Source organism: Pangasianodon hypophthalmus, chromosome 29, assembly GCF_027358585.1.
Source record: "Pangasianodon hypophthalmus isolate fPanHyp1 chromosome 29, fPanHyp1.pri, whole genome shotgun sequence".
Lineage (NCBI taxonomy): Eukaryota > Metazoa > Chordata > Actinopteri > Siluriformes > Pangasiidae > Pangasianodon > Pangasianodon hypophthalmus.
The window spans coordinates 14061722-14117314 of NC_069738.1; the positions used below are offsets into that span (position 1 = coordinate 14061722).

At 38.7% G+C, this 55593-nt stretch overlaps 1 protein-coding gene across 1 annotated transcript; it reads right to left on the reverse strand.

Annotated features, from left to right (window-relative positions):
* Positions 1 to 9413: 9413 nt before the first annotated feature.
* Positions 9414 to 47886, reverse strand: chrna11 (cholinergic receptor, nicotinic, alpha 11). Its single transcript, XM_034301491.2, has 10 exons — positions 47647 to 47886; positions 45209 to 45348; positions 43664 to 43708; positions 36908 to 37017; positions 35810 to 35889; positions 25810 to 25977; positions 22292 to 22486; positions 17081 to 17167; positions 16225 to 16334; positions 9414 to 14047 (listed from the first exon to the last, which is right to left on the reverse strand). The coding sequence occupies exons 1-10, from the start codon at positions 47696 to 47698 to the stop codon at positions 13301 to 13303; spliced, it is 1734 nt and encodes a 577-aa protein (XP_034157382.1). The 5' UTR covers positions 47699 to 47886; the 3' UTR covers positions 9414 to 13300.
* Positions 47887 to 55593: the final 7707 nt, after the last annotated feature.

A 55593-nucleotide genomic window follows, 5' to 3' on the forward strand; every position in this document is an offset into this window, starting at 1 on the left:
AAACAAGCTGCTTTCATGTTTGAGCATAAACTTTCACTGTTTGTATGCTGGTGGGTGAAACGAAATGCTCAGCTGAGAACAAGAGACTGAAAATATGAACCTGGATTTGGCAAATAATGCGATAAGGCTTGGAGATATTCAATAACATATACTGGAGATCTTTCAAAATGTACACAGTGTTTCCAAATCCACTAATGATTGTTTGCTGAGGATGTCCATGAAGCAAGTATGCCACTGAAAGGATCAGTATATGGGTGGAAGAGATTTTCCTGCTTGCATATGAGTTTTCATACAATAGTACAGTAGTGTGCCTTTGACTTGTACAATTTCAAATGATCCTCATCACTGTTTCTTTATGATTATGTGTAATCCAGTGCTACACCAGCTTTTTTAATTCAACTTTACTAATGAGGCAGGTTTTAGTCTGTCTACAAGGAACATCATAGGACATACAGCCATGGTAGATGTTCCAGGCCAAAATGTCACCCTTTGTGCTGCAATTAGTCAGCAAGAGGTAATGCTTGGGCTTTATAATTCCACACATCTGACATTTCTTGATGCATTATATGATCAGTTTTTCCAGTGTAATGTCCCAGACAACACTACTTACTTTATCATATGGGATAATGTAAACTTCCACCATGTAACATGTATGAGACAATGGTTCACCACCAACCACCCTCGTATACGAGTAATCTTACTTCTGCCATATTCTCCTTTCCCTAATAAAGTTGAGGAATTTTTCTCAGGTATTTTTACAAGGCAATGTAAGGTGTAGGACTGCAACCCCCATGAGCAAATCAGTCTATTGCAGGAAATGGAACAAGCCTGTGATGATGTTGGTGCAGACACTTCACCATGCTAGGTTTTTGCCTGCTGCATCATCAGTTGTGAAGTGGGCAAAAGACCCCGGCCGAACCCAGGCCACAGACAAGTTTGTTCATATGCAAGAGTGTGTAATATTGTATCGATTAATCTGAACATTATAATAAAGGTCTTTGTGCTGGAGAGGGTGTGGTTGAGTGCCAGTTTTTTGACTAGAGTCGTGGAGGATGTATGGTAATGAATGATCGTACACCTGTGTGTGATTAACTGTTCCTATTTATACATGTGTATGCGTATTAGTTAGTTAGTATTTAGTGTTTAGTTAGTTACAGGACCAGCTGAAAGCCAAATAAGAGATCTGGTGCTGAGCTGATAAAAAACATGATTTGACAGTGTTTTGCTGAGCGTGAAAGTGACAGCGTAATTTCTTTTCAAATATTTATGTTTAGAAGTTCTTCCATGGCCCAAAGAATAATAAAGAGACTCACACTCTCTCTCACACCTGCCCCCCAAGTCCTCATTCTCCTCACAACAGTAGTGCCAAAAGTTGGAAGAATTGGCTACAAACATGCTCCTAGCTGAAATAATCTCCATCTTACACCAGGTCTATCAGCAGACCATCCTTGACTTGCATAAAACTTCAAGGCCCTTGAGGCTGAAAACCTCAGCAAACCTTAGCAGGCTGAAAACCTCAGCAATCCAGCTGACAGAGGACCACATGGCAGCATATCCAGACGCAGGTGGTCCCTCCTCTCTTTCTCATTCTCTCTCTTGCTTTCTCGCTTTCTCTCTCAGCCTTCTCCCCTTCCCGCAGCCTCCATGGGATTCTCCCTAGTTTAATTACTATGTGGGCGCAAGCCCTGTAGTGTCTTTGAGAGAACTGGGAGGAAAAATGAAATTCGGGACATTCTTGACCTGACAGCAAAGTTCAACACATTGGGTCAACTAATACAGGTATATTTGCTACAGGCTCAGGAACGTCATTCCAGGCTATATAATAGGGGCACGAACAGACAGGGGCGATGCATTACAAACTTACCAACTCAGACTCGGCGGTAGCTTGTGGATCTGGTGACAATTATTCCTGAGAGGGAGGAGCGGGAACTAGAGGTGAACCTAAAAAATGTGGCTCAAACCACCCCAGTCCCCTGTAGAGACTCCCTCTCCCTGGCCCAAGAAATCAGAGGTTGCCTAGTTACAATCAGAGTTTTCTGTTTTTTTGCTCCTTCCTGGTCACATCTTATTTATGTGGTCCTCTGTTAAGTCCAGAATTTAGAAAAGTCAATGCATTGCCTACATTTTGATGCTTATCCATCTCCAATACAGTTACAGGGTGTTACTGAAACAGTTATGGATGCAATAACTCACTTTTATTACTTGTAAATATAGCCAAGAAGAGAGTTTAAAATGAAGAACAAAGAATGATTGGATGTTGGGAACATATGTTTGTGAAAATCTTTATACAAGTGGTTCCCAAACTAGGACTCGTAACCCCATTAAGTGTTTGAATAGACAATAAACCTTTTTTGAGATAGTATTATATATGTTTTTAAATATTATTCATTTTTAAATGTATGTATATTTCTGTTTAACTTGAAGAAAAATTTATTGGCAAATAAATATTCTGGAATAAATGCAGCTACATTGACCAGTTTTATGAATAATGCTAGCATCATTACTGTCACTCACACAGTTACGTGTAATTCAAGTATACATTCACACAGTTTTACAAATTAATTACCACTTGTTCCACCATAATTGATAAAAATCAGTAAATATTAAAATAACACACTTTCACAGCAGTATCACTAATGTTTTTTTTCGTTTAAAACACTTGTTATTATTTATGTAATTCATTTGTTGTTTTAGAACGTATAACAGGTCATCCATTCCCTTGATGATGACTTAAGACCATGTTAGGTATCAATGATTTTAGTGATAATCAAGAAAACAAGTCTCCACAAGTACAAGAGCATTAATAGGTGGACTGTTTAGAAGTAGAACCATGTTTCCTGGTCAGGACGAATTCAGGCTCCTTTTGCATGTGGATAAGAGGATCAGACTCTGAAAAAGCAACTAATTTGCGAAAGGCCCTTAATATGTGCTGAACAACAGCTTAAATCATAGTCCATTTGTTGATGGCTACAGTTTATTCACACGTGGCACGTGTTATCTCTGACTGATTACAGTAAGTTTTATTAACCCCCTTATCTTGTTGTAACTAACAGGGATGATACACATCTATGTTGGCTTTAATGTAATGAAGAACATGGAAGAAAAAGATTTACATACATTTATAAAGTAAAACTTGAAAATGTTTAAAATCAATCTATATCCTCCAAATTAAAGATAATACAGTTGACATTGTATGTTTGTTATCAATAGTATCAAACAAGTATGGCTGTCTAATAGATATCCAGGTTCTGTTTATTTATTTTATTACGTGTGTGTGTGTGTGTGTGTGTGTGTGTGTATTTGTGTGTGTATTTGTGCATGTGTGTGTGGTCTGACTGTTATCTGAGTAGTGCAGTGGTAGTGAATTAGTGAAACTAATTAACAAGGAACAATATCTCAATCAAATGTAATTTTTGTCTGTTTCTTTCTCCTGTCTGCCTCCCACTGTCTATCTATCTTTCTTTTCTCCCTCCCTCTCTCACTTTCTGTCTGTCTCTCTCTCTCTGTGTGTGTGAGTGTGTGTGTGTGTGTGTAGCATCTGTTTGAGTGGGCAGTGGTATGTAAATGGTGTTTAAGTAGGTATGTAAGAGAAGGTAAATTAAAGGCATGTTATAAAGTGAGCTAAAGGGGGAGAAAGATGTGGACAAATGATCACACCTTCACACGTTGCACACCACCACACTATCACCACCATGTTTTACTGTTGGTGTGATGTTCTTATTCTGGAATGCTGTGTTAGCTCTATGCCAGATATAACAGGACCTATGTCCTCCAAAAAGTTCCACTTTCAATTCATCGGTCCACAGAACGTTATCCCAAAAGGCTTGGGTCATCAAGGTGATTTTTGACAACTGTAGGATGAGCCTTTTTGTTCCTCTTGGTTAGCAGAGATTTTCACCAAGCAGCTCTCACATGGATACCATTTTTGCTCAGTCTTGTTCTAATGGTGGAATAAGAATCATCTTATCTGAGGCAAGTGAGGCCTGCAGTTCCTTAGATGTTCATTTGGGGTTTCTTTTGGGACTTCCTGGATAAGTCGATGCATTCTTGGAGGAATTTTAATAGGCTGGCCCAATATTGGGAAGATTCACAACTGTTCCAAGTTTTTCCAAGATAATGGTTCTCACTATGGTTTGCTGGAGTCCCAGAGCCTTAAAATGGCTTTATAACCCTTTCCATACTGATACTTATTTCTTTGTTCCAGAATTTCTTTTGATTGTGGCATATTGTGCTACTTGTTGTGAACTTTTTGCCTACTTTATATTGCTGGAATGGTTCTCTTTATGATGTTTTGATTCAACAGGGCTGGCAGTAATCAAGCCTGAGTGATGCTCGTATAATTCGAATGTGCTGAAATAATCACTGATTAATTCAATGAGTTCTGTTCTCTTGGCAAAATTTTTCTGATTAGCATTTAAAAACATTCAAAGCATTGTCCACTGTCATCTCTACAGCATCAGCGTGGGTACCTCTGCATTGCAGATCATCAGAATATCAGAAAAAAATTTGGTTGGGAATACTGAATCTGAATGGATCATGTTCAAGTCCTCATTCATAGAGGCAGCTGCACAAGCTGTGGCCAGAAGGCTGTTGGTGCCTGTCTTGGAACTTTAACCCAGTATAGGGGGCTAGTAGTAACATCTCAGATGATTTTCTTTTGCCACAATCTGAGAAAGAGTAGAGATACTGTTCTGAATTGAGGGAAGCCAGTTTGGTAGTTTGTTCATCTTATAAGGATGCCCCCAGGTCAGCTCCTGGTACAGCTGTATCAGGCATGTCCCACTGGAAAAAGACCCTGGAACAGACCCAGGAACCGCTGGAGAGATATCACAGTTTGCTTGGCAACATCTGGGGATCCCCCAGGCAGAACTGGAACTATCCCAATGAATAGCACAAAGCCATCTCTTTCCTCCAAGCATTGGTGGGAAATCAGTGAAAACTTAGTATAGATGTTTGCTTGAATTGCAGTATTTATGAATTTAGGGATGCTGCAGTGATTGCAAACTGTATTTACTGAAATTGTTCATTATCTCACTGGATGCTTTGAAACACTACTACTTATGCTTCCACATTTGCAACCCAGAAGTGTGAAAAGGTCTACTGTCAGAAGGTCCTTATGCTGTGAAAAAAATGACATCACACTTTTATATTCAGTTTGCAGCCCCCCATGTAAAGATCTGTAGGCTTTTTCTGTAGATGAAGCATTTTCCCTGCCTCAACTGGGTCCACTTGTACCCTTAGAGGCAAGATTCACTGCAAATCCACATAAAGTTATTCTGACTGATCACTTTTACTCTATGATGAAACATCTCTATGCTGATGGGAGTGGTCTCTTCAAGAATAACAATTCCAGCATCCATCAACAAAACCTATAGGAGATTTTGGGCCTACATGTTAGAAAGTACTCTCCACCACCTTCATCAAAACACCAACTGAAGGAATATCTTTTGGAAGAATTGTGCTCATGCCTCCAGTACAGTTCCAGAGACTTGGAGAATCTATGCCAAAGCACATCAAAATTGTTATGGTGGCTTGGGGCAGCCCAACAGTTTACTAATGCATTTTATGTTTGTTTTTTCCTTTAATTTGTCACCTGTCTGTATGTGTGTATCAAAGGGCTCCCAGAGGGCTGACTGTAATCTGAGCAGTGCAGGGAAGGCAACTTAACGAGCTCAATCAGCATTAACAATGGTTCCCTGAGAAAGGAGCAGATTTCAATCAAATGCTCTTTTGCTCTGTATCTTTCTCCTCTCACTCTCACTCCCTCTTTCTTTCTCAATCACAGTGTCTGAGCTGAGAGCAGAGACAGGAGCCAAGTCCCATCATCTTGTGGTCTCCAATCAAATGTTCTGGTAATTTTAAGTGAATTTCCAATTAAAACCCAAAGAAAAAAAGAAAATGCTAATTACTGTGAGGTTTTATCAACTTCTCTTATGTAAATATTCTTAAGTGCTAGGAACAAGTTCATGTAATTAAAATATCACCAGCAGCAAACTTCCAGTTCTTCCTGAAACTATTGGTGGTCCCTCTACAACCTCCCATATGAACATGCATGAGGTTGGGGTAGAATTCATGACTTTTATTGGGAATTTGTATAAAATGTAACTGCATCACTCTCAATCAAGAATTCCTTTAACTTTGGAAGAAAAAGGTGGCAGAGCTACACTGTTGTGCATAGAACTGTGACTACTAGCAGCAGTGATCTAATGTAGGAAGGAGCTGTCCTTTTATTGAGATGGAATTCTTTTTCCAAAAAAGGCCTAGTTTAGGAGGTTTGGACCAAGAGTTGGCCCTAGCACTTAATACAGAATAGAACAGAGTTGTTTTTCTAGAGCTTTTTTATATTACAGATCTATAAAGCAGCTTTGCAGACATCAGTGCCTTCACCACCAGTGACCAAAACAAAGAAAATCAGCCAAGACTCAGCAAGGACAACCCATCAATCTCTGGCCACGACTGGGAATCATCAAGTTTTCCCGGTAATTCAAAGCCCATTAAAGCCAGTTATGTTTAGTCCTGGATGGCAGGAAAATACACTTACTGTCTCTATTTACTCCCACACACATACGCATCTGTCTCACACACACACACACACATAATCAGCACCATATCCTTTACCATTATTACCACTGGTTTATTAGTCTTGCACATGCATATCTGTCAGGAGATGGTTTGGATGCAAATGCATGAATATTAAAAATCAAGCATGCAATTTAGAAAGTGAGGCAAACTCGGCATGAAATGAGACAGGCTAGGCAGTCAGCAAACAAAGTACACTTGGTCAAAACCAGAATGTCAATCAGGACAAGTCTTGGAATTGTCACTGGCAAAGCTGTGAGTGAGATTTCACACTGAATAGCAGGGTTATTTAAGGAGATTTATGTGAGTGGGAACAGGACAGGTGTGCATAATTAATAATCATGGGACTATGAATAGGGATATGAGTCATGTGATGAATCAGTTTATGTGGTCTGAAGTTCATTAGCTGGTTAAGGATCATGGGAAATGGATTTGTGTTACTGACTGAAGCAGGTCATTATGTGATTGGCTGAGGATCCTGGGAAACACACTTCATTATTTCAGTGAGGCTGGCAATGAATGACAGAATGCCCCCTGATGAATTCACTCTGGAAACTGACTGTACCTGTGCCGTCATCCTCCATCTAGGAAATGGTGTGGGGAAGCCCGGCCGGCATGAAACTCTAATGAGCATATGGTCAAGGATGTTGCAACCTGGAACCCAGCTTCTCTCCTCAGGACTGTATCCCCCAGTCCACTATCTGATGCATACTATCTCCATGACTTCTAAAGTCCAAGATCACCTCAGTGATGCAATTTTGGTCATATTCAGCCCAGGGCAGGAATCACGATGCATCTCTCTGGTTGTCTTCAGAGAAGGTTCTGAGAAATCATCTTAATTTGCCCATTCAACTTGGCTTGTTGGATTGGGGTGATACCACAAGGTTAAACTCACTGAAACTTCTCCATAAGTTTTTCAGACTTGGGACATGGGGCTCTGGGCAGACACTATGTCTTCAGAAATTCCACAATATATAAGGACACATTGAAACATTAACACTGCAATTTCTCCTATGGGTAAGGGAATTAAGCTCAAAGACTTTGAAAATTGATCGATAATAAATAGTACTGTGGTGATATTCTGAGATGAGGGCAAATTGGTGAGAAAATCCACTGCTACGAGCAAACATGGAAACTGGGAAATGGACAGAGGAAGTTCCTTACCAGCAGGTGGTATTCTGGGAACAGCAATGGAGTAAACCTATAAACATTTGCAAAGTCCTTGAATCTCCAAAAGTCTGTAACAGTTCCAGGAACTAGTCATTGAGTAACTGCACTTACTTTGGCTTCATCCTCAAACTCCCCCACCTTGCTAATGACAAATCCTAGGAAAGTCACCCTGGGCATGTGAAATTCAAATGTTTCTCCTTTGAAAAAGAGCTGGTTCTTCGGAAGTCTACTCTGGACCATCTTAACATGGTGGACATGAGTTTCAAGAGAATAAATCAAGATGTTGCTGATGCATGGAACGATGAACTTTCCTAGCATATTCATGAGGATGTTGTTTATGAACGTTTGAAACACAGAGTTTTTATGGCGTTCACCAGTCAATATGGCTATTACGCTATATTCGTAGTGCTCCCCCACCCCATGCCTTTTCTGAATCCTGCAGGTGAGGAAGATGGTCACTGTGTCCCTGTTTCAAGGCTTCAGTGATTTATTCCTCCATTGTTTTGTTCTCAGCAGAACACATGTAGGAAAACCTTGCCAGCATACACATACAGACAAATTCACACACATATTTTAAGGGCTGCAAGCCAGCATGACTTACAATGCTCATACAAATATAAATTTAAAGAGACAATTATTTCCCAGCTATAGTGTAACAGTCTGTACAGCTAATTGTCCAGTTCTTGTTTATTAGGATATCCAGTTCTGCATGCCTGTCTTGCTGTAAACTGGGTGTATTTCATAATCAGTTGTAACCTGCAGTATCTTTGGGTTTTTTTAAAGCAGTCCAGTTCTTTCCCCCATAAATCCACCCCAAGGCCAAGAGATTGCTCCTTCTCTCCTCCATTAACTCCCCCTTCATTCCTCTCTTCATTCATATCCTCCCCCTTCTCTCTCTCTCTCTCCTTTCTGAACGAGCCATCAATTAAAACCCTATCCAGCTAAGACCACACATCAGCATTTCCCATCTCATGCTTCCTCTCTACCTCACCATTCATTCTGTCCCTTGTTTTCCCATCTAATAATGCCAAGCCAGTCATGAAATGATGGACTGCTGAGCACAGTGTATTAGAAAAGAATACTTTATTTAATAGTCAGGAAATGGAGTGTGTCTGTGCTGTGTATTTGTATGTGGCATCAAAAGTGCTGAGAACATCAAAATCCATTTACAGCCTTTGTCAACCTCTTCAAAACCTTTGACACTGTCAAAAGAAAGCTCCTGTGGAATGTGCTTCTCAAGTCTGGAGCTACTAAAAAACCCCAACCACCGTGCCTGTATTCACCATCAATCATGACATATTCAAGTTGTTCCATCATTCCAGTATCTGGGCAGCATCCTAACTGAGAACTGCAGCACTAACCTTGAAATCGAACACTGGCTCAAAGAAGCACAGGCCACTTTTTTTCAGTGCCAAAACTTCAGTGCATTTTGAGTCTCAGGCATAATTATGTACTGAGATACTTGCAAAGACTGCAAAAGTATTGAAATCATAATCACCCGGGTGGCTGGGGCTTGTTATTAAGATGCCTTACATCTTACAGCTGCTGTACAGCCAGCTACACTGTGGCTAATGCTTAGGAGGACAAAAAAAGAGATTTAAAGAGCAAGTAAAGACTTTACTAAGGTTGTACCAGATTAAGTCAGAGAACCTGGAGAATGCTGCTGCTAATCGTGACTTCTAGCAACAGTGGTGCCTTGATGGGACACGCAAGTTTGAGGAGAACAGCCAGAAGAATGATGTTGCTACCATTACCACTTATGTATGCTCCACCTTGTGGTTCCACAAATAGAGAAAGAATGTGTGTGTGTCTCTATGTGAGAGAGAGAGAGCGAGACAGAGAGAGAGAGAATGAATGTTAACTATTGTTGACCACGAAGATTACATTGGGTATAAAAGAAATTTCACTGTAAGTGGCAGAGAAGCAAGGCCCATCTGATAATCATCCAGGTAAATCCCACAAAATCAGACTTGAATTATGCACATGGAATGAGTTGCAGGTATGGCAGAGGGAGTGAGAGATTAATGATTTTGTCATCAATTGACCTTCATCCAGTCTTTGTACTTGTCAGATGAGAAGAGAGAATACTAAATTCATTCATTCATTCATTCATTCATCTTCAGTAACCACTTTATCCTGGTCAGGGTCACAGAGGATCCGGAGCCCATCCCAGGGACACTGGGTGCAAGGCAGAAGAATTTACACCAGATGGGACGCCAGTATTCACAGGGCACCATACACACGTACACATTCACACACTCCAGAATACTAAAGAGTACGTCCACAAAGAGCACAGACATGATCCTGAACATTTCTTGACATCTTCTCTGGAGTCTGAACACCATCTGAGTCTGTGTTGTTGGGAAAAATTTACTCTCTTCCAAACGATGGCTGCTACTGCACTTCTGCTGAATCAGTTGTTTGATTATCCTGCACAGCTAACTAATTAATACAGTCTACTTCTTGGCCATCTGTGCCATGCTTAATTTTTTCTTATCATAAATGTTGTTTGATTGCTTCTGTAAGTAATTCCAGTTAACTGCCCAATTTTGGTGTTGTTATTTATGATGTAGTTCTGGTGCTCTAACTCTTCTCCATGCCAAACCTGTTGGATCCCTAGCTAAAAATAATTGTCATTCTGCAAAGCATCTGGTTTCTGGGTGCATGTTTCAGAGCTGTCATCACTCTAGTCATAGTTATATGGAAGTTACTGGACAAGCCAGCTAAAATTAGCTATAAAATGGACTGTGCTAAATTTTTGTCCATCTTACCATTAATGTTTTCTGATGTAATTGGGTGGTACAGGTCTTTCAACATCAAACACAGGCAATCTACTTGTAGTCAGTCAGACTCCAGCCTGATTGCCTCCACAACCCATTCCTTAGCAACCTCCAATTTGCCCTTTCAGTGCTGATGTCCTTTCCTGTGTGTGTTCTGATGCTCCATAGATTATAGGTCTTTTAATGTAAATGGTGAGCTATAAATCTTCTGTAACCTAATTCAGTAGACACATACAGTAAAAGGCAAGTCCGCAAACTTGGCTTATTGACCATTTATGTCCCATCTGCTCAGATGACAATATCTGTTTGTGCTCACTGTAATATGGAAACTTGCACTACCTTCCTAGTGCCATTTCCTGCTACCAATCTTGCTCTTTCTAGCATCCCCATAAATGTTTAGATGTTTTGTGGGAGTGAACACTTTGCTCACTGTTTCCTGTTGGATTTTGGTTAAATGGAAACAGTTCAAAAACAAGTCTAAAACAACAGGTGCTTCAATGACACATGATGGTTGAATGACTGTCAGTGGCCTTTATTCATCAGAGCTGTGTAGCAATAGGAGTAGATTTGAGAGTGCTGTACAAACTGCTCAATGTCTTATTTATGAAAATACTTTGAAATGAATGTTAATCAACTGTTAAAATGTGAAAGCTATGGGTTTCTGAGAATGAAGTCTTAATATTTTAAGAAAGACAAAGAAAAAACGTCAGAATAAAGAACAGTTTAGTGTCGTTTCACCAAATGAAATAAAAGGAAATTCATTGCTGTGTGCGGAAAAGGAGATATCTCAAGTAAACTCTCATTCCTTTATCACAATCAGATCCTAACACTGATATCCTTCTACTTTGGCATTCTACATTCTCTAAATGTAATATTCTTACGCTGTTACAATTTATTTTTCTCAAAACATTTTATATCTCCATTTTTTTTCAAAGCCTCAAATTAACATCAAAGGAGTGTGACAGAGGAAAAATTATTTACTTGAATTACTTATTAGCCAAGAGATTTATTATTATTATTATTATTATTAATAATAATAATAATAATAATAATAATATATAGATATGATGATGTAATCTAATGATTTAATCATGATCATGAATAATAAAATGCTATAAATCATGGTTGTTAAAATCATGTTAAAAATTCTCAAATTGTGGTAAACTCATAATATCATAATATCTTTGATGAATAAGTGCCACTGAATGTTTGAGAAATGTGTAAAATATAACCACCAGTAAATGATAATCGAAAGTTTAAAAAGTGTATGCGTAGGAACTTCAAGGAAACAAAAGGAAATGGTAGAAAATATCCTAACTTAAAATATTAAAACAATGTTCAGCCTGGCTGTATTAATGTGTTAGAGAAAATCCCTACTTCTTAAAACACACTGCTTTCAGCCATACAACAGCTACAGTGCATGCTGGATCCTGGATTTGGTCCAGCATTGGGGCCACTGCCGTTCTGCAGTTACTGAATAGACAGTATGGTCTCATGGTGTCTTCTTTAAAAAGTCAAACTGCATGAAATATTCCTAATGTTTAAGAAGAGGGTAATGGGTGGGAGTAGTGGTTGTAGCGTCTCTTACGCTTCATTCTTATGAAATTAAACTAAATTAGTTTTGCTTGTTACAATTCTTATTAATTGTGGGGGTGGACTTGAATATTCTGCAAGTGTTTTTGTTTTTTTTCTTTCGACCACCATCTGTCATCAGTGATGTTGGGGAATAAAATGTCTGGAAGATTGTAAAAGTGTCGTCAGTGCCTGTGTGCCATTTCTCAGTGTGTTTCAAGGGAATCATTCCAGTGTCCCATCTCTTTGTCTCAGAGCTATCAATCTTTCTTTATTTATGCATTATGTAAGTCTAGTCTGTTATTTTGTTTCCTTTGAATGAAGTTGCATCTTTGTGCTGTGTTTCAAGATGTGAGATGCTCTATTTTACATCTCTCCCACAACAGGATTCCAGCTCTGCCAGGAACATGTTTTGTTTCTACTTCTCTCTCTCACTTTTTCCCCTATCACTGTTTTGATTTCCTACACTGTTCACTTCGCATCTCACCTCACCTCGCATGTTCATCTCTCATTCCTCTTTCTTCTTTGACTCTTGCTGTCTTTCGTTGCCTTTGTCCTCCCATCCACTCTTCCCTCATTGATGATTTACTATCTCCATCGATCTGTATCTTGGTATGTTTAAAGAGCATTCTGCTCCTAACATCTGTATTCATCTATTACCCGTTACTCTATTGTATTTTGCTGCAGAAAGTAAAAAGGCTTCCCACTCCTCTGTGTGCTATCAAAAGGAAATAGGGAAAAGAAACCCTTATCCTCATTTTGTTCTCTATTAAAGATTTCTCAAATTTTCTGTTTTTAGTCAATACCACCCACACAACTCCATAGACATCCTGAGCCTCTCCTCCCCCCTCTCTTTTGTTGCTCACTGTTACCAGCTCCATTTTTGTTTCATTCAGTACAACACACAAACATGCACATTCTCAAAATATATTTTGACACTTCACAGTGATCTTGTACTGTCCTATGATGACAAGACCATGTTACATCCTTCTGAATGAGATTTTAGTTCCAATTCTCTCTCCCTCTCTTTGAGGTTAATGTTTGGCCAGATACTATTGCCACAAATAGGTCAATTTGTCAGTTCTGTCCATATGTCTGTCTCTTGTTGAATACACTTTATGTTTCCCACAATCTGAGATATTTCCTGGTTACAGACAGACTTTTCTGCATCTACACGTTGTGCATTCATTTGTGTCTCATCAAATGAAATCCTTGGAAACAGCTTCGACAAAGTTGGGTGCTGACATGAGGATGGAGATGGTGCAGATGATGTTAAAGACACTGAAGGCCACAAGGCAGAGACGGTCGATGACAGCCCCTGCAAACTTCCACTGCTCTGTTACACTGTCGCTTTCGTCCTGGGCTCTGAAACGCTCAGCAATGTAACGCACTTCATCCAGGATAGCCTGCAGCTGTGGGTCTCCTCCGCTGCCACTGGCTGCTGAGCATGAACAGCCGCCAGCACCACCCGAGACCGTACTGGGGCATCCAGGGGCATCCAGGTTTGGCGTTGGTGGAGGGGGCGGGCTGCTGAAATGTGAGGGCAAGTGGGGAGGTGGGCTGGAAGACCCCGGTCGAGTGACACCACCTGATATGCTGTTCCTGTTGGCCGAGTCGGCCAATAGTGGAGGCGGCGAGGCTTCGTCCAAGCTTGGGAAGCCAGTGTAGAGCAGGTTGCCATTGTTGTTAGCACTGTTACCCTGTGAAGGCAGGTGGTTGACATGGCCTGCTGCTTGCAAGAGGCTCTGGGGGTGGAGTGGGTGTAACGTGGTAGGCACATGGTGGTGTTGGTGATGGTCAACCGTGTTGGGAAGGCTGCCAGTATGGGAGCCTGAAGAGCAACGGCGTAGATGGGGAGCACATGGAGGACGCTCAGGGTCTTCACACTCACCAGGGCGCTTCATGCGCAAAAACCAGGCCACCCACTGGAGCAGAACCAGCTGGACCTTAAAAAGGGAAGAGATGAAGAGACAACCAATAGGGGAAGAAAAAGCAATTGCAGATAAATATTGAATATTTATACACATTGATACACCTTTTCATCTTGGACCCAAGTGATTGGGATACTAGCAATCCAAATGATGAAAAATGATAATAAAATGTTGAAAGATATTATGTTTATTTAAAAATGTGTAACCTCAGGCAGAACTAATGAGTACTTTCTTTTCAACACATACTGACTCGCTAAGCTCTCCACTGCTCCAACATACATGAACAGTATCCCTACTAAAGTAGGTTTCTTGTTCAAAATCTGTGAAATTTTATCATTAAAAACTCTACACTTATAAAGATAAATGTGTATTCCCATCCCAAAACAGAGGTTCAAATAAAAAATCATTTTTTGAAAGCTCTGAGAAGCTTACTAAAGCTACCAAAAGTGTCTTTTTCCAGATGTGAGTGATAATTGCCCGACTTTTCCAATTTTCACTTGAAGAACAGAACTTGAATCATGAAGGACTTCTACTATGTTTGGTTTTGTTACTTCAGGCTTTTCCTTTCAAAATAAGTGGCAATAGTATAAGGAGATTACTTATTGCATTACATAAACGAAGAGTAGATTAAATGACATTTTACCTCAAATCTAAAGGGTTAAAAATGCTGTAAAGGCTAGTTCAAGTCCAGGCCATCATGAGTATCACAAAGATTTAGTATAATTTCAGTGCAAAAAGTTGAATTGTAAAAATTTTGGATTTACTACCATAATTCTGGCCAGGGAAAGGCATAAACCATAATGATATATTTAGCTAAGAAGGTCTTGCTGTGCCCAGTAGAGAAAAATGCTGGCTTAGGAGACATATTATAGGAGCCTATCTAAAATAATTCTGTACCCATGTTGAAATGTAAGTGTGCGGTATGTAAGTATGTTGCGATGTTTTAATGCATTATTTAATGTGCAATAACCTCAACATATGTCAACATTCTTACAATTATGGGGACATACAGTATACTGACCATAAAAATCTTATCACATTTAAACACGTTTAATCACCATAACTGTCCAAGGGATCTTATTTCTCTTTGTTATCGTACAATAATCTCTTTGCACAATGACCGATTTATAAAGCCAGTCCTGATATAAAGTTTGTGACCCAAATAGAGACAACAGGAACAGACAGCACAGCAGCTGATATTGTATCTGTGAGAGAGCTGCACGATCATTCAGTACAGTACTTTTCTACCCATAAGCATCTTTAATTATTGATGACTGGCATAAAATTACATGATATGTATAATAATATTCAGTTTAAATGCAACTGCTCCAAAACACAGCCAGTCAAAAATGGACTAAAATAATTTCAACACTGATTTGATTAATTGCTGAGCTTGTCATTAGCCCACACAAATAGTGAATAATGAAGAAATAGCGTTGAGCCAATATGAAACGTCCTTTGTAAACAGGCTATGTGTCCGTGAATAATAATAGACATTTTCTCCAGTGTTGTTTATTACAGTGTAAATCTCAGCATACTGCTTGACCTCACTCAGTACTGGTGGATTTGGTAGTGTAAATTAGCCAGATTAGAATAAAACATCCAACAACTTGCTATTATAAAAATCTAGAAAAATCTATAAAACTCTAATTCCACTAGATGTTGGAGCGTGGCTGTGGGGATTTGTGTTCATTCAGCTACAAGAGCATTAGTGAGATCAAGCGCTGATGTTGGGATGTCGAGGAGGTCTGGGGTGCAGTCGGTGTTCCAGTTCATCCCAAAGGTGTTCAGTGGGGTTGAGGTCAGGGCTCTGTGTAGGACACTCGAGTTCTTCCACTCCAACCTTCACACACCATGTCTTCATGGAGCTCGCTTTGTGCACAGGGGCATTGTCATGCTGGAACAGGTTTGAGCCTCTTAGTTCCAGTGAAGGGAAATTGTAATGCTAAAGCACACAAAGACATTCTATACAATTGTGTGCTTTCAACTTTGTGGCAACAGTTTGAGGAAGAACCACATATGGGTGTGATGGTCAGAAACGTTTGGCAATATAGCGTATATGTTATTTGTGGTTTGGGTAACTTACTGACAATTGTCAATATGACAGGAAGAAAAAATCAGATTTCCAAGTGTGTGTGTGTGTGTGTGTGTGTGTGTGTGTGTGGTTGTGGGTACAGATAAGATAGATTTACCCATTTAGGCATATTTCCCCCATTTGGATCATGGTGATGATATTGTAGCACAACCACAGTCGCTATGACTGACATCCCAACGATGATCATTATACTAGCAAAGTACTGCCCTAAGAGACAAGACAGAGAGAGAGAGCTTTAATATGTGATTTATATTCTTCATGATAAAATTACTTCTTACCATAAAAAAAGCGCATCAATAATTTACCTAAAATAAGACATGAAAAAAATGCAATACAGAGAAAAGTGAATGATCACTGTACATGGTAGAGTAATAAATAATAAACAAGCAGTTAGAGAAAGAGAAGGAGTGACAGAGAGCAAAAAAGAGACCAGGATGAGTTATCCAGCCATTCATGATTCAACACATATAGTCCAGCCAATAGGCACTATATATATACTGTACATATATCTCTGCAGATCATGACTTAGCACTTTTCAGGGGCCCATAAATGAAAAGGAAGGTGATTTAGGGCCTTTATTTCACCATCTCTGTGCTCTGTTTTTTTCTTTTCCTACCATCCCTAGTTAGAACACTTGATTCCTATTCAAAATGTATTCACCCAATTACATGAGTAAAGATAAGCAAATGGTCTGATCATTAAACCAACACCAGAGGATTTCACTGTTGTTTCTAAAAGAACTGCCAGTGGTACATTCTGACACAACACTACCACCTACATTTATAAGCACATAATACAGGAAAACCTTCCTGTGGTGTGAACTCTAAATGAGGACGAAATGAATGAGTCACATACTAGGTAAGGGGACCAAAATGTTCATGGAAAGCACACACACACACACAACAACACACAAAATGTGTATGAATAGAGGACTTTTATGCCCACATACTTACCTATGAGTGGAATGGAGTCAGAAGTGGCAGGCATAATTTCTGCCACCAGTAACATGAAGACTGTTAGTGATAGCAGAACTGTAATACCTGTGAAAAATAGATGTGAAAAATGATAAATTATGTCAATTGTATTCAGCAAATTCTGCTGAAGCAAAAATGAACTCCTGTTGGGGGAAGCATCTCCTGTTATAAACTAATGCATCTAATGAGGTGTCACTTTAATCCTTATGTCCTGTTTGTGTCAAAAATAAATACCTTAAATGAAGGAGACTTCTTTTCTTTAATGATTGATATGAAGTTGATATACAATGTACTAGATATTTTAAATTCACTGTAAATATAGGAGAACTGTACATACATTGCTAAGTAGAGACCAGGAGATGAGGATAAAAACTGAGCTGAGCAAAACTCCCCAACTGGATGTGTCTGTATGGTTCACATACCACTAGATTCAACTAAAAAGGAATTACACCAGGCCATTTGTCTTCCCCAATCCCACTTTATTCCTGTTCACCCTCCCTCACTCTGCTATTCATCTCTTCCACTCCATCTTGCGCCCATCAATAACCCTCCTTGCATCCATCTACATTTCTCACTAAATCTCCTTAAATCTTCTTTTATTTGCTTTTGTAATATTTTCTTAAATTCAAATTTCAAAAGTGCACTTCTGGCATACCACGTACCAGATATTAAAAAAAACAACTGTCACAACCACCGGTGTTCACTGCAATCAATAAACATGATGGATGAGCCTTTAAGAAACTGCTATTAATAAATGAACTCTGAAAAAATGGAGGAACATCAATAACTGTCCAGTTTCAGCCACTGGAAAATATAAAATTCTACACGTAAAGGGAAAACATGAGCAAACCTTTTTCACAAATGCAAAGCAAAATGAACAAACACTCGTTCAACACGAAACCAACCTGAGTAGGACTCCTACAGAAGAAAAACTCACCTGAGGATCTCAGTTCACAGACATTCTGAGCTTGAGAGGTGCTTCTATAAAGTACTGTTTAAAGTGTCTGAACACTTATTTATATGAGAGATTTTAGTTTTTGATTTTTTTTATACATTTCTAAAAGCATGTTTTTGCTTTGTTGTTATCAATTATTGTGATATGTGAGGAAAAGTATTGCAACAGAAAAGTATTCCAATTAAAGTTGTTGTTCCTCTTTCAGCTGCTCCCGTTAGGGGTCACCACAGCAGATTACTTGTCCATGTATTTGATTTGGCACAGTTTTTACACCAGATGCCCTTCTAAACACAACCCTCCCCAATTTTATTTGGGCTTTGGACCGGCACTGAGAGTGCACTGTTGCACACAAGCCCAGTGGCTGGGGTCAGTTCCCTGACCAAGAATCAAACCCGGGCTGCAGCGGTGAGAGCGCTGTGGCCTGAACACTGGTCCTCCAGGGACCTCAGATTGTCAGTTAAAGTAAATTAAAGTAAATAGTACTTTTGCTATATATCTGGTTGTATATCCCTTGCTTGCAATAACTGCATCAAGCTGACAACCTACTGATGTCACCAAACTGTTGCATTCTTCTTTTGTGATGTTTTTCCAGGCTTGTAGCACAGCTTTTTTTCTGATGATTATTGTGGGTTTTTTTCCCTTCAGTCTCCTCTGAAATGCTGCTCAATTGGGTTATGGTCTGGTGATTGACTTGGCCAGTCTAAAACCTTCCACTTTTTCCCATGATGAGGTTCTTTGTTGTGTTGGCAGTGTGTTTTGGGTCTTGATGAAAAATGGGTGGGTTCAAACAAATGGTGCCATGGTCTATGATGTTTAACGCATCTAGATAATATCAGGAATTGAAAGCTGAATTTCTGATTTATCATCTCATAATTTTTCTGATCTCAAACCCAAATGTCTTCAGTGTATAGCAAAAACAAAGAACTGACCTTGCTGTTCCAATGTTTTCTGAGGGGACTGCATATATATATACACTGATCAGCCATAACATTAAAACCACTGACAGGTGAAGTGAATAACATTGATTATCTCTTTACAACATTGATAATCTCATGGCACTTGTCAAGGGGTTTGATATATTAGGCAGCAAGTGAATAGTCAGTTCTCAAAGTTGATGTGTTGGAAGCAAGAAAAATGGGCAAGCTTAAGGATCTGACATGGGCCAAAACGTGATGGCTAAAAGACTGCGTCAGAGCATCTCCAAAATGGCAGGTCTTGTGGGTTTTTCCTGGTATGCAGTGGTCAGTACCTACCAAAAGTGGTCCACAGTGAACCGGCGACAGGATCATGACCGCCCAAGGCTCACTGAGGCTTGTGACGAGCAAAGGCTAGCCTGTCTGGTCTGATCCCAAAGAAGAGCTACCGTAGCACAAATTGCTGAAAAACTTAATGATGTCTCTGATAGAAAGGTGTCAGAAAACACAGTGCTTCGCAGCTTGTTGTGTATGGGACTCCGTAGCCGCAGACCAGTCAGAGTGCCCATGCTGACCCTTGTCTATCCCTGAAAATGCCTACAGTGGGCACGTGAGCATCAGAACTGGACCATGGAGCTATGGAAGAAGGTGGCCTGGTTTGATGAATCACATTTTCTTTTACATCATGTGGACGGCCGGGTGCGTGTGCGTCGCTTACCTGGGGAAGAGATGGCACCAGGATGCTCTATGGGAAGAAGGCAAGCCGGGGGAGGAAGTGTGATGCTCTGGGCAATGTTCTGCTGGGAAACCTCGGGTCCTGGCATTCATGTGGATGTTACTTTGACATGTACCACCTACCTAAACATTGTTGCAGACAAAGTACACCCCTTCATGGCAACAGTATTCCCTAATGGCCTCTTTCAGCAGGATAATGCGACCTGCCACCCTGCAAAAATTGTTCAGGAATGGTTTGAGGAACATGACAAAGAGTTCAAGGTATTGGCTTTGCCTCCAAATTCGAGCATCTGTGGGACATACTGGACAAAGTCCAATCCATATATCCAAAGGCCGTACCTTGTAACTTAAAGGACTTAAAGGATCTGCTGCTAATGTCTTGGTGCCAGATACCACAGCACACCTTCAGAGGTCTTGTGGAGTCCATGCCTCGACGGGTCAGAGCTGTTTTGGTGACACAAGGGGGACCTACACAATATTAGGCAGGTGATTTTAATGCTATGGCTGATCAGTATATATATATATATATTAGTCTCAGGTACAATTTGTGCAGTTTTATAACAAAAATAGCTGTTTTTTTTTTTTTGTTTTACTGAGTATCTTGCAGAAATAGCCATAGTTCTTCTGGAGACTTTGACTGTCGCACTCGCTTCTTATTTCTCCAGCAAAACCTAACAGTCTTCATTATGTTTTTTGTCCGAAAAGTGCTTTTTTGCATAATATGCTGCTTTCTTTACTGACATACAAACATTTTTCTGTAATTTTCTTTAATTTTGTGCTGGAAAACTAATGTTTGGAATCTAAACTGTTTTTGTACTGACTTAATAATAAAAAAAATAATAATAATAAATAAATAAATAATTTTAAAAAGGGGGTGCCAAAGACTTTTGCTAAGACTGGTAGTATAGTCAAAGCACAGTTCATTAGTCACATTGCCAATGCAAGAACATCAGGAATGGGGACAAATAATAAACACTGGGACAAATAATACACAGAGAAAAAGGCCAACAATATATCTATTTGAGGTACTCTCTGGATTTATGGACAACCTGCTGTCAGACATAGCTCAGCTGAATCAATGATTGTAGAAATGAAGCCATGTCATTTAAAAGAGCCCTCCTCATAGTTCAGACTGGTCTTCCTTCCCTTTCTTCATCCATGGAGCATGAGGATGCTATGTCTATGCCTGCATCTGGGAGATTTATTTTCTTCTCCAAGCTGATAGTGAACTGACAATTAAACTGCAGTCTTCAACTCCACCTTCAGCAGCATCCAGTAACTATTCTTGGTAAGTATTTACTAGCTCACATGTGCCACTGGAAGACTCTAGCCATGACAGTCACCCTCAAAATGGCAGTGGCCTGAGTAGGACAGGATAGTGGTGTGGAGCTCAGAGCACCAAGGGCACTCTCACACAGCGCTGGCTGTGAAGTATTCACTGTATCACAATGCAAAGATTTCATCAAAAGTTATAAAGGAGGTTTTGGATCGACTGCTACACTGCCCCCAGGCTCCAAGAGTGCAAGCTTTAGCTAACATGGCAATTCACAAGAAGATTGACCTGGCCCACATGTGGCACCCACAAAATGTCTGTCGGCCTTGTTCAAGCCCTAAACAGTGTTACACCCTCAGGCCCTATTCACCTCATAGGATAGACCCTAAACAAAGCCCCCACCATGGAGCCTATCCATGAAGGGCAGGTGCTGTTGGAGGGATGCATTATAGTTCTGTCATCAGCCCCCAAGAGTCTCAGGGCTCACTGCCTAGTAAATGTCAGACCCCAAGAAAATTGCGACTCTGGCCCAAGAAGTCCATTTACTCTTGGACAGAGGCATGATTGAAAAGGAATATTCAACAGATTCCCAATTCGAAATGGCTGAACTGCTTCCTAAAAGACCTTCTCTTTCATATACTAAAGCTACAGATATATTTTTTGCCTTGCAGACTGGTTCACATCAGTGGACCTGCAAGATGCATATTTCCATCATCCCATTGCCTCAGCACACAGATGCTTTTGAGATTTGCCTTCAAATTTTTGAGCACCTTTCAAGTCCTCATGAAGTAGTGGCATCTGTTAACCAGGTTATTCTGGCAGTTATGAGTGGTGAAATAGAACACTACCTACATATGCCCTGTAATACTGAACCAGCAACAATCCGGCAGGAACTCAGAGGGAAGGCTCCTGGGAAAGGTTTTGCCAGTTCTGATATCTGATTTCAGGCTTCTTTGTCCACTTCTTTTGTAAAACATTGGTTTTGTAAAGCATTTGGTTTTGCTTTCAGTGATGTGCAAAAAAAATTCTGTGTAAATAAAAAAAGAAAAAGAAATTTTGATCGATTTCATCTTGGGGCAAGCAGTAAAGTAAAGATGCTGGAGAAAGGCCAAAATTATAATGTATTGTCCTTTTGTAAAGCTTTTGTGTAAACAAGAATAACACCATATGGGAGACTTGGAGGCATTTGTTCTACAAAGTGAAACTCCTCACTTTAAATGATATAGCACAGCATAGCCTAAAACAAACTGTGCAAAAAAGAATTATAAAAACTCAAAAACTCCCATCTCTTCTCTCTTACTCTGTCTCATTACCCAGTGAGATCTTCTCTCCAGAGTCGGCAGGCAGCACAAAGATCAGTAGGGTCATGGAGGAGAGCAGTACGCAGGGAATGAGGAGGTTCAGGGCGTAGTAGAGTGTTCGTCTGCGGATGGTTACCACAAATGTCACGTCTGGGTATGGCTCCTTACAGCAGTCATAGAAAACCTCATTCCTTGTGCCAGGCACACCTGAGCATATTAAGAGGCAGAGGAATGAAGTGGAAAAGATGAATGAATTATCAATATCATTTAATTCCTAACGAATGAGAGCTTATAATTAAAAAAATTACAGAAAGACAGAAAAATCTTCTACTGTTAAATCTTCTACTAAAAAGTTCTACTGAAACCTAGATCAATAGCTTTGTATGATGAAAGAAGCTCTGTTTGCTTCCAGTGCAGTAGTCTGCATTTCTAGAGATCTGCACTACTGTTTCTCAACAAAATGTCTTCAGTTCTATGGCTCTTTCTCAGACTTATCAACCTAACCCACCATTGAGTTTCAACTACTCCCATATCTTCAACAACTGATAAGTTCTCATCTCATCTCTCCTGCTGTCCAAAAACATGCCAGGAGATGACTGGCTACTCTAAATTGCCCCTAGGTGTCAATGCGTGTGTGTGTGTGTGTGTGTGTGCGTGTGTGTGCATAATGCCCTGCAACAGACTGACATCCCATCCAGGGTGTATTCCCACTCTGCACCCAGTGTTCCTGGGAAAGACTCTAGATCCACAGCAACCCTGGATAAAGCACTTACTGAAGATGGATAATTGGGCATCAGAAAGGAGGAGCAATGATCGAATTTTCATGTTTAGTAATGGACAAAATATTAGTAGATGAGAAAAGAGGCAGATGTGTCCAGTATTTGATGAAAATTAAATTGAGAAGTTTAATTTAGATCTACTTTCACTTAGTCACTTAATTCAGTTAAACATAACGTAAGTAGCAGCTGGCAGATCAGATAGAGATTGGATGAATGTAATGGGGATGAGTCAGATTGACTTACAAAGTCAGTCTTTATTTTAGTGCCTCAGATAAGATCTCAAAGGGACTGCTTTAATCAGGCATCAGTCCTGATTTATTTGTGCTTACTGCAGCAGAAATGACAAACACATATATATATATATATATATATATATATATATATATATATATATATATATATATATATATATATATATATACACAGTACTGCGCAAAAGTCTTGGCACCCTATTTTTTTAGTACAAACTTTGTTATAGATTTTTATTTTCTGACTTCTACATTATTGATTCAGTACAAAAACATTTTAGATTCCAAACATTAGTTTTCCAGCACAAAATGAAATGTTACAGAAAAATGTTTGTATGTCAGTAAAGAAAGCAGCAGGTTACATAAGAGACACTTTTCAGACAAAAAAAAAACGTAATGAAGGCTGCTGGGTTTCGCTGCAGAAATAAGAAGCGAGTCGACAGTCAAAGTCTCCAGAAGAACTGTGGCTGCTTCTGCAAGATGCTCAGTAACACTTCCAGCTCATTTCCTTATAAAACTGCACACACTGCACCTGAGACTACTATTTTTTTTTTTTAAGTGAAGGATCGTCACACCAAACATTGAATTTATTTCATTTATTACTCTTTACTACTCTTTATAGTATTTCTTTAATGTAGAAACATTTAATTTAATTATTTTTGAAGGCATCTTTGCTCTACAGCATTTCTTTGCATGTGCCTAAGACTTTTGCACAGTACTGTATACATATATATATATATATATATATATATATATATATATATATATATATATATATATATACACATACATACATATGTATGTATGTATATATGCAACAATTACCAAAATGAAACCATTTCTTTCCTGGCATGACCTAGAAAAATTATTCATGCTTTTATTATATCTGTCTGGATTAATCATTAATGCTGTGTATGTTGGGATCAGCCAGTCATCTCTTCATCTCTTGCACAACTAAAACTAGTTCAAAAACCTGCAGTTCAGTTTCTTTCGGCTGCAAAGCAGAGGAATCATATTAGCCTGGTTTTAGCTTCTCTTCATTGGCTTTCAGTTGATCTCAGGATTCAGCGTAAGGTTTTATTGCTTGATTTTAAAGCCTTAAATAGACTGCCCTACTCTTATATTGTGGACATGTGCTTTGTACACACACTGCTGCTAAACTCTTCAGGTCCTCCTCTCAGTTACTGCTGACTGTTCCTTGATCTCGACTAAGACAGAAAGGTCCTTGTTCTTTTGCAGCCACTCTGGAGGCTCTAGAGCAGTCTACCATACACCTCAAACATGCTTCATCTGTATCCCTTTTTAAAACAAACCCCAAAACATACTTTTTTCCCAAAATCTTTAGGAATGATTGAATGCATATTGTATTCTTATATTGTGTTTGTGTGTGTATGATTTGTGGGTCTGCATATGGTATTGTCTAAAGCAGAGGAGAGTGCTTTTTAGTGGGAAATGGCATGCAAACATTAATTCATTCCTCTTCAGTAATCTCTTTATCCTGGTCAGGCTCGTGGTGCAGAGTGGGTGCACATTTTGGATGGGACACCAGTCCATCACAGGGCACCATGCACATGTACATTCACACACTTATTTAGACATAATGGCAATTAATCATAACCAATCTACCTATTGTTTTTGGCAGCTGGGAGGAAACCCAAGGAACCCCATGCGAACACGAGGAGAACATGCACAGAAAGTCTGTACAGACAGTAACCTGAGCTCAGGATAGAACTGGGAACCCTGGAGCTGTGACGCAGCAACGCTACCTGCTGCACCAATGTGCTGCCCACAAACATATTTATCATCTCATCTTATTTGCAAATGCTGTCAAAATGCTCAGTATGTTATTGACTCTACCAGCTTATGAAAATAATTTTCCTCAAAGCCTTGAATAGTTATTGATGCAACTGGGAGCTCAGTTTTTAATCACTGCAACAAAGGATTTAATTCACCTGTGATACTACAGAACTACAGTATAAGCCAAGAGCATAGAACTAAAAGATTCTCTGTTAGTGAACTTGAGTAAGCATTCACAGAACCATGACACTATTTCAGCAATTCCAGGCATCAGCTTTAGTCTCAAATTCCATCAGTCATTAGTTATACAAAGACAGATTGTGCTGTAAAACATCGTCAAGCGAGACCGACTGGTTGTGCAGACTGTGCATCCTGGAAGCAAGGCGTGATTGCAGTATATTGCTGATCCTGTTATTTCTCTAGGAAGTCTAGGAAGCTATAACCTGAAAAAAAAATACTACATCGCCATGTAAATCAGAAAGTCTATCATTCATTTTTGTCCAGGTTCAATAGCTTAATAAAGTAAGGGCTTCTTAAATAAGTCATGACAATCACTTTCCATTCAAGTAACTGAGCAAACTTGGATTTAAGATTGAGACATCAAATCTGTTTAGTGATTTTTACTGCTAGAATGAATCTCAGCGTCTGATTCCAGGGGGAATTATATTGTATGTAGCAATAATGACCATATTTCATCTCCACTCACCCACTAGGTCCCACTCTCCATTGGGCATGTAGCCAGAAATATCAGCCTCACTCATCTGAAGGTCCAGGAGCCACCCGTCAAATGTCCATGAGCCAAATTTCAACTCACACTTCTGGATGTCGAAAGGAAACCAGCGAACATCCACATTACACGTGCTCATGAAGATACCTAAAGATTGTTTAGGTGAGCAGAGATATGCATGTTATCATTTATACCGATATCATTTATATTATAAGTTTGTGTCAGGTTCAGTGCATCCTATAATGGGAATGTACAAACAAGACTGAAGCGGTACACTGATGTGAACTTGACTCCCTATTCATGAATAATATTTTGTCCTTTTTTCCATTTTGATACATCATATATAATCTGTGCAAGAAAAAAAACAAGAAAGGCAAAGAAAGCAGGCAATATCCTATCTAGCTTTTAGTCTCATAGTAGCCAAAGTTTGTTGGAGTTGTACAATTCTTAAAATAACTGTTATAAACAAAACTGTTTATTAACACTGTTTTTCTTAAACACTTTCCTAAGACCTTTGTTAATTTATTTTCCTCCAAGTGAATTTAAGTTTCCTTCAAGATGTTCTGTTCCATTAACTGAAATATGCAGATCCAGAGTAAATATAAATAAAACGGCAGCTCAAATGCTTTAACACATTTCCTTCAACTATACAAACATATGCAAATCTTCATGCATTTTGTTAGAAAAATGAAAAACTGGCAGCTGTCAACACCTTCCAAATCAAACATTCAAAAAAATATAAAACACTTGTCATTCTTTTACAATATGGACTAAAATGTTACTGACATTTTCTAAAATGTTACTGACTCAAAATATGGACTAAAATGTTACTGACTCAAAAATACACTTTCCTTAATGAATGGATGAATCCTACATGCAAACCATGGTTGATGAGATTGTTAATTATTTAACTAACAAATGAAATTCAACTCAAACTAACCAAAGAATAGTGTCTGTGTTCAGGTGTTTGTGCCCAAATGACAGGATTCTATTAAAAGATAGAATGAAAAAAGCTGCTGAACCAATACCTACAACAGGTTTATTACTTTGCTAGTCAGTAAACAGAAAAGAACTTCAATAAAAATCCTTTTCTTTCTCCTTTCCTCCATCCTTCTTCAATCGGCATCTCAGGCCTCTTTAGTCACTGTTTATATTTATGCGTGCTCATGTCTGGTCGTCCTGTTTGGAAGCCCACTGGCTGAACCATGGCAAATTTTAATACAATTATGCACATAGAATTATACAGAAATACAATTTAATTTTATCTTATACAGTAAATTACTCTATATGGCCAAAAGTATGTAGACACCTGACCATCACACCCATATGTGGTTCTTCTCTAAACTGTTGCCACAAAGTTGGAACACACACTTGTATAGAATGTCTCTGTGTGCTGTAGCATTACAGTTTCCCTTCACTGGAACTAAGAGGCCCAAACCTGTTCCAGCATGACAATGCCCCTGTGCACAAAGCGAGCTCCATGAAGACATGGTGTGTGAAGGTTGGAGTGGAAGAACTGGAGTGTCCTGCACAGAGCCCTGACCTCAACCCCACTGAACACCTTTGGGATGAACTGGAACACCGACTGAACCCCAGACCTCCTCGACATCCCAACATCAGCGCCTGACCTCACTAATGCTCTTGTAGCTGAATGAACACAAATCCCCACAGCCACGCTCCAACATCTAGTGGAAAGCTTCCCAGAAGAATGGCTTCTGTTATATGTGCAAAGGGAGGACTGACTCCATGTTAATGCCCATGGTTTTGGAATGGGTTGTTCAACAAGAGCATGTAGGTGTGATGGTCAGGTGTCCACAAATTTCTGGCCATATAGTGTATTTTTAGTTTTCTGTGAATAAATAGCAGATAAATGCATTGTATTTTATAAGACTGGACTACTGATGGCTCGTTACATTAAATTATCTGTAGGGAATTACATTTTGCCTTTATTTTTCTCATTCATTAGAGAACAAAACTGAAGTGTATATAAAAGCTCTTGTTCTGATGAGGCCAGTGCTCTTTCAGCAATTTCCAAACAAATGCATTTTTCTGACTTACTATTTCCAAAATATAGAATGAGACATCATGATATTTGTTCCCATAACTGGAGCACTGTATGAAGTGTATTGCAATTCCATAAACATATGTGTGTGTGTGTGTGTGTGTGTGGAGATATATATATATATATATATGGAATTTGTAATGAGTGATTGATGAGTGGAGAGATGGAGAGATGTTTATTCTGCCAGGCCCTGATGGAGTTGGGTGCTGGCCAGTGATCAATGTCCAAAGTGCAAAGTGTTTGGGATCTGAGCATCTTCAAACAAGTAGGGGAGAGCACTCTTTTAAATATATTTTAAAACGTTTTTTGGTTTGAATTATATAATTAAACTGAGTTACAATCATACATTTTCACTGAAACTGAATGTTATACTACCCTTTTTATTTTTGTTTGTTTTCATTTTTTTATTATATCAATGTAAGCACAATTACTATAGTTAGTATATGATTACTGTGATTTAACTATAATTCTATGATTAAAATAGGGATACTGCATTCATGTGTTTGTTTTGATTGCAATTCATTCTGAAGGGTGAATATTAATATGTGAGTCTTTTCTGTCTCAGTGCTGTAACCTTTCTAAACAGTCTGAGACCCTCTGAAGCGATTTGATATACAATTGCAGCGTGACAATTTTAATGCATGCCATGATTTCTCACAAACTTGAAAACAGAATTAGCATGCAGGTTTAATTTTTTTTTTTTATGTATATGGCAGAATTTTTTTTTTACAAATATCTCCATCCATGTGTGCAAAAATCCCACTGTTTTCTTCCCTTCAGATGGAAAAGGAGAGGCAATGAACTTGTATAAGCATGTAATGAAGTCTTAGTTGCATGTGTGCATTTAAAGAAGACAAGTGTGTTGGACAAATTGTGCAATTATGCCAGCTCTCTCATATTTACGGAGTCTTGTCATAACTGCAAAATACTGCCATGCATGAAGCTCACAGGCTATGTGAATACTGCTGACTATTTTTAATCCTTCCTGCATGGTCACAGCAGGGATTGAGGAGAACAGCAGATGCAGCTGCAGAACTCTATAGGACAAAAGAGGTAAGCTCCTTTGCGTCTTGTTGCAGAAGGCTTGGCAGCTCAGCCCTCTGGAATGGGAAGAGTGAGCTCTGGGAATGGGAATAGCTGCCTCTCCTACAGAGTCAGGCCCTCCTGTACTCTCACTGTCTCCTTTTCATTCTCTAAACTAATGTGACTAATGTGCCCATCCTGGCAGAGAGTGCTGATAGCCTGCCATCTGAGCATTCCGATGATCTGAGAGTAATGCAGGAGTGCAGCGAATGTACTGCAGGCTGATATTAAGGCTATAATAAAACTGAAGCTGGATCTTCCAACCAGTTGCTCCTAGTCTTTAATGTAGCCAGAGGCTAGGCCATACAGGGCTTTAACAGCAGAAATGTTCTTTGTACTGTATACAAAACATGCAGGAAGCCAGTGTAGGTGCTTAAGCATGAGAGTTATGTGTTCTCCCAGTCTGCTATGGGCAGGGTCATACCCAGAATCTAAATTTTACTGAGGTCCACATTGCAGAAATAATTTTATATACTGTACCACAATGCTGAATGTGTACTACACCAATTGCTAATTTCTACTCTGTCATGTTATATCTTTCTTCGTCAATAAATTGCTATGGCTCTATTTAGACTGTTTAATGCTATTGAATTTAATATTTTGCATAGTTTACATTTATTTCTCTTTTTTTCTCTGTGGCTGGGCTTGTCCTGCTTTTCTCTCTTGCTTCTATAAGAGAGTTAAAATCTACTTTTTTTAAATAGGTGAACTCCCCCACTGTAAATAAGACTACAAAAGCCAACTGCCATTTGTTTATTTATTCATTTGTTTGGTTGGTTGTTTTTATGCACCGTTTTTCACCTAGCACTTTCTGTACATCAAGAAAGTTCATTAGCCCTATTGCAAAGATACTGTGACAGTCAAACTGATACTGAGATGGACACACTTGTCCTAAGTGATTACTGAAAAAGCATACATTAAAAAAATGCCATGCTAACACGGACCACATCAGCTAACGTTACTGAGATCAGCTAACATTACTGCATCTAGCAATGTTAAGATTAGTTTCCATTTTACAAACCTCCAAATACCCACATAAACACTCACATTTCTATGTTTTTGCATAAGCTCAAGCATTTATATTACAGCTATATCAGATGTGCATTGCATATCTCTGATCAGTTAAAAATGAAAGAGAGAGAAAGAGAAAGAGAGGAATGGATTCTGGCAAGGTGAAAGAAAGGTATAATAACCAAATGATAGTGAAAGTGACACCAAGACTTCTGACGTGAGCTGAGGTGAATATTATGAAGTCATGGATAGTCAGTGGGACATGGCTGGGAATGTGATCAGCATGAGCTCAGATTTGATATTGATGAGCTCTAGAAAGTTTGCAGCCATCCAAGTCCTTAGATCAGTCAGGCTATCGACCAGGGAGGGAGGAAGAAGTCTGTGTGAGAATGTAGTGTGTATGTAAATCTGTTTCCTGTCGGCATACTAATGAAACTGCAGCCCACACCTTCTGATGTTATTGCCAAAGGTTTGCATGTATATAAAGAACAACAGCAGGCCAAGAACTGAGCCCTTGGGAACACCATGAGAGAAACAAAGTCCATCAATCAAAATAAAATGCCGTCTGTAGGTGAGATAGAATCATAACCAGAGGAAGACAGTATGGGTAAAACCATCCTGTGTCAGTGCAGGAGTATGTTATGTCCCAAAAGTCTAGATTAGATTATATTATATATTTTTTTCAGACAGCCTTTAAGAATGCCATTGACCAAAGAAGAACATATTGAAATCATACTCAAGGCTGGATCGGGAAGCTGCTGCAAGGTTGCGATGGACTTTAACAGGAAACATGGCGAGCACATCACACACCACACTGTTGCCAAACTTATTAACAAATTCAAAAAGACTGGAAGTGTTGCAGACCAACTGAGATGTGGACGTCCATGAACGTCCACTGACGAAGGCACCACCAACGTGTTGCTGGCAAACACAGTCCCCTACGTATGGAGACTTTTGGGACCCCCCGTATACCTAAAGCAGCTGCTAAGTCCAGCAGGACAAGTAGCTTAGGAACCCACAATCATCTGCAATCAAGCAGTTCATAAGCCTAGCAGCATGGCTTGTTCTGAATCCAGACTGAAATTCCTCAAATAGGGTTCTGAAGGCCATGTGTTCTTTGAAATGAACAGCCACTGAATGCTTGAGTAGTTCGCCCAGAAAAGAGAGATTAGAAATATATCTGTAATTAGGTCCAATGCCTATATTTTTAAATTTGGGTGAAACAGAGCCAGAACTAAGAGAAGCACTAACGGCCTCAGCTATAGACTCAGCATGGAGGTGAATTAATTTATTGTTTCTTCGGCCCAGAGTAAGAGGACAGTTCCGAACCACTGGACAAAATGACAATATTGATTTTTTTTCCTGATTTCTGAACATTAAATTTGGATGACAGCTCATAGTAGAATGGAATGTATTATCAATACATACAACAGTTGGCAGTTTTGTAAAGATAAAATCTTTTCAGCAAATATTAAATGGTTGTGTTTAAAATATTTAAATTTTTTTCTGTTTTTCTTTTGGCAGGAGTTATAATTAGGAAAGAAAAAAATTCTCATGCTGTGATTGCTGAGTGGTCAGGGGCGGACTGGACACTACTGCTCAGAGACCCTACTCAGTCCGTTTAGTTTCGATTATCAATTCCCCATGTTAGTGGACGCATGTACCCTAGATAAAGATGGAGAGAAAGCAGAAAGACAGTGCAGAGAAAGCACAAGAATAAAGGAAAGCTGTGCTGGTAGATGCAGCAAAGTGTTTATAAATGGACTTGTCAATTCCAAATGGGTTGCTGGTGATTGTGCTGATAAGGATACGGAATGACAAGCATTCTTTTATGTGAGCCTTTATTTAGAGCTGATTTTTGTTTTGTTTCTCAGAAGAGTTACTAATCTGCCTATTACTCTACAAATAATTTGATTTTTGTATTTCTAAGACCTCTACTGTTGTATGTTGTATGAGCAGTTTATATTCTATTCTGTTCAGAATTTTGATTAATCAGAGTGGATCTTTTCTATAGTTTACTATATAGCGTTGTGTATCTACCTCAGTCATCTGAAATTGTTCCAGTACAACCTGCTATCCTGAGTAATATAAAAAGTAATCTGCCTTTGGTTTCACTTAGCCTTGCACAGTGCACTAGCACTGTAAGATGAAAGATACAGGAAGCTTGTTTTTTTTATTCATTTGTCTGCTTGTTTTGATTAATTTAATTGTAATAAAGCCAAAGAAACATGATTAATTATTGCTGTCCTCTTTTGAGTGCAGTCTGGGAATAAAGACCCCAAAAATTTAGTTTCATGTAGTTTGATCATTCCATCATTTATTACCAGGCTGTATACACACTAACTGTGCATTAAAATAATTTATCAGCAGAAACACTGCACCAGTCAATGCTTTATTCAATTATTGTAATACACCAAAATGAGCTGAATAGATTTGTTTCACTTTTACCATACTGTTTAATTATTTTAATATTTGTTTAAAAATAAATGAGTAACTTTTTCATACAACACTTGTTTATGTATATTTTTCTTATTTACGTGGCATTATGTGCTTGACGTAATCTCATAACAGTTGATGCTTTCATTCATGTTACTTTGGACCTCTTCCCAAAATAAAGAGACATGTGTTCTGCTTGGAGCTTTATAAACAGTGTTACCAGGTGTGTGGTTTTGCCGCACTGCATTTTTTTATTCTTTAAGAATATGTGACAATTTTATGACCTTGTTAACGTATGGTCCTACGCTTTTCAATACTGCTGTTCACCTTGGCTGCTTTTTTCACGCAGCTCTGGCAACCATGGACATAGGACATCTAGAACACAGACATCAATTTTCCTCACATCCAACAAAGAATTTTAACACATTAAACAGAAATTTTGTGACTGCCAATTTTCTGAATGGTGTACAACCACAAGAAAAATGGAATAGGGATTAATTACACTCTTTTCTGCACAAAACAGTCATTTCATTAAAAACAATTAGTAATCAAATGGTGTATTAGCCAAATGAGTGTCCTCCACAGAAGGAGTTCTTATTTAATAAGAATATAATTTAGTAACACAGTATCTTCATTAATGAACTTGCAATTCCTCTTTAGCCCCAAGCTTTTTGACAGCTCAGTGGTTGACCATTTGCCCGCACATGGGCTTTTAAACAACAATTTGCACTTCACACAGAGTGTATTTAATAGGCAGTTCCAGGCGCAGTTTGCATGATGAGATGCATATAACTCTCAGTAAATTGGATGTTAATTTTAGGTGAATATTTTGCAGCCACATCAAGTTGTATTCTGCTTTCTTTGCCTCCTGATGTACATTTGGACCATAGAGGACAGCGATTGAGATGCCTCAGCTGCTTGACTTGTATTCCCGCCCTGTCAGTTGCTTTGGATAGACGCGTCTGCCAAGTAAATACATTTAAATTGAACATAGACGTTAGCCAAGCCAAAAATATTAGTGCTATAGCTTTTGTGTATGCTTGCTGAAGGAAATAACCAATAAAAGAGTATCAGTATTTTATAAAGCCCAGTTTCATAGAGGAACAAATTCGCAAGGGCAAGATTGAAATCACAAACAGCATCTGTATGATCCATTTGTAGACTGTAGCTCAGTACCTTTATGCTGTCGTGTGCAAGCGCTTTCAGATTCCTCTACTTTCTCTCATCCTTCACCAAGATGCAATTAGGCCTTCTCTAATGGCTAGAAAATACTTTTGATCCAAATCAATGCCCAAGGTTTTAACCATAGCTCTTCCCCTAAGCCACAAATCTTTAGTGCATCTCATGGGTTTCTCACTATTGCTGTTACCTTGGGAACTGGCTATCTAAAATCAGAGGCTAATCACTGACAAAGCTCACAAGCTGGAAACACTGCTGCAAACCCCATCTAAATGGATTCCTCCAGGGCTACGGTCGTTACCGGGATCAAAATAGGTCCATGTTTCAGAAATGTGTCATAGGTAATATAATCACCATTCTTAATGTGTACTACAGTACATTAATTGCTAAATTCTGATGTCTCTTATTTCATCCTTTCATTCTTCCATAAACTTCTCTGACTCAAGTTAGACCATTTAATTTTACTGAGTTAAATACTTTTTTGCTGTTGATTTCTGAATTAAATTACATGATGTTATGTCATTAATACAATACTTATTAATGAACTTTATTATGCTAATAATGATATTTAAAATTGACCTAATATTGAATGTTTATTTATATACCGCTTTGCAATTTATAAACTACCAGTTGCCCACAGTATGTTTCAAATAAACTCAAACATTTATAGCATATATATGTGTGTTACATACCTCAACATGAAGTCAAGTAACATAGCATACCACGGTCAAGATTACCACCATGCTTACTCATCTGTTTCAGTACATACATAACTAGCATCTTCAGCTTCTCTGCACCACCAAAATGACATCTTAGCAAGTCAAACTATCTTGAATATAGTCTAAATGATCTAGTATTTCCTATTATAAGATTACACTAAACCAAATATAATATTATAAAACTTGAAGATAGTTATGGCCATGCTTCAGGGAGAAGCAGCAGGAGTGACTCGAGTGTGTGAAGATTTCTAACTGCATTACACTACCTAAAATCTCTATTTTATATGGTGTCTATCAGGCCTGCATTTTTTTTCACTTTATATGAAATTGGTCTCTCCACTTCTAATAAGATAAGATAATCACATTTGACATGACATGAAGATGATGTGAATCCTTTTGTCTACTAATATGGAATGATATGAATAAAACACAGATCTGAGCTCCAAAACAAGTATGAAGATTTTCAAGTCTATAAAGCATTTTACTTCTTTTCAGGAATAAATGTTTGAAATAATGAAAATTATCTGCCAACAGAATAAGACATTTTTATGCTTGAAATAAGAAAAACTGTCTATCTCTTTTATCATAATCTCATAATAAGAAATATTAGATACATTTGCCTATATTCAATCTCGTTTCATTTTGCAGTTGGGTGGCGGAGGGGGTGTTGGAGGAGTAGTGTGTGTTCGGTGAAGTTAAGAAATTTCTTCACTGACACTCAGAAATTTTTTCTAGACACTCAGGTCTCTCTATCTCTGCCTGTTTGCATGATAATGTCTATAGAAAGTAACATTTTGACTGTATTTTGGACCTCATTCAGTAGAGAAAGACACAGAATTGTATCACTGATTTATCCACTTTATTTCTTAGTGTTCCTCAAAAATGGGATGAGAGTTTATCATGAAATTAGTGTTTAGAGTCGACACACTATCTGAAGAGGTTTTCAAAAGGTGTGTAGTGCTTGTGTGTAGTGTAGTGTTTAAGAGCTTTGTGCCACTGGTTTTAGATTTAGTTATTAAAATCATGTGACAGTGGTTAAGAACATTGTGTAAGCAAACAAGAAAACAAAATTCTTTTGCTGAATAAAAAAGAGAGGATCATTAGACTTTCTTTGATTATGAAAGGAGCCTGTTCTGCTGGTGGTGGAAACTGAGGTAAAAATGTATGCGAGAATTTTGAAAACTGCCTTCACTAAATGTATTGTGCATCAAAACAATAAAAAATGTGTTTACAGTTTGCACCACATTCTATTAATCTTCCTCAGTGTTTTTGCAGGAAAATGAAAAAAAAAAAAAAAAAGTCACATAGTAATTTACCAGGAAGATAATCCACCAGAGGATGATGAAGTGTAAATTTCTCTGTGTTTTCCAACCTTGCTGCGCTATTTGCTATTTTTTTTTTTGTTTTGTTTAAGCTCCAAATACCACCTGAGAAAAATCTATAGTGCATTATGACACCAATAATAATAATAATAATAATATGAACAAACCTGGAGGCAGATAGCTGCAGTAGCCGCTGGAATTCACCAGCACATTGGTCTTAAAGGTTGAATCAAAGTCATCATCAGCACTGTGAGGGAATCGGAGAACATAAAATTTAAAAATAACGCAATAAAAATAGTATTTATATAAACACAGCTCAGTGTTTCCCCTGCTCACTGACCAATAAAGCTTGAGATTAATTCACTGTGTTAAGAAGGAAAGCATTTAATTTTTTTTTGGCAAGGACTGCCAGAGAGAAACTGTATATAAGCTTGTAAATGCTAACTGCTGTGCTTGATGCATTAATGTATTCGTTCACCACATTAAGAAATGGTGGTCATTTTTTCCCCACTGTGGTCTGAACTTTCTCTCATATTACCAAGCATTTAAACAGCATGTGACCACTAATGTCCTGTGGAACTATGAAACTAGATGATGCAATTTGCTTTTCTTGTTTTCTCAATTTTATGCAAATTAGTAAAGACAAAGTGGACCAAGTGTCTAAATGAGTTCAGCACCACAAGAATGGAATAAGCATGGGCTGTAGAATGTGTCCAGTCTTGTACTTTAGTTACTACTAGAAAAACATGTATGAAAACAATTTATGAGGATAAATCTGTCATCAACGTGGGTAATAAAAATTCAAACAAAATATTCTGTTCACAGTTTCCCATCTTAACCTGTTAGCTGTCTAACCTACATTGCTGGTTAGTTTAATAGAAACCAGTAATGATGCTAGCTTGATAGCATCCCATGCTATAGGCTAATGTAGGCTAGCTAGCTTGAAGGGTCTTGAAACATCTGATGCCTTCTGAGGCAGGTAAAGCTCAAAGCTGCACTCGCTCCTGTTCCTCAACCCTGTTTGGGCAAGGAGCAAATTTTAAACTAGAAATGTAAGGATGAAAGGGAAATGAGAGTCTGAGTGCAAAATCAATTAAATGAATTTGTACAAGTTTGAGTTTTAGCAGAACTGTTTATCTTTGCACTTTGAATTAGCACTTAGACACTGCAGTCCACTTTTTTACAATTCTTTACCCTGTCCCTAACAATCTAACAATTATTTCATTGTGTCATTTAACTAAAACAAAAATTTGTGATGTTTGTACCTGTTGTAAAGCAGGATGTCTGGGGTCCAAATTTGGTCAGTGGTGAATCTAAGATTCTTCACTCCTGGATATTCTGATTGGTTCCACTGCAGATAATAATCATACCAATGCTGCAAAAACATATAGGCCATTAATTAGATTTATGTCACTTCCACTGATTGACTACTCCATCAGAACATGTCTGAAAACAAAATCAACTGCATACTGTGTACTTTGCACTTTGTACTTTGCATATATGCATCATGCTGACTATAAGTGAATGTCATTTAATTGTTTATACTGGCAAGAACAGAATAATGGCAATTATGCTGCCATTCGGAGGCTATGGAAGAACTGTGGCCTATTCAGTAACTTCACCCAATGCTGCTGAGTACAATGGGGAGGTGAGCAGGCTACTGATGTGACTGTAAGGACACGAAAAGGAAGACAAGTTCCTCTACGGTGCAGTCAAAGGACGAACAGCAGCTGACAGGGAGAACAAGTGCCCTTAAAGTGTTGGAACACAGAGTAGAGGAGCTGGGATAAATGCAAGAGCCAGTAGTGACAGTGGAACAGCACAGACCCTCATGTGCTTTCATTAGCTGCATCACATTCTCTAAGTTTAAGACCCACCTTGGAGGAGAGTGCTAATAGCCAATAGAACATTCTGAAGGTCAGAGTTTAACCCCAGAAACCAGCACAATGGTTAATTTCCTGCAAGCTATCATCACGGCAGTGGCAAGGCTAATGTGATTGTGCACCTAATGCAATGGATTGAATGCCTGATGAGGAGAGTGGCTGAGCTATCTCAGTGTGTTTCAGTTACATAAAGGAGCTCTTATATGCATTCAAGTGTGCAGGGAATCTGCGACCCGGTTTAAGAGTACACAGAATGGCTGCAGTGACAGATGTGGAAACCACAGGGCTGTCATCACTAAAGGGACCATTAACCTCACTTGTGAATAAATTTCAGAGGCTGCAATGGTGAATGGAAGGAGTTATGCATGATGTGCTATGTGCCACATAGATTCTGCAGCAGCAGATCAGACTGCAAAGGCAGGTGAAAGTCAGGAAAAAGACTGACCAAACCACAAAAGCCCAACTCACAAGAAGTGCTGGAGAATTCCCCTGACAGGTTTTAAAATATGTGGTTGACAGTGGACTGGCTTACCTCTCTGCAATTAATGCCTTGGAGGTTGATAACTTCAGATCAGTGGCTACTGATGGTTTACAGTTTCACCATAGAGCACCACAAAACACGGGGAACTGCCCCACAGAGGAGAAAGACTGGAAGTGCAGTCACTACTAGAGAAACAATCAAAAGTGTACTTGAGCCAGAGTACCTGGCCGTATTCCTTCCAATAAAAGACAGAATCCACTCCATTCTAGATCTGAGAGAATTTAATTACTTCTTAAATTGGCTGCCATTCCATATTCTGTGCATACCAGATTTGATGCAGAGAGTGAACAAATGACTGATTTGTGACCATACATGTGAAAGATCTCCATATTCCAGTGGTTGTGAAACACAGACAATGTCTATATTTCCATATAAAAGGGATCAGTAGTAAGTGATGAGAAAGACAGAGCACCTTATTTCACACATGGAAGCTCTGGGGCTAAAAATCAATCAGACGAGGCCATATTCAGAATTTAGTTATGTGCGGTTAGTAAGGATTTAGTACTGAAATTGTGCTTAGGTATGCACAACCCAACCCTCAGGTATGTGCAATTCTGACCTTGGACCCATTTTTCTTGAGCTATATACCAGCTCAAGAGAGAAGCAGTATTAAGTCCAGTGCTACTGACAGTTTGATGTAGCTACAGTATGTCATCCTGAAATGGTGCACCCAGAAATCAACTTAAGCAGATGTGTAGCCTGTCTCTGAATACGAATAACTTTCCCCAAGTAAACACTGATGTCACTTTTGGACTTAAGTCACTGACTCTGAATACAGCCCAAGAAGAGGATATGGAAAAATTTGAAAGTGAAAGAAAGATGGAAAAAACAAGGTTTGATATCAAGATATCAACATCCTCAAATAAAAGCTCTGTGAGTATGTGCTGCAAGATTTTCAGGAACCCCTAAGGGGGTCACACATAATAAAATGGGACTAAAATGTAATGGGCAAGCAAACTCTGGAAATGGGCAGATGCACACCTTCTGTCTCTGCGAGCTACAGGGCTGGTGAAATCAGACAGAACATGTGCTTTCTCACGGCAAACCTGTGTCTGGATATTGGTGAATTCACAATGAAGAGGTTCAGCTAATTTTGAAAACCTACAGCAGGATGGAAGTTGATCTTAAACACTCTTATGAGTGTGCTGGTGCTGTCTACGCCTGGTTGTATGCAAGCACGTGGAAAGTTTTCTCACTGTGGTGTGAAATAAACCCGTGGGCATAAACTCCTTATCTTGCAATGTGAACCATGTTACAGAGGTTCTGCAGAGTCAGCTAAAAGTGTCTATGTCTGGATCTAACCCTAAAGGTGTACATAGCAACTTTGTCTACATACTAGGGACAGATTGATGCAAAGAGTGCATCAATGAGTGCATAAACTAGTAAGGGCATTTCTTAAAGGTGTGGAATGTCTAAAACACCCAGGCAAAGCAATGATCCCACAGTGGGGTCTAGACTTGGTGCGAGGCAGTTTGTGCAATTTGCCATATTAACCAGTAGAAGGCATGCATATAAAATGGCTTTGACTTAAGAGAGCTTTTTTGCTGGCCATCATTACAGCCATATGAAGCAGTAAATTGTATGCATTATCAGTCAGCACACAGTGACTGCACTTTTGTGGCTGAATCCAGCATTACTGGCATAAACCTATCAACCTACCTTGCAGATGAGACTGTACCCAGGCCAGCCAGCTAGAGGGTGACTGACAAACTTTTTGTGTGCTTTTGGGAGCACCATAAAAGTGTCTCGCAGTCTAAGGACAAGTTAACCCATCGATTAAAGTAATCAATTTCGCAGGCATAATTGGATGCAAGCTAAGAAAAGCCTCCTTTAATTAAATACCATTCAGTACCCTCTATGGCTACCTCCAGGAGGGCACTAAGAGTAGAGTCACTAATGGACATTTGTGAAGAAGCATCCACCTTCACAAGGTTCTACAGACTACATGCTGTGTCATCAAATGTGTGGCAAACTGCATCTGACCCTGAGTAATTTTAATCCTCAGTTTAAAACTGCATGGGCATTTTGAGTGATGCTTATCTGCAACTAAGAGTATCAGTAGTAAGTGTCAGTACTTGAGTGATTAATTTTTTTTTTTTTTAGTAGTTTAAGCAGTACTGGTACTTGAGTGACTCTTATCCTCAATAGAAACAGTATCAGGACTCAAATGATTCTCAAATAAGAGCAGAATTAGCACTTGAGAGGATCTCACCCCATTAAGGATCAGCCTCACATTTGAATGACTATCAAGAGTGAGCAATATTGATGCACTGAGTGGTTCATTGTTCCCCATCCCAATCACCACTTATTTGAGCACTTTCCAAGGAATGCATCAAGAAGTGTTATGAACCCTTGTGATCACATTGATATGCGGAGTCCAGTGGTTCTGTAAGGAGACCGCCCTAGCGATCCACAACATAACGAAGTAAAAGAGAATGTTATGTATATAACCCTGGTTCTGTGACTAAGTGGAGGATTGCCAGGTCAGAGGAGCATGGCTAGCAGAGCCCGTTTATGGGCTACATTTGTGAATTCATGGGTACAAGATGCTATCTTTACTTAGCTAGAAAAAGAGCACATAGGAATACACCACAAGTTCTGGAAGGAAACGGCCATTGCTGTCCTCTAATTAATCACAGAACCATGGTTACATAGGTAACCTATGACTTTACATACAATACATGACACAAGCATGCAATTTTGTTTTGTGTGCTTTTGAGCTGATCTCTTCAAGCATATCAACCCAATTGGAACCAATATGATGAGAAATGATGCATGATCATATGTGATTGTACAACCTGATCTCTCACAATTTATAAAAATTCCACCAACTGAGAGCCTTGCTGTTAGATATCATCCAAAAAAGAAAGAAAAGCTTTGACTACAAGATAGTGCCAGTGAGGTCAGCTGCTATCGCGACTGCTCCGACCACACATTGTTTGTTTTTGTTTATTTTTCCACTACCTTACTTTAGCCTCTTTTTCTTTTCACCAGGGCTATTACCAGATACGATAGAAATACTCTTATTTCTATCGGTTTACTTTGGTCTACTTCTATTGGTCTATCGCCCTTTTTAATAGTGGACCCATACTAGCTGAGCGAGATCCTGAGGAGGAACAAAGGCTGCAACCCTAAGCGGCGATCCAAAGGGAAACAAGTCAGAGTCAGGAACAGGCTGAGGGCTCTCGCACTCCGTGCTCCCCTGCCTAGCGTCCTGCTAGCCAACATCCAGTCTCTGGAGAACAAGCTCAATGACCTCAGGGCCAGGGTTAAGTTTAACACTGGAACCTTTCCAATTCGCATACTGCTCCAATCGATCAACCGATGACACCATCGCACACCTCCTACACACAGCCCTGACCCACCTGGACACCAGGAAAGGAAATTATATTAAAATGCTCTTTGTTGACTACAGCTCAGCATGTAACAGTATAATTCCCTCCAAACTCACCACCAAGTTGGAGGACCTGGAACTTAGCCTGTCCCTGTGTCAGTGGATCTCAGCTTCCTGACAGGCAGACTACAAGCAGTACAGGTGGGCAGACGTGTCTCGCCCTCCCTCACCCTCAGCACTGGTGCTCCACAGGGTTGTGTTCTGATCCCCCTGCTGTACTCATTGTACATTTATGACTGTGTGGCCACGTCCAACTCTACTACCATTGTTAAGTTTGCTGATGACACTGTTGTGGTGAGCCTGATCTCTGATAATGATGAGAAGGCCTACTTGGAGGAGATTAAAATCCTGGAGAACTGGTGCCAGGAGAATAACCTCCTCCTGAACGTCAGCAATTCAAAGGAGTTGATAGTGGACTTCAGCACGAAGCAGGAGAGAAGCTACCTGCCCCCCTAAAGCCAATGGGCCCCAGTGGAGAGAGTGGACAGTTTCCGATACCTTGGTGTTCACATCACACAGGACCTGTCATGGTCATATCACATTAACACCCTGGTGAAGAAGGCTCGTCAGTGTCTTTACCACCTTAGATGGTTAAGGGACTTTATACTGCCCTTCCTGGTGCTAAGGAATTTTTACATCTGCACCATCGAGAGCATCCTAATAGGAAGCATCATAGCCTGGTTTGGGAACAGCACCAAGCAGGATAGGTGGGCTCTTCTGAGAGTGGTTCGATCAGCTGAGCATACTGTTCACAGCTCCCTGACCTGCAGTCCATCTACAGCAAGCAGTGCTGGACCAAGGCCGGGAAGATAGTGAAGAACCTCAGCCATCCGAACAACAGTCTCTTCTCTCTGTTGCGGTCAGGGAAGTGCTTCTGCTCCCTGAAGGCCAACACAGAGAGAAGGAGGAGGAGCTTCTTCCCACAGGCTCTTCAGGTCCTCAACCAGGAAAACACCTAGGACTAGACCTTGGATTTGTTTGCACAACACCCACAACCCCTACATCCCCCCTACATAATATACACGTATTACCCCATATTTATAAATATTTATTATATATGTTGGCAATTTCACTGCAACTGCCTCAGCCCGATGTTTCACAGCATTGCATTGCACTGCACATACAGCTGCACATATCTGCACTTTATTCCAAATATAGTCCATACTGTTACTTCCATCTGTCTTTTATATCCTTTATATTATACTGTATTTTTATATTTTTTCTTTTTCTACTTGTATATAAGTAAATTCTGGTTTACGTAAATTCTATTTTTATGTCACAGACAGTCGTAAAAAGCATTTCACTGCATGTCGTACTGTGTATGGTTGTGTGTGTGACCAATAAAATTTGAATTTGACCCCTGAACTTCATCCTATCCTTTACATTGCATACCTCACGAATTTAGAATCTTGCTTCCAAAGACCATGCTGGAAAGCATTATCCATCTGAAGCCAGCTATGATTTTTATAACCCAGCTCTGTAGCCAAGCTTGACACCATGCAGTTTGTTGAACTACTTTAGATGTGTGCAGGGTTTGAATTGGAGCTCTGTTACCTTTGCTTTATATGATACTACAATTTGATAGAAATGTAAATTATAGCACAGCATAATGGTGACAATAATGATTATGTAACACAGTTTTGCACAGCTTTATAGAGAAATGCTGTACGGTATCTTTGCCAGAAAAGAAACAGAAGATGTTTTTGATGCCAAAACTGCCAAACAATAAGTAGTGAACCTGGGTGTAGTTCATTAAATTAAGCTATTAGAACAGAGACAAATATGTCCTGACGTTGTTTTAACTACATTTCAAAGGATATCCATGTTATGAAACTCAATAAAATTATACAGAAATTGAATGATACTTTTCTCACATTGCTGCCTATTAAAGCAGTAGATCTTATCCAACTCCTAAATCCCAGTTTAATCCCTGCGTATATGTGTGTATCAATTATGACTGAATATTTCAGGTGACTCTATTGTTGAAGTTTATTTGTTTTCTTTATATTTAAATAATAGATTTGGTGAGATAGATAGGGGTTTCCATAATGCACACAAAGGATACTGTGTCACAAGTTTGTTTTTAAAACCCTAGGCATTTTAATAACCGTATGTAGATAAAGTAGAACTATATAAGACTGCCAAGATTAGCACAATATGACATTCTAGTTAATATATTATAGATGTTAAGGCTCAGGCTTACCATGTTCAGCCAAATATTGGTGGTGAGAACCTGATTTTTCTCATCCTGAAAAAGAAATAGAGAGAAAAAGAGTTGCTCTTTCATATACATATATTACGAGACACCTGCACAATAAGGATACACAGTACAACCCATCGTTCTGTATTGTCTAGAATTACTATGGATGTGAAAGACAAGCAGATAGACAATTTCAAACATAAATCAGTGCATATGACCAGAGCTTCAGCCAAGCAAGTGGTAAATTGAACAGTTGAAGCGCAGGAAGATCAACAAATCTGTACTTTGGCCAAATTGCAGTTTTTTGCAGACCAAGTACAAAAACACTGTGAGCACTCAATGTCAATGACAAGCAGTAGAACAGAAGGGAAAAAGTGAGGGAAAAAAAGAAAATACTCATTTCACACTACTAGGAAAAAAAGTTTTCTTTAATCTGTATTTTCATCATTTCATAAAGGAATGGTTTGGCAAACAATCTGGTTTAACTAAATTTGCCACTTACTTAAAACCCCCATAAAAATATCGGTATTATTTTGCATGTGATGATATTTTGGTATTATAGTGATATAGTAATATAACATTTAGTGTGTATTGCACATTCTTCACGATCTTTAACTCTTTGTTTTTAACCAACCATAGGCCTCCTTTAAAAGTCTACCTCAGGATTTATCCACCCACCATCCTGGAGGTCCAAATGCCCTACAACATTTCAGCATCTCCCTTCTCCCAACACACCTGTTCCAGGTTATGGAGGGCTTAATAATTAGCTCATGAGCTGCAACATATACTGTACGTTTGGAGCAGGCAGATATTGAAACTGTGCAAGCCAGTGGGTCTTCAGGATGGGAAATGAGACACCCTGTTTTCTAAAACCCCAAGGGACATACAAAAGAGACAAAAAAAAAGAAAAAGCAACAACAATCCAAGTATAAAGCAGAGCAATTCCTACTTTCTGTTTATGAGCACGGAACCTTTGTTATCCTCCTTTGTGCTGACTGTACAGCATTAAGAACACACCAGGCAGACATCACTGATAGTAGAGCAAAGGAAAGAATACACAACTGACCTGAGGAACTGATTCCCTTATCTTAATCTTTTTTTAATATAATATAATTATATTATATTAAAAGTTAACACTAAAAAAAGACCACTTGCACCCTTCCACCCTTTTTAAAGAACTTTACATGACCTGTGATTATCCCATGGGAAAGCATTAGGGATGAAAGTGATATCAACAAGGATAACCAAGGAAACATCAGTTTAGACTATCCAACTAGTAAAGCAGAAAAATTGTGAGTCAAACTGTCTGTGATTGAAGATATACAGCCAAAAATTAATCACAAACATAACAACTGTAGATGACAGAGAGAGAGAGAGAGAGAGAGAGAGAGAGAGAAATTAATCAGAACACAAAAAGGGAGTTGGGCAAAGCAGAAATAGAAGAAAAAGAAAAAGAATAAACTAAGAGAAAGAGAGAAGAGAAAAGCTAAACCGTTAAAACCCATAAAGGCAGAAAAAAGAAAATGAAAGAGGAGTGCAAGACCTCACCACATCCATGATCTGTACCAAGCTGAGAGTAAGGACGACTGTGAGAGGCTGTGAGTCATTGGCTACTGGCCGCTCCATACGATTGTAGTCTTTTAACAAGTTTTTTAACAGAGTCCTCTGGTAAGGGCCCTGAACAGAAACTGCAACAGATGGATAAAATAACAAAAGAGAAAGGCAGACAGAATATATTGTGTTAAACTGGTTAATCCTCACTCATTACCTCACATGTATAATGAAACTATTAAACATTACACCATGGTATCATAAGCATCCATGAGCACAATATTTTAGACACACATTAACCACAGAAGCATGCAGAGTGAGAGAGAGATTTAAAAGAGAGAAGGGTGATGCATGATGATTCAGCTGTTGTTTAAATGAGGTTGATGTTCTAAGCTTTGCCAAAGGCCACGTGTGCAACACCAGTCAATCTATCAAAAGCTTAATTGTGGAAAGACATCTGCTGTGCCTTTTAAGTGACATGCCATAACCAGTCTAGAATACACCAGAGATTTAAAAATATAGAACGTTTTTATGAAGAGACATTTTCAGATATAAAAAACTGCCATGAATATCAATCAAGAGAAGTGTGAAAGAGCAGGATCTAGATGAAAGAGGGCAAGAAAAGAAACAAAACAGAACCATTATCTGCTCCTTTTAAATCTATCTGGATCTTGAGTCTTTGAAAACCTGATCCCTAATTGATTATAAAAGCATGTCAACTTCAAACCTCGTGATGAAACAAGTCATAGTGAAAGACAAGAGGTTATAATGTGCCAGAATTGCCTGCACATTTCATATATCACTGACTTCAATGCTAACAGGGTCAAACTTTGGTGCTCTGAAGCGTTAAGCAGTGCCTCAGTAAGACATGAGTATGAGTAAGACATTAATCATGCCCAGAATAATGCTATGGCTGTTGTCCTCAGCCACCTCACCTCATTACTTTCATAATAATGTTAATCAGATTTGATTAGGATATTAATTATGTCTGTCTAAGATAAGCATGTGTGGTATTTAGGAACAGATTGCGAGGGCAGGTGTGTTGTACGCACTGAATGCTGAGAAATGTTAAACATATTTTAATTAGAGTTTCATGAAACAAAATTAGGGTTTTCATAAAACATTGCATAAACAAGAAGAATTTGGGTTGGTGGAAATTGATTAATGTTAAGCAATATAGCTAAGAATAATTTAAATGTAGTTATTTTTGTATTATACAATATTTTTAGAGATATAATAATCTTTGCTTTAAAGGCAGAGAAAAATTATACTTCCTGAGCTTAGTCCCATCAGGTGCTTGTGGAAATGAGTGGAAAGCATTTGTTATTGCACTATTTAGCACACAGTTATGCACTGGAGACATTTGGAGGTGGAGACAGTTCTTTCAAGTATCACTTTGCATAATGAGCATAAACAGGGTTGCTTAAATTAAATTAAATTAAATTAAATTAAATTAAATTAAATTAAATTAAATTAAATTAAATTAAATTAAATTAAAGTAAATTAAATTAAATTAAGATTATGTAAATCAACTAAATGCCTACTTTTAACAAAATGCATTGATTTGGATAAATTACACATAGATTTGTTATTTATATATCTTTTATATATATTTATATATAGAGAAATATTTGACTCCTTAATTTGCAATTGTAATATTACCAAAATTAAAAAAGCTAAGGACACAAATTAATTCATTAATACTTCATTAATTGTAAATTTGTGAACCTTTAAGGTAAATCTTGGCAGCTTTGATTTTTGAATAGGTTCATATAAATAGCATATGAAGCTACTGATTTGAATTTTTAAGCAAAAATCAGATTAGTTTTATTTGCTGTAGTGTGTTTCTGCAACTCGTACATGCACATACTCTCTCTCTCTCTCTCTCTCTCTCTCTCTCTGTCTGTCTCTCTCTCTCTCTCTCTCTCTCAACTCCACTGCAGCAACATATCCATAATAACATAAGAAGGCTGTCAGATCAAAGCACAAATCTCTGTCCAGCGACACAATTTCTCTCTCTGCATCCCTCCAGCAGTACTCTGGATGGATATGGATGGATGAAAACGAGGAGCAGGGGGAGAGAGAGAGAGAGAGAGAGAGAGAGAGACAGAAATGGAGGGGGTGAAATTTATGATTGCAGCTTCCAGCGCTTCACTGCTAAAGCATGTTTGTCTTTTTCTCTCTTTTGTTCCCTCTCTTCCTCTTTTTCTCTCTATGATAAAATCACTCCTTCACTTCTGAAAGCAGTACAATAACATATTCTACAGGTATATTAGTAACATACTGCTGAAAGAGGATAAACATGGATGCAAAGCTCAGTACTGTTATAGCACAGATTAAAATTCTCTTTGCAATTCTTGAGCGTTCTTTATACCTTTATCACTTATACACTCTTGCATAAAGAAACACACACATAGACACACACACATACCTACCCTGGACCAAAGTGGAGATTCCAAACAAAGTCAAAACCAAAGAGTGCCACATTCCAAGTGTGAAACGCAGAGACGCAGAGAGAGAGAGAGTGTGAAAAACAGATCCAAAATGAGGAGAAGGAGAGGAAGAGGAGAAATCCTGTGTGAGGTATGAAGGAGATGAGAGGAAGGCAGGAGATGCTGTGATTCAAGCACTGAGTGGAATGAATGAGAAAGGGACAGCGAGGCAGAAAGAGCGCCTACGCTGGCTTCTCTGAGCTGACACCGAAGCACAGTGAGTGAGAGGATGGGGGGAAACATCTGATTGATTTCAGTCACACAAGTCAGCTCTCTCCCCTTCCCTCCTCCCCCCCCTCCCTCAAGTCTTTTGGATTAAGAGAATAAAAAGGCTCTTTGGGAAAGCTTCTTACAGTGTTGTTTTTACAGGTGTGTTGAGATAAGTAGATCTGATGCATACAAGGTGTATGATAACAGGAAAAATGTAAAAAAATTTCAGTGATTGTTCAATAAATAGAATGAACTGATGAGAATAATGAAATTTCTAGTAAGTCAAGGTGACTGCACCTGTGTTATGAACTAGACGACATTTCATGTGTATTTTCAATGTATTTTCTAATTCATTTCCATATTATTTATCTGAAGGGCTTTAGTCCTTAGAATTGATACCTTTAGATAAGTGGTAAAATGTCTTCGAGCTAATAAATAAAAGTTGTACTTTTATTTTAGATTTTAGATTTCTGTCTATGTCAATACAACAATTTTAATAACCAGTTATTTCTATTTCATAATCATTTATTTAGTAATGTCAATATCAAACATTTGTCTGTTATTCCACAAAGCCCCTGAGAACTAATTTTCATAATTAGCATTAACTGTTATCTCCAGCTTCTATGGTGAACCAAATGCCAAAAGATTGAACACTGTTGTTGGTTTTTCCAATCAGTATAAACAACCGCAAGTCTGTTATAAGATTAGTCAGGACACTGTTGGGTTTCTGTGTGTAGAGTATAGTGACTCTGTGTTTAGCTGCTGGTGAGCAGGGCGATGGAAAGCGGAGGGTGTGAGCCCCCTGCTGGGTAAACAATTCACACCTCTCCACAAACACAGGTACAGAGGTAAAGCAGGCAGCACAACTAAAGCTTTTTAATAGTAAAACACCATATACAACTGGCACAATAAAATCATAACATTTAAACCTAGTGGACTAGGTAAAAAAGAAATACTTATGAAAAACTGCAAATTCTTAAAGCACTAATTGTCTGCTTTCATATGAGCCTTTAACCACTAATGTTGAGTGTGACATCACAAATAAATTCAATGCTGAACATGGGCAGCCCCGAAACAGGCAGAAATTCCATTTTTTGGCCTCTGTTAAAAAGAATTAAGATATTTCTGAAATTCTTATTTCTGCCATTTCTTCTGGCTGATTCGAGTTGGGCAGGACTGTATGTAGGAGGGGGGCTGTCAATGCTAACCACACACCAATCATAATTATCAGCTCCCCCAACCACAGATCTTCTCTGCTGCTAACTCAGCTTCTATGTGCCTGGGAATGAGCACTGCATTATCCAATCAGCCAATCATGTTGCAGCAGAGCAATGCATGCAGTCATGCAATTACAAGTCAAGAGTTTCAGTTAATGTTCACATGAGACATCAGAATGTGACCCCAGTGGCTTTGACCATTGCATGGTTGTTAGTGCCAGATGGGCTGGGTTGAGTATTTCAGAAACTGCTGATCTCCGGGGATTTCCATGTACAACAGTCTCTAGAGTTTACACAGAGTGGTGAGAAAAAAAACATCCTTTAAGCGGCAGTTCTGCAAGCAGAAACCCGTTGCTGATGAGAGGCCAGAGAGGAGTGGCCAGACTGGATCTAGCTCAAAGGAAGGATACAGTAACTCAAACAAACACTCTTAACAACTGTGGTGAGCAGAAAAACCATCTCAGAATGCGCAACACATCAAACACTGAGAACACTGGGCTACAAGAGCAGAAGACATCAGGTTCTACTCCTTTCAGCCAAGAACAGGAATCTGAAGCTACAGTGTGCACAGGTTCACAGAAATTGGACAGCTGAAGAGTAGAAAAACATCACCTGGTCTGATGATTCTCGATTTCTGCTGTGAAATGCAGAGCACAGGGTCAGAATTAGACGTCGACAGCATGAATCCATAGACTCACACCACCTCGTGTCAACAGTTCAGCCTGGTGGTGATGGTGTAATGGTGTGGGGAATGTTTTCTTGGCACACACTTTGGGCCCCTTAATAAATGCCACAGTCTATCTGAGTATTGTTGCTGACCATGTGCATCCCTTCATGGCCACTATTTACCCATCTTATAATGGCTACTTCCAGCATGATAATACACCAAGTCACAAAGCACAAGTCATCTGAACAGCGAGTTCAGCGCACTTCAGTGGCCTTCCCAGGGTGTTTATACGGTATATACAGATACAGATAATCTCACTGCATTACACAAATTATTAAAAACAATTAGCTATTTGCAGAACATAACTTTATTCAGCTCCTGAACATGTACAGTTCCTAGTGGTAGCACTGACATCATGGCCTATAAATTCTGCTTCTGACATTTCTACATAATTGGTCTCAACTAGAGATGTGTGAGGTTTTTTTTAATCCCCCTTGATTTATTAACACACTTAGATAATCATGATCTACACGTAGCACTGTAGGCAAGCTGTATTTTTAAATAAAAAATTTATAATACTCATTACTTACATATGGCCACATTGTAAAGCCAACACTACAGTTTCCGACCATTTCTATTATAAATGGGGCGGCATGGAGGTGCAGCGGGTAGCGTCGAGGCTTGACAGCTCCGGCATCCTCGGTTAAATCCTGAGCTTCCAAAAACATGTTAGTGGGAAACAGGGTGTGCTAAATTGCCCCTAGGTGTGATTCAGTGTGTGAATAAGAGTGTGCTTGTGTGTTCATGGTGCCCTGTGATGGACTGGCATCTCATTCAGGGTGTGTCCCTGCCTTACAGCCAGGGTTCTCAGGACAGGCTTCAGATCCACCACAGCCCTGACGAGGATAAAGTCGTATTTTAAACGGAAAAGTACAACAAAGTTAATCTGATCTTGTGTCCCTTCACCACCTAAAAAACCTCAATTCATGACCCTAGATGGTTAATAATTACTGTTAGCAAAATGAAACAAAATACATTGATTAGAAAAATGAGACATAGATTTGTTATTAGATTATAGAAGAAATTGCCTCACTTCTGTTATTAGTTTGCAATTGCCAGAGCATATTACCAAAAGCTAACAACACATGTAAGTACAATTGCCAAAATCAGTTTAGATTTCAGCTGGTTAGGTCAGATTTGTTTGTGTGTGTGTGTGTGTGTGTGTGTGTGTGTGTGTGTGTGCGCGTCTCAATGGGAAAATCATTACTGCGTATCAGATTGCACTGATTTGACATGTATCGCAGCAGGAAGCTCTATCAAGCAGAATCAGTATGAGGATGCAGTGGAAATGAACGTTCAGAAAAAAGGAAGAGCAGAAGAAATTTAAACGTACACATTTTCCCCTTTTCTATTCAGGCACACACACAGAGAGAGAGAGAGAGAGAGAGAGAGAGAGAGAGAGAGAGTTAAATGGGTTAATAAGCCGCTCACTGTCGCATGATAGTAGGCAGGTAAATGAGAGGACATTAAAGCTCATTTTAATCTATTTTATTAAACCAGATGTGATATGCCTGCTGCTTCTGCACATTGCAGTGCCATGAGCAAATATTTTTGGTTGCAAAGCATCCCACAGGCATCCCCCATCCTTTATGGGTGGGCTCCAAGAGACACTTTAGTGGTGGGGGGCTGCTGTTTAGAGCCCAACCCATGGAGTAAATAGAGGGCAGCCATAGATTTTCAAAAGGGTTCAAATGAGATGGCCATTGAAAAAAAAAGATATTTTTTGTTTCCACAATAAATTCTGTTTTAATGTAAATGTATGCTTGTAGTCATTAATTTTTTTAAAGCTCTATCTATGGCCAAGTCTTAACCTCCTGGCAGGGCCAACAAGGTTTGTGCTAAAATATCCGTGTACTGATGCCATCAGTCTTCACAAACGCTGCTGGACCTCATCTATCCACATCACATAATTCCAGTTGTAGTTTGAATGAGATCTGTCTTCAGAGACATTTGGTTCAGGAGCTGCATTTGGGATGCTCTCAGGAAGGCAATTCTTCCAAACAGATTGATATGAAAATGGAGCTGATTTTGAAAGCTGACAACCACAAGAATCAATCAACAGTAATTATGAACCTGTGATCTCCGTCACCCTCACCATGTTTCTCACTGTGTGTAGGGGCAGTATAATCATTCGTCCCCACAAAGATGGCTGAATTTTATATTTGTGCAACCTCATACACCACCCTTCAACTTTTCCACATGTTTTGTGTTACAACCCGGATTTCAAATGGACTTAATTGGGATTTATACAATATTTGAATGCAGAAAATATTTTTTTTCCACAAAGACGACAAACAAAGCTTGATCAAATATAAAAGCAGGCATTTGTTGGTTGCATAAATGGCGGTTTCATCCATTTTGCCCTAAACTGTTTGGGCCATTGGTTGTGCACAGTTTCTCCCATATGAGCTGTGGATCTCTCCAACTCCTTCAGTTTTACTCTAGGCCACATGGTTGCTTCTGTCACTAATGCCCTACTTTCCCGGTCATTGACTTTTGATGGACCATCTCCCATATTCTTTCCAATTTTAATAATGGTTCTCCACAGGATGATCATACTTATATATAGCATGTTCATCTTCCACCATGGTCACTTGTACTTTAGTATTGTTTTACCCTTGTTATAGTGTTACTTAAAGTGATACTTTATATAGTCTAACAAACTCTGGGGCTTTCCAGGAACAGGTGTATTTATACAGGTGTAATTTATTAATTATAACTCCTTATGGCAATTGGTTGCACCAGATTTCATTTAGGGGTTTCACAGAAGTGGGGTTTCACCCATTCTTATGCCTTTCCCCCACTTGCTATGTTCAAGGGGCGTGAATGATTATTCAAGGCACTTTACTGGTACCTCAGAGAAACAAGATTTGATTATATTTCAAGAGTTCCTGGAGCCTGAAACCAATTTTGAAAGAAAGCTTTTTTGCAAAGATGTTTGCATTTGTTCTAAATATTATTTTAAATGTTCTATAAGGGTTTCAATAAGTATTATTTAGAATTATTTTACAGAAAAGTTGGTACTTTTTATTATGAGAGTTGACTGTACAAATGTGCCATGTGGTGCTAATAACGTGTAAATAAAATGGAAATGCATATTTGGTTTATATACATATATATATATATATATATATATATATATATATATATATATATATATATATATATATATGCGTGTGTGTGTGTATGTGTGTGTGTTTGACAAAGTGCTGGTAGCTGCATGCACCCTGAGCCAATGTGCTTAGTTAAACCCTTCTCATTTGCCTGCCTGAACTGCTGAGACAGGAGTGAGGGAATGAGACAGAGAATAAGGAGCGAGAGGGAGGGAGAGAGAGAGAGAGAGAGCGCATAGAAAAGAAAACGGATTACCCTATTACTCCAGGGTGCCCTTCTAAAACCTCCACAGGAAGGGTGGGGTTGCTGTTGTGTGTGCAGATGTGCTCTGTGTGTGTATGTGTGTGTGTTCGATGTCAGACTCCTGCAGTATGTAGCCTTTTACGCTACATCGCTCTCAGAGAAGAAACAGAGAAAAGGCCTGTAAATTGTATGTACATTTGTGTAACACATAGATAGAGACAGATAATAAAAGACTAAAGTGGACAGCACTAATTACCAAAATTGCCTCAATATTCAAGTTTTAAATGTGGAACTCAGCCAAACAGTTTCATAATATATACAAGCTGAGCAATAAAACATGTAGAGTTTTAGGATGAGTCATGTATTTTTTTTTTTTCAAATTATAAAATGGATATCTATTCCATAACACTAAAAGGTTTGTTGAGAAAAAAAAACATATATAATATAGGTAATATAGAGTATGAACTGACACCTCCTAACCCAGATTTCAATAAAAACTGGGCGATTAACAAAGAAACAAAGTAATAAATGTTCTTATAAGAACAATCAGTGGCAGATCTCTCTATACACCGATCAGCCATAACATTAAAACCACTGACAGGTGAAGTGAATAACATTGATTATCTCATTACAATGGCACTTGTCAGTGGGTGGGATATATTAGGCAACAAGTGAAGCTCAGCCTGGAAGCTGCGCATGGGGCACGAATGGGCTTCCCAACATCACAACTATCCAAAGCACACGGCTAAGTAGCTGCAGCAGAAGAAGGTTCTGGAGTGGCCCTCACAGTCCCTGGCCCTCAACATCATTGAGTCCATTTGGTGAGAACTCAAATGTGCAGAACATGCAAGGCAACCAAAGAATTTACTGAATCTGGGGCACGACTATCAACAAAGTCTGCAACCTGTCAGTTATGCGTAAGAGGACAACACACAATATTAAGAAGCAAGAGTATGTAAACTTCTGACAAGGGTCAAGTGTGTCATTTCAGTTAGTATTATGATTATTATAATACATGTGAATGCGTGTGCTGATACTTAATATGAGAACTATTACTAAAAAAAAAAAAAAAATCATTGTATTCTGTATGATCACTCATATTTTCTAAAAAATTTAAAAAAAAAAAAAAAAAACCTTACACTGAATAAAATCAATTCTGTCAGGATTATATAAATTTATTAGCAGAACTGTATAAATCTGAATGAACTTTACAGGTTTTATTTTTGCAATGCTTTAATTTGTCCGAGTGTTTCTTTAATTCTGTACAATTTAATATGACCTGAGGTTGGGAAAGTTAAAACCCAATTATTACAATAAGAGCGTCATTTATTAGGGACAACTGCCTGAAATGTATGTTGATGTTGCTTTGTTCTGTTTTTCGTTGCTGTTTTTTTTGTTTTTTCAGATTTTCACTGGCAAAATATTTTCAGGTTGCAATTAATTAAACCACTGAGGTTATTTTGGCAGAGAGATTTGTGCCAAGGCTAAAGCAACAAACAGCATTAGCCATAAAAGGCCACTGGCCAAGTGTTACTTAAGCAAAAGATCTATCAGATGTTGCACTCTATGTGGCAACTATTAAAACTAATTGATGCATTAGCCAAGCTATGTTTCCATCCCAAATGGGTGCATTATGTTGCCTTTATTGATTGAAATTCAATTTTAAAAAGCCACCACAGACATTAAATAGAATCCTCTTTTATTTTTTTACGTTTATCATTGTAACTCCTGTTGTTTCTCAGCACATCACATTTATAAAGAGCATTTACTGTATGCTTATGTATATACTGTATGTGATGGTATATCAGACAGCATACTGTAATAAGGAAATAGAAATCTGAAATATTGTTAATGTTACAGCAGTTTATACCAAAGCACTGCTGAATTCTCAAATCTGATTGGTCAGAAGGTGTTGATTCATTTTCTACTTCAGAATGGCTCTGACAATAGTGCTGGCTGTACTTCAAGTCACAAGGTTATATTAATGTGCTCGTTCTAATACACCGCCGTTTCTATAGTAACAGCTCACTCATAAATCTAAGGCTAATAATAAACAGATTAAAAAACTGTGCTGTTATTCAACATTGAAAAACATATCCTTGTTGATAAGTTGATAAGCTGATAAGATCAAAGTTGATAAGCTTTCTGTAAGGAGATGTTTATTTAATAATGTTTATTGATGTTTATTTGATAATGGTCAGGGGTTGGAGACCAGCGGTTCTCAAACTCATGGCAGTCTTTTAACTGTGAAAAAAGGAACCTTCTCAGTACAGATTAATTTATTATTAAAATATCAGGGTCATTATTTAAATGTGTAAATATGTTGGCTATTTATTCGAGCCATAGATTTTTTTAAGTCCCAAACTTTCCACTCACAGA

What these genes read in the sequence shown, in the direction of transcription:
- chrna11 (XM_034301491.2), bottom strand. Translation starts at nt 47,698, where the DNA reads ATGTGGCACTCTTTGGTTTTGACTTTGTTTGGAATCTCCACTTTGGTC. An exon ending in AATCTCCACTTTGGTCCAGG is followed by an intron (nt 45,349 to 47,646) that starts GTAGGTATGTGT and finishes CATCTGTTGCAG; the next exon opens with TTTCTGTTCAGGGCCCTTAC. An exon ending in TGACTCCATTCCACTCATAG is followed by an intron (nt 16,335 to 17,080) that starts GTAAGTATGTGG and finishes CTTGTCTCTTAG; the next exon opens with GGCAGTACTTTGCTAGTATA.